We start from the raw sequence: 72,089 nt of genomic DNA on the forward strand, positions 1-72,089 counted from the left end.
CAAACTAATGCTGTGTCTCAATTCGCCTACTTTTACTACACCCTAAAAGTATGTACTCTTTTTTTGTTTAAAAAAAGTACATACTTTTGAGTGTGTAGCAGAAGAGTAGACAAGCTTGGGACTATCACGTCATAAAATAGCGTCTTTAACAGTTGCTCTCTGTCACTTAGTTACACGCATCCTGTCACGTAAACTGACCTGTCAATCATATTGTCAAAGATAAAATCCTCCACATTTAATTTAATTTCCTACTGTATCGGAGAGAAATGCAATAGCACGTTGATCTGCAGTCGCAGGTCTTTCATGCGGAGACTCTCCTCATAGTCATATGCATAACAATGCATTTAAAAGTTAATGGCCAAATAACAGATCTTTATAAAAGTTCACGTTGTTGTTGCAGATGAAATAACACGGATAACATTACATAAATATTTTTTATCAGCTTAACCAAATGGGGTCGACATACGCGTCAGCGCGTTTTGCTGGATTTTTTTTCACATAGCAGCAAAATAGACTTAAAATAGGCCTACTCCGTCATTTGTGGTCATACTGTAGAATTGAAAATAATCCAAGATATTTTAAATGAACAAAGATATTTGCTTGACTGTTTTTCTACCCAATCTTCCTACCACAATGACCATTTGGAGTTCCTAAAGGCACAGAGTGTGATCTAGCAAAATGTTTGTACTTTGGGGGTCAATGAATTGTCACACCTTTAGTACAGTGGGGGGAGTGTAATAATCTGATTGGTCAGTTTGAAAGTCTCACATCTGGGTTTTAGTCACATGGTCAGGGAAAGGATAAAACAAGATTAAAACTGTTGCTCTGTCTCTTTGATGCTCTGGCTCTCTTCTTCTCTGGGTCCCTTTCTCTTCTTATTCTTGGGGCTCTCTCCTTTTGCCTCCTCTTTTCTCTCTCTCTCTCTCTCTCTCTCTCTCTCTCTCTCTCTCTCTCTCTCTCTCAGGTAAAAATTTTTCATATATGCTGGGTACAATTATTAATATAAGTTATCATCTCATACATCTATTTTGTAGCTATTTTAAGTGTAACCATAACCATATTTTGTCATTAAACCTTTTCAATTACAACTAATGTGCTAACTAGTTTTGATTTGGTATTGACTTTGAAGTGCTACATATTGCAATACAATATCGTCACTCTATATAGCAACGCTCTCCCACAAATATTAAGCTATTGTAACTGCGCTTATTTCCGTCGTTGGTATAAGTGGCAGTGGGTGGAATAGACAAGAAATGAGCAGTTTTCTACCATCTTGCTAATAACGTTTCTTTAGTCATTCGGCATTTCTTGCAGCTTGAACCACTGCAGGAATCCACCCTTACACTACAGACTTAAGAAATATGAAAAAATAAACTGTAAAATGTCTACTTTTGTATGTGTCCACTTACAATCGAAACAAAACATTGTGTTTTTGTAAAATAAAGAGAATAAACAGGGTATGCTTTCTGCCTCTCGGTCTCGTGAACTTTTTTTCTGGAGCACATCTCTAAACTTAAACAAAACTCAGCGAATACTAGTGACACTAGTCACACAGACATGAGCAATATATCTTTGTGAGCATTTAAGTTTCTGCTATTAAATTATCTGTTTCAAAACAAAAACAAATATTCTGTTTATGTAATCTGTATGAAAAGAGAGAGATGTCAGTCATTCTGATGGCAACTCATTATCTGCTAATGTGAACACGCCTACGGAGAGCGCTCGCTATTGAAACGCAAATGATCTGAGGCAATCCATGCAAACCTGTCAACGCCCACATCAGCTCGATAAAACACATCAAGTTTTATCAGATTAATGTACTTTATGTCGTCTTGCGACACTGTAAGGAATAATAATAGCGCAATAGTAATATAATCCTGGAAAAAATTTACCTCAGAAGTGCTGGTTTCGGTTTCTTTTCGAGGAGCAACGGATCCAGCTGAGGATTGTGAATAGTTATTTATTTATTCTTAAGTGCTTTGCTCTAATCGCGATATATTGTATGTAAACCGCAAAAAGACAGCCGCCAGACTAAAGTCCCCCCAAAAACGAGCGTCAAAGTTTGACGTGCTGGTGATTCGTGAACAAGTCTAATCTAAAAAAGTCTAATTTCTTAACCAGTCCTAATTAGGACATTTGGGCCTGATGGGTAAGGAGTAAGATTTGATCATAAACAGCTTGAACAACTGACTTTTTATTCTGACTGTGGTTTTTGTTTTTTTTCCTGTTTTTCTTTTGTTTATTAATATTGGTACACACTATGTTTATCTATACTTTTTGTCACTGTTTACACTCTTATTTGTGTTTATAATCAATAAAAAAACCTGGGAGAAAAAAAATGAAAATGAAAATAAAACAGGTGGTGTGCCAAAGTTGTAGGCTGGGGGTAGTTGTGGGTGGAGCGCCGATTCCACATGTAGGTGAATTTATGTCTACACTTCTGTGAAGCCCTGACTCTGCCCCAGTACAGTTTGTGTTAAGCCATCGCGCAAGTCTGGTTGTTTGATGAGAAAGAGATGAAATGTAGTTGAAATAAACGCGTTAGGAATCCGAGCAGCTGTTGCAGAGGAGGAGGACTATTATTCTGTTGAGAGGAACCATAGAGAGGAACTCATGAACAACTACGGCACAGTTTGATGTCTGGTTGACCAATCAGCGGAAAAATGGGCGTTTCATTCCCGCTCAAATGTAGAGAAGAATATTCAAGCTGATTGTTTTCAACCTTCTTATACTATCTATGTTTTCAACCCCAGAACGTAAAACGAAATATCAAGCCAAAATCTTTTTCTTTTTTTTATGATAAATGAAAAAGGCGCAGTGTTCTATATTTCTTTCAATATTAAGTAAAAAAGTGAATGTTCGGAAGCTATCGTGTTATTCCTGACAAAGCTATTATGTACTTTTATAACTTTATAACTTAAATATTTCAGTACTTAAGTGATAATGTCATTATTTTGGTCAATTCATTATTTTTTATTTATTTGTGAGTAACATTCCTCTAAAGATCACTCCAAAACAAATGTTTGCACATGGTAAGGACAGATTTATTTCAAAAAGAATTTTAAAAGTAATTCTACAGAACAATCATATTATATGACTTCAGTAGAGGCTCCCTTTGGGTTTGGGGGTTTCACTCTTCTTTGGCCTAAAACAAAATGAAGCACATTCATAAGTCATGTAAGTAATCAGTACATTTTCAAGAATAAGCTGAATACTATATGTTTCTACTCTGTAAATGCGAGAACGCATCATGCAAGAGAATTATGCAACTGACCTTTCCAGCATCACGGCTCTTGGCTCTGAGCTTGTTGACCTGAGACTCAGAAATGTCAGCACGCTCCTCAGCCTCCTCAAGCTCATGCTGCACCTTCCTCAACTTGGACAGGTGAGTGTTGGCTTGCTCCTCCTAAAGAGTAAAATTTTGACCATGCTTGTTAACTAAGCTGTGGAGCAGCAGTGATATCTCACCAGTAAATAAATGACTAATTAATTAATAATCAATGTGTAAAAATATATACATACCGCCTCCTCAGACTGCCTCTTGTAGACTTTGACCTTCAGCTGCAGCTTATCAACCAGATCCTGAAGTCTGTTGACGTTCTTCTTGTCCTCCTCAGTCTAAAAACAATTGCATAGATTTATTCTAAATATTTGACTATAAATGCATGTATGAATTACTCGATGGATTTAGTCAGACATGGTCATACCTGATAAGAGAGCTCTTTCACTCTCCTCTCATATTTGCGGACACCTTTAACAGCATCAGCTCCACGTCTCTGCTCAGCTTCAACTTCAGCCTCAAGCTCACGGACCTTTGATAGCACATAAAAATTCTCAGACAAGTACAAGTGTAGTCATTGGGAACCTGAAATAATGCTTTAATTTTAAAATAATGTTTGTTGTGATCCCTTAAAAGTTCTCACCCTGCTCTCCAACTTCTGGAGTTGTTTCTTTCCTCCTTTCATGGCCAGACTCTCAGCCTCATCCAGACGGTGCTGCAGGTCCTTCACTGTGACCTCCAGATTCTTCTTCATCCTCTCAAGGTGAGAACTGGTGTCCTGCTCCTTCTTCAGCTCTTCTGCCATCATTGCAGCCTTTTGCATTAATACAGAAAGTCATTAGATCCACATTTTTCAAGTACGGAAACATCTTTTGAAACATTTGGCAGCTACTGTTTCTCACATCAGTGATGGCCTTCTTGGCTTTCTCCTCTGCATTTCTGGCTTCCTGTACAGTGTCATCAACTTCACTCTGGACCTGAACAAGGTCAGCCTCAAGCTTCTTCTTGGTGTTCAGGAGACTTGTGTTCTACAAAATTAAAAGCAATAGTTTAACCATTTTGAAAGATGCTCTCAATTTCCTTCATTGTAAGTAGGGATTCTCCGATCAGTATTTTTGCAGCCGATCCTGATCATTCAGGCTTTACATAAAATGTAAGCTCTCTGTTGACTCCTTTCACCCTAAAAAGCATTTTTAATGATTTCACATCTAAGTGGCATACTTTTTCATGCTTGACATGATGATTATTAGAAAGTATACATGACATGTCATAAAATCATGTTCACAATCATGTCAACTGCATCTGATCCAAATTCTGTGTTGAAATCTCAAAGCAATCAAAAGTTATGGCATTTAGAACCATGGTAGCCTTTTATCAAAAGCCCAAAAACCTCTCCAAACAAGTGATCTGAGTGTTTTACTGAACATAAGAACTACTTACATGTGTAAATGCCACAAAGCATAAAAATATTTATAATAACATAGTATAAGTAACAAGCAATAAGATCCCGAATGATGACTGATGATCTTCCAGCGCTGTTTCAGCTGTGCGCTCCAATTCTATGGCACACAGTAAATCTCCTGTCAATCTGAGCGATCAAACCAATCAAAGTGCGCTCCACATCATCTCTACCCACCATACCCAAGTTCCAGTTTCCATTTTTTGAACTTTCAAATGACAATGGAAAAACTGCGTCATTATCGCGACACGATCAGATCCTGGAAGTCCTATAGCTTTAGCCAAGCAGCATGTCATGTTACTCCATAAGGATTTTCTTAAGAGCTACGCATCATGTTATGTTGTGTGGGCTCATTTGAATTGAGACAGCCTGTTCTCAATAAAGATGTGTGATTTACTATGTTTTACTGATGTTTCGCGAAGTTGCAAAACAAAACGTGGCACAAAAGCCTCATCTGTATACGGTTTACATGTTTACAACATTACTGTTTACCATTTTTATGGTATTATGTCAATAAATTGCGATCGGTTTGTGAAATTGGCCAAATTTAGTGACTACCGATAGACTATCGGCCGATACCAATCTGCGGCTGATCGATCAATGCATCCCTAATTATAAGAAACAAAATGCCCTTACCTGAGAGTGCAGCAGCCCAACACGCTCACTGGCGTCCACCAGCTCTTGTTCAGCCACTTTGCGGCCTCTCTCTGTCTGCTCCAGAGCAGCTCTCAGCTCCTCAATCTCAGACAGCATCAGAGTGTTTCTGCGCTCCACCATGGCCACCTGCTCCTTCATGTCTTCCTGTCCTCTCTGGGCATCATCAAGGTGCAGTTGGGCATCCTGAACATAACAATAGCTTTAGAATAAGCTTTCAATGTGCTTTCTGGTGACCTTAACCTAACAAAAGTTAGATTATACAAACATATTACTACATCCCAAAGTCGAACAGAAGTCAAATACCTTGAGTTGTCCCTGAACGTTCCTGAGCTGTTTCTGGGCCTCAGCAGCCTGGCGATTGGCGTGGCTCAGCTGAATCTCCATCTCATTAAGGTCTCCCTCCATCTTCTTCTTGATTCTCAGGGCATCATTCCTGCTCCTGACTTCAGAGTCCAGAGTGCCCTGCATGGATTCAATGACTCTCTGGCTGTTCCTCTTGATCTGCTCCATCTCCTCATCCTTCTCTGCAAGCTTCCTGTCAATCTCACTTTTGACCTGATTTAGCTCAAGCTGGACACGAAGAATCTTGGACTCCTCATGCTCCAGGGTGCCCTATGAAATATAAAAACAACATGTAATTTCAGAATTAAAATAATATTTAACAACACAGTAAAATGGTGTGAGCAAGAATGACATATTAATCTCCAGATACTCACTTCGGCCTCTTCCAGGGCAGTCTGAATCTCTGACTTCTCAGTCTCCACTGTCTTCTTGGCCTTTTCCAGTTCATGGATGCTCTTACCAGTCTCACCTAACTGCTCTGTCAGATCTGAAATCTCCTCTACAAGTTATAAAGAAAATATTATCAACATAAATATATTGTGAATCACTACATCTAATCAGTAAGTCGCTTTGGATATCTCGAATCTTACGCTGCAGATTCTTGTTCTCTCTCTTGAGGGTCTCCAGCTGATCCAGGCTCTCCTCATAGGAGTTCTTCATCTTGAACAGTTCAGTACTGAGTGAACGAGCCTCTTTCTGGGCACCTTCCAGCTCTGCCTGACCTTCCTCATATTTCTGCTTCCATTCTGCCAGGACCTTTGGTCCAGATATTTCAGGGTCAGGTTTCATATGTAACATGTTGAACAAAGCCCATTCTGGCCATGCTTTTAAAAAAGAGAAATTGATTGTACCTTGTCAAAGTTTCTCTGCTTCTTGTCAAGGTTGGCAGCCAAACCATTGGCTCTCTCCACATCAACCATGAGGTCCTCCACCTCACCCTGGAGTCTCTGTTTGGTCTTCTCCAGAGATGCACATTTAGAGTTTACTGCCTCAACTTGTTCCTCTGCCTCTTGCAGACGCTGAGCCAGCTTCTTTCTGTTATATTTTTTGTAACATTTAGTCAGAAGATGCATGCAATTGCACAAATTATTAACACATATAGCTTCTTTTGATGTTCATACTTGGACTCTTCAAGCTCCTCAGTGCGCTGGATGGCATCAGTTTCATATTTGGTTCTCCACTGAGCAACCTCACTGTTGGCCTTTGACATTCCCCGCTGCAGCTCAGCCTTTGCCTCCTGCTCTTCCTCAAACTGCTCACGGAGCAGGTCGCAGTCATGACGGGCAGATTGCACAGCATGGGCCAGTGCGTTCTTAGCCTAAAGGACAAAAGTCACATAATATTTACATTAATTCATTTAGCAGACACTTTTATCCAAAGCGACTTACTAATTAGCAATACAAAATGTGATAGCTTTATTGTATTACATTAGCTTTGTTGTATAGTGTTGTGTACATTTTTTTGCATTATATTAGCTTTGTTGTGTAGTAAGTGGAAATTCTGTGTTTGTTTTCATTATGCTATATTACCTTAACCTCCTCTTCAATATGCCTCTTAAGCTCCTCGATTTGCTGAGTGAAAGCTTGTTTGCCTCTGGTGAGCTGAGAAACCAGAGCCTCCTTCTCCTCCAGCTGACGGCCAAACTCACCTGTATAGATTTAAATTCACTGTGTCAGATTGTGCTGTCTCTATCAGTTACTATCAAAACAAACTCTTTGAAAGCAAAATGTAAATAAGTGTGTTTTCTTCTGATAAGACTGTCAGAAATTCAGTGCTATATATAATCTTAATACACCACACTCAGTTACTGTTGGAATGCTATTAATTTATTCAAGATTGTCATTAGTTACCATTTTCAGTCTGAAGTCTTGCTCTATGAGCACTGAGGTCATTTAACTGGCGGATATTCTCATCATTCTTGGATTTTATTTCACTAAATTGGTCCTCAAGTGTGCGGCACATCTTCTCAAGATTAGCCTGCAAATACAAAAGTCATTAGATAATTGAAAAACTTCAACATGTTATGTATTCTTTAAACATAAAATTTCCTACTTTTCCTTTGGCAACAGCTTCCATGTTGCTGGAAAGATCGTCAATCTCCATTTTGAATTCGCTCTTCTCTTTCTCAAGCTTCTGCTTGACACGCTGCAGGTTGTCGATTTGCTCTCCCAGCTCGGCCACACTGTCTGCCTGCTTCTTGCGGAGGGCACCAGCAGTAGCTTCATGCTGGAGGGTGGACTCTTCAAGATCACGACGCAGCTTCTGGAATTCAGCTTCACGCTTCTTATTCATCTCGATCTGAGCAGCAGTGGCTCCTCCAGCCTCCTCAAGCCTCTCACTGATCTCCTCAAGTTCCCTGGAGAGATCAGCTCTCTGCTTCTCAACCTTGGCACGAGCAGCGCGCTCAGCCTCGATCTCTTCCTCCAGTTCCTCAATGCGGGCCTATGGTGGAAATTAGTTCATTTGATTTTTATTGTTCAGCATTTAATTATATTGATCGTAATGTTGAAAAAATCTCAAAATACCTGAAGCTCCTTGATCTTCTTTTGGAGTTGAGCACCCAGAGATTGTTCATCTTCTATCTTGCTAAGCAGCTGACTTGTTTCAAAGTCTTTCCTGTGGGTGTTCAACAATAAGTGGTTTGCAAAACAAAAACAAAACTTAACAATAATGTTTTCAAAGATTTTATGCTTTAATTACTTTTTTATTTTCTCCTCTGATTGCTGCTTGTCATTCTCCAGGTCCATGATGGACTCTTGGGCTAATTTCAGGTCTCCTTCAAGCTTTCTCTTGGCTCTCTCCAGGTCCATGCGGAGCTTCTTCTCTTGTTCAAGGGAACCCTCAAGCTACAGGACAATGATAAATAAAATATGTTCACAGCAAAAAAAAAAAAAAGCTAATTTGATAAATTAATAACATGTTTACATTATCAACTCACATCATCAACTTGCTGCTCAAGCTTTGTCTTGGATTTGGTCAGGGTGTTGACTTTGTCCTCCTCGGCCTGAAGATCATCCAGTGTCTGCTGATGTGACTCTTGGAGGGCTTTCTTCTCCTTCGTAAGCTTGGCAATGCTCTCATCCTGAGCTGCCATTTCCTCTGTCAAGTTCTTCACCTGTGTGATTTTTGTTCCAAATAAGCTTATATTTTACACTTCATTTTCTATATCAACACATAAAACAGAGATTAAATCTAATCTTAAACCAGCTCAATCTCCAACCTTATTCTCAGTGGCATGTTTCTCCTTCTCCACTTTAGCCAAGGTGAGCTCCAAGTCATCAATGTCTTTCTTCAGCTCAGAGCACTCATCCTCCAGTTTCCTCTTCTTGGCTGTCAGTTCAGCATTGATTTCTTCCTCATCCTCCAGTCTCTCAGTTGTCTCTTTGAGTTTAGCTTCAAGCTGGATTTTGCTTTTGATCAGACCCTCACACCTCTCCTCAGCATCTGAGAGATTCTCAGATTCCTGTTAAGAAAATAGGTTGCTATATCATTGGAAACCACATTGCTCATTTTAACGTGTCAGACTGCAACTCATACTGTATGTGAAGAAAATCTCTCTTGTGTTAAATTTAGGGCAAGTTAACGAGACAATAACGCTTTAATAGTTAAAAAAAATTGTGACGTTAATGTAGGCTTTATTTGACGCTATGAATCACCCGTAGGTCAAGCCAGGGTTGCCAGATCTACGTTTTTTCCCTACATCAAACATTATTTGTAGCTCCTCCCGTCCAATAATAGACAAAATAAGTATATTCTTTCACTTTAATATATCTCGAAAAACATGCATGAATCTCAGAAGGTGTTCTGATTTCATATATATATGAAAGATACAGTATACAACTTACTGAAATCCGTATCATGACTCATAATCACTCAATCTGTTTTTCAACCGTGGAAAGATGATAAATTCGCCATGAAGTGTTTATGAAAACTACCTTATAACTGAGTTGTACAAACATTTCAGCTTTTATTTGAGTGTAAATAGCCTATTATATCTGGATATAAATAGCAGTTGAATATAATAGCTCTGTTGTTAATTTAAAATTATAATATTGTAGTGTACCAAATGAGAAGGTTCTCTGTATTGTTTGCAGCATTATTTGGGAGAGATTTTTTTTCCTTAAGAAAAATCGAATTATTGGTATCAGTACTGGCATCGGCCGATATCATTCTGAATAATCAGCTATCGGTATCAGCAGAGAAATGTATTATTGGTGCATCTCAAAAAATACTCACAGATGCTACTTGTAGCTGTAGATCATTTTTCTCTTGCAGCAGTGATACCATCTTCTCTTCAAGTTCCTTCTTTTTGGCTTCAGCCTTGGCAAGATCTTCTTTGCATTTTACAAAGTCCTCTTTCATGTTTGCCAGCTCTTTCTCAGTTTCGGCACTCTTCAGTAGAGGCTTAACCTTGTAGTAAACCTTCATCCATGGCCAGTGTTTGACATTCATGAATGAACGGATGTTGTATTGGATGGTGTAAATGGACTCCCTGAGAAAAATTCATCATTAAATGCCATAATCATTATAATTATATAAATTATAATTTGTTTCCACAGTGATTTGTTGATGTCATCTTTACTAATGACAATGCTCACCTCCTTTCCATCATCTTCACAAATTCCCTCCTCATCACGTAGCCACGGCAGAGAGCCTGAGTCATTGTGACCAGAGCAGCCAGTTTCTCATCACGCATCTCCTCAAGAACACCCAGAAGACCAGCTTTGAAGAACACCTGAATTTATGTAAAACAGTAAATCAAAAAATATTGATTTAACCTGTATAAGCTAAATGACCATGATCACCAAATCTTTTAAATTTGTAAAGCTAAATAATGAACCTTTGTGGTTCCAAATCTGTACTCGTCATGATTAACGTCGATGGATCCCAGGAGTTTCTCACTGGCCTTCTTGTTATCCATAAACTGTCCCTCTGGGATAACACTGGCATTCAGCACCTTGTATCTATGGAAGATGGGAAGATTTATCAAAATGATTTGTTGTGAAATGTAAATGTGGTGTCATTTATACCTCTGTTTGAAGTCGCCATAGAGGATTCTGCTGGGGAAGCCCTTTCTGCAGATTCTGATACCCTCCAGAACACCGTTACACCTCAGCTGGTGGATAACCAGGAAGTTCTCCATGAGACCTATAACAAAGTTTACACCATTAACTTGGTAAATTAACTTCATCATATAAATTGAGTAGCAGAATATCTGTAAACTTTTTAATACTTTACCTGGAGTCTTGGACTCATTGGGAATCAGGCAACGCACAAAGTGAGGGTGAGTGCTCCTCAAGTTGGTCATGAGTTTGCCCAAGTTCTCCTGTGAAGAATAGAAAAGGGTTACCATGCTTTGTATTTCTCTTTTTCTTCAAATACAGAAATATTGCTGTGAGGTCATCTCTATACATACCCTGAACTGGGAGGAAACAGTCTGCATGGAACCACCCTTCTTCTTGCCTCCTTTTTTACCAGTCTCTATTGAGATAAAAATACACGTATACATGCAAAAACAAGAAAGAAAGGGCAAAGCTAAATCAAAGTTTTGTTAAATAGATTTTTTCTTTACCCTCAACAACAGGTGGGTAGAGAGTAGCCAGCAGTTTGACAGGAGACTTCTGGTACAGCTGCACAGCAGAATCATTCAGTGGATCCTTGTTCTTGTCCAACCAGCCAGAAATGTTGTAGTCCACAGTTCCAGCGTAGTGAACCAGGGAGAAGTGGGCTTCAGCCTTGCCTTTGACAGGCTTTGGTTTCTGGAAAGCATTGCTCTTGCCAAGATGCTGATCATATAACTTGTTCTTGAAGGAAGTGTCTGAAGCCTTGGGGAACATGCACTCCTCTTCAAGGATGGAGAAGATACCCATGGGCTGTTTATAAAAGAATGTTTTTTAAGTATTACAATTTTAAGATTTCAAGCATAGAAATTGGAAATGAATAAGTTCATAAACCAGTAAAAACCTTCTCAATGAGCTCAATGCAAGCAGCCAAGTCCATGCCGAAGTCAATGAACTCCCAAACAATGCCTTCCTTCTTGTACTCCTCTTGCTCCAGCACAAACATGTGGTGGTTGAAAAACTGTTGCAGTTTCTCATTGGTGAAGTTGATACACAGCTGCTCCATGCTGTTGAACTGGATGAAGAAACAGAACCATTTACTGACTTCTGAATATCACTCAATGTTCCATTAAAAAAGAGATAAGAGAATCATTCTTACATCAAAGATCTCAAAGCCAGCAATATCCAGCACACCAATGAAGAAGTTTCTTTGTTGTTTTGTGTCCAACATCTGGTTGATACGAATGACCATCCACAAGAACATCCTCTCATAGATAGATTTGGCCAAGGCGCTAACAGAGTTGTACACCTGTAAGTAGAATAGAGTGGATATTATTCTGCTTCTGCAATAATTAGCCAGAATTTGAGGTTAAACACATGGCATGCTGGAAATGTTACTATACCTGTTGCACGGTCTGGCCTTTGGTCACAAACTCATTTCCGACCTTGACTCTGGGGTAGCACAAAGCCTTCAGCATATCAGCAGAGTTCAAACCCAGAAGATAGGCAACTTTGTCAGCCTCTGCAAATAAAAAAGTTGCACAAAAATCCATCCCTTTTCTTGCCATGAAAACTAAATGAAAACCACCCTTTTCTTTGTGAAAATAGAAATAAGGATCTCTCCATTCAAAGCACTGCATGTTATGACACATATTAGTACAATTTAGTCTCACCCTCTGTGCCATCAGGCTCAGCCTGCTCCTCACGCTGCTTCTGCTTGAACTTCATGTTGCCATGATGAAGCACAGCTCCAGTGAACTTGTAGATTCCCATTTTCTCCTCATTAGTAAAGCCCAGAATGTCAATAGCAGTCTGAAAATTACAGAGAAGAATGCACTCTAGGATCTTTTCTGCCATATAAACATACAGTATGTCAATATTCAAATGACTCACATCAGTAGCAACCAGCTCCTCTTTATCATCAATGCTGGCCACTGTGATCTGACCCATACTGCACATAGGGTAGTCATAGGGGTTGGTGGTGATTAGCGTCATTTCTGTAAAATACACAGATTTTTAGAAACAGTGTCTTACAATATTATCTGGCATTTAACACTGAATGAAATGTGTGCACCTACCAAGCAGCTCAGGCTTATGGTTGGTCATCATCTGGTAGAAGATGTGGTAGCCTCTCTCATCTGGAAGCTGGAATGTCACTCTAGACTTCTCCAGCAGATCTGTTGAGAGAATGTACTTGAGTCACAATCATCTGAAGAGTGACAGATCAAGACAAATGTTCAGGATGGATCAATTAAATCGTGTCCACCTACATGTCTCAATGTCAGCACTAGCCAGTTTTCCAGTGGTGCCGAAGTGAATTCTGATAAATTTACCCTGTTTGAAACAAAATGGCACAATACATAAATAATCTCTTTATAGAAAACTCTGTATAGAAAATTCCAACACAACTGACTAACTTTATTGTAAATAAAAAGTGGTTTACTTACAAAACGAGAGGAGTTGTCATTTCTCACAGTCTTGGCATTACCATAAGCCTCAAGCAGAGGGTTGGCAGCAATGATCTGGTCCTCAAGAGAGCCCTGTGATGTTTGAAGGGTTTTCAGTTATTTTCTATTTAATGACTAAACACTATTTATAGGCACTTCACAAATTCACATATCATGTGAGATGAGTGTAAATCACCATCATTCAAAATAAAATGTATGTAGTTTTATATATCATACCTGCATTTTGCCAGACGTCTCTTTCTTCTTTTCACCACCTGCCACTGCAACTGTGGCAAAGTACTGGATGACACGTTTGGTGTTCACAGTCTTTCCAGCACCAGATTCTCCACTGGTTTATGAGAGATTATAGAAAACAGAAGTTTAAAAGACATGTAGACTTTTCAAAGTATATTCAGAAGTTCATTCTTAAATTCTGTTTTGTAAATATCTCCATATAGATTTGCCATTTACATTATACTTTCATTTTTGTCATGGTCTGAGATTAAATGAAAAATACTTACGTAATCAGGACAGACTGGTTTTCTCTATCTGTTGATTGTAATGTGTAAAATATCCGATAAATATTTCTTATATTAACATCATCAAATTCACCTTAATGAATTCTATAGAATTCAATTCCATAATGTCTTACCAGTCAGCATGAACTGATATGCGTTGTCAGAGACAGAGAAGATGTGGGGTGGGGCCTCCATACGCTTTTTGCCTCTGTAGGCAGACACCACTTCTGCATCATACACTGGGAGCCACTTGTAGGGGTTCACAGTTGCGCAGAAGAGTCCAGAGTAGGTCTGAAATGAGCAGAGACATGGTCAGATTGCAACAACACAGACCAATGAACTTAAATGCTTTTGTTTGTTGTTTCAGAACTTACGTAGATCATCCATGCAGCATAACGCTCTTTGAGGTTATACAGCACAGAGGCTTCATTGAGATGGGTCATCATGGCCATGTCCTCAATCTTGTCATACTTGGGAGGATTCATTGGGTAGACGTCATCTTCCTTTACTGTTCTCTCCTTTAAATTTGATCAATTAGATATTAGATATAAAAGAAAACAATGTAATAAGTAATTTAATGAGCATCTACATTAAGTAGAAATTAAAACTTGCCTCCTGAGTGTCAAGCAAAACAACTGTGGCTTTGCCACCGTCTTTGCTCTTGATTGTTCCCTTGAGGTACAACTCTTTGGCATCAGCCACATAGCAGGCAGTCTTGGCATCAAACGGTTTGCTCTGAGCCTCAATTCTCTCCCTCTCAGGCTTACGAAGGTAAATGGCAGCCTTGCCATAAACGGCCATCTCAGCGTCCGTACTCATGGTGGCAGCTTACTAAAATTTGGATAAGAAACATTGACATGCTTATTGAATCAATCAAATAAGTACTGATAATCAAACATACTGTCCACAAACAGTATTCATAGAGGGTCTCATGTGGTTAAGGTCTTTATAGAATATTAAAGTGAAAAGGCCTATTCAAATGTAAAAAGTGTGAACACAATAGTCCTTAATTTATGGCGTTTCTAATTAAATCATCTGTCACAATATGCATTTTGTTGATACATTATAATACATAAAAACTGCATTAACAAATGAAACTAAACTTTTTCAACACTTGTTTTTTTGTTTCAGTTATGTACCACATGTTATATGAGTTGTATACCACAGTGTCCATATTTATAAAAAGAGTCCCACTTAAAATCTTAAAAAAAAGTAATTTATCAATAAAAAAAAACAGCACATCTACGATAAACTAGAGTCTACATGCATCTGAAAACATGGTAATATTCAACCACGTCTTTTTAATGCAGTAATGCAGTGTGTTGCTACCACCTACCTTCCTCCTTTTGAAGACCAGATGAAATTTTAACACCCTGTAAAGGAATTCAGTTAAAAAAAAACTACATTTAGGCATATATGGTAATAATATCTTTTTAAAGACTTTTTCTGTCATATCAATTCACTTAGTATAATCTCATACTAATAACAACATCAAATGCAAAGTATTTCAGCTTCTTACCACAAGCAGGAACTCCTCTAGGCTCCTATGAGACTGGCTGTGCTCTCCTCAAAACTTATATTGAGGTCAATTTGCACACTAAGCAGAGGCTATAAATGGATAAGCTTTAGAGACCTAATTTATGGTAAGAAGCTACACCTATTCTCAGTCATCAACAGATATGACATCATTTTACACATCAGTTATAGGTATCACATACATTTGACAATGCAATAGTTTGATAATGTGTCTGTAATTTAAATAAATTACATGATAGTCATAGTCATAATCATATATATATTTTTAATTTACATATTTTTAAATATCTTTTTACATTTATACTTCATAAATATTTCATTTTTAATTGATTGACAAGAAAAAAGAAATCTATTGATTTTAATTTGTGAGGAATTATTTTCAGTTGCAGATTAAATTGGAATAATATTCAAACAAACATATAAAGACACATTTGATATCTAATATTTTATAAGTCAAGCACGTATAACAGAAATGGCCATATAAGTGATTGACTGCATGGAAGATCGCCATCCAAGCTGTCTCATAAAAAATACCATAAAAGCTCCCTCCCAGTGTATGAGTCTAGTGTCTATTTATATGTTTTTGATGGGTAGACTATATTGCTCAATGAGGGGAAAGATTCAGTGATTTTTCCATTTGCTTTATCGTGAACACTGCTGTGTTTCCATTTTTATTTCTGTTTATTGCAATGTTTCCATATTTTAATGTTAGACATCTTTAAACTTAATTAGAAGTACAATAATTTGGACTCATTCAAAGTTTATACTTTAACATGAATTTTAAGTTAACATGGAACAAATGACAAAGTATTGTTGCAATTAGTCATCACAACAGTAAAGAACATCTAACCTCAAATACCAAAGATATTGTCGTGTATGAATAAAAGGACCTAAAGGATTTTTTTTTAAATCATTGCTCATTTTAAGGTTTTAAAGACTCACTTGTATTTGATTAAAAACACTGAATTCATCTATTCAATCTTACATTTCCAGCATCACAGCCGGAGGCATTGCTTGTAGGGGGAAAGTTGGGAATGAGTACAAGGGGCCCAGAGCTTTACATAATATTGACAGTAACAAATATACAATCAGGATAATAACATGAACAGGCAGACAGACAGTGATTATATCACATACAAAAAAAAAAAAAAAAAAAAAAAAAGACATGCGTGCAGATCTGGCGCCAGCCAAGCGCTGATGAGAGGGCGTCTGAAATACCGAGAGGGGGCAATCACCAGATATGCAGTGTATATAAGGCCTACACAATCACGTTACCACAGCACGACAACACCACCAAAATCAATGTATGCCTGCTTAACCCACATGCTCAGCTCATTGCGACCCGTTTAACGGAATATTACGATTAAAACAACCTGAACCGCTACAAAGACAATATAAGGCTGACAACTGCGACTAATTATCAAACATTTTAAATCACAAGCAAAATATTGAATCGTACCTTTAGCCTCAGTAGAGCTGCAATCTTCTCTTCGATGAGTGAAACCTCCTCAGCAGTAACTCTTTCAATTCGTCTCTCAATTTTCTACTTAGGTCATTTTCAAATGCCAGCTGGATCAAATGTGCTTTTCGTCTATGCAACATGCTGCGTCTGCGCTCAGAAAATACATTCTTCAGCACTGAGAGAGTTCTCGCACATAGCAGTCGAGGCCCCAAATGTTAGTGCGTGTTTTAAGGCAGTCAGCACCACTGGCATGGCTTGGAAAACGCTGGAGTTATTTGAAAGAAGTTTGAACAAAGTCACTTTCTCATCCTGGCCTGTGCACAGTGTTTGCCAACACTGACGTGCAACGGTGAACTGAGACTCCACCATTTTGGTGTTCGTTAAATCCAGTTGTAGTTGCACTTTCCCCGCATTCAAAAAGTTCTCACAGGGTCCAGTGCATCCAAAGCTTCCATGTAGTTGCTATTACATTCGCTGAAACGCACGGACATTTCTCCCAAAACGGAGTCAATAATGCTAAAAAACTGCCACTTGCACTCCTGTTCAATGTTCACTTCACGCTGACCAACCCTTTCATCCACAATGTAGTCTTGCAGAGTCTTACTGGGCTGTCGCAGCCATTTCGGAGGGGCAGGAACCGCATCATCTGCACCTACTTTTAGCCCACAGTTTCGCAAACTCTGCATCTGATCATAGACTTTCAATGCAAGAAGCGCTGCCAATGAGCCGAATTGCCGCCAATATATCCGTTTGTTCAGCTTGCTGCATCCTATTCGGTGGATCCATCAGGCCCAAAACTTTGTATATCACACAGGCAAGAAATTTGAAAGTCGGTTCTGTGATGGCCTTGTGAAGTCCAACAGGTTACATTTTTACATCAGCACCTTTTCTTGTGGTTGTGATTTCATTCAGATAATCCACAAGCGTGTCGTGCGATTTCAGCACCACGGACACCGTCTCAAGGTGTCCAGTCCATCGTTGATCCAGCAGCCTTTTAAGCTTCTCTCCCTTTTACTGTGCAGCTACAGTTGGCTTTCTCAGACATTTTTTAATTTTACAATTTTACAATTCTTGCCAAGGTGTTTTTCTTCCCAAGGTGCTGCATGTACTTTTTCATTGCTAAGCTGCAGTGTTAATTTCGTTAAGGCAAGGCAAGGCAAGGTAAGTTTATTTATATAGCACATTTCATACACAGTGGCAATTCAAAGTGCTTTACATAGAAGAAATTAAAGTAATAAAAAGAAATCAGAATAATTAAAACATTTTAGAAAAATAAAATACAGTACAGTAAACAGTCGGACGCACAATGGCACAGTGCTCATTCAGTAAATGCACAGCTAAACAGATGTGTTTTGAGTCTGGATTTGAGTGTGACTACTGTAGGAGCACATCTGATCTCCTCTGGAAGCTGGTTCCAGCTGCGGCTGGCATAATAGCTAAAAGCGGACTCGCCATGCTTAGAGTGAACCCTTGGTATTTCTAGCTGATGTGATCCTAATGATCTGAGTGATCTGATGGGTTTATATTCAGTGAGCATATCTGCAATGTATTGAGGTCCTAGGCCATTGAATGATTTATATACCAGTAATAATACTTTAAAATCAATCCTAAACCTAACTGGGAGCCAGTGTAAAGACCTGAGGACTGGTGTGATATGTTCATATTTTCTGGTTCTGCTCAGAATCCTGGCGGCAGCGTTCTGTATGAGCTGCAACTGTCTTATGGTCTTTTTGGGAAGGCCAGTGAGGAGTCCATTACAATAATCCACCCTGCTGGTGATGAAAGCATGCACAAGTTTCTCTAAGTCTTGTCTGGAAAAAAAGCATCTAATTCTTGCAATATTTTTATGACTACTGAAACTAAGGTCTGACTCTAGTGATTTTTCGTTGTTTGACCCCTAGAGTGGTTAAGGTATGCGTTCACCTTGAGAACTTCATCTTTGTTTCCAAACGCAATGACTTCAGTTTTGTCTTTGTTTAACTGAAGAAAGTTTTGGCACATCCAACTGTTGACTTCATCAGTGCATTGGCACAGGGAGTCAATGGGGCTGAAATCGTTAGGCGATAGGGCTAAGTAGATCTGAGTGTCGTCTGCATAGCTGTGGTAAGCAATTTGGTTCTTTTTCATTATTTGGCTCATTGGGAGCATATACAGGTTGAACAGGAGTGGCGCAAGAATTGATCCTTGAGGGACTCCGCATGTCATGGATGTCCACTCAGACTTATGGTCTTCTATACTCACATAATAACCTCTCCCTCCTAAGTATGACCTGAACCATTTTAGGACTATCCCAGAAAGCCCCACCCAGTTTTCCAGCCTGTCAAGAAGTATGTTTTGATTGACAGTGTCAAGTGCAGCACTGAGGTCGAGTAGTACCAGCACTGATATTTAGGCAATTTCAGTATTTACCGAATATCGTTTATTATCTTTATGAGCGCTGTCTCTGTGCTGTGGTGCGGTCGGAAACCAGGTTGAAAATTGTCAAAGTATCCATTCGAGCATAAGAATTTGTTCAGCTGATTGAAGACAACTTTTTCAATGATCTTGCCTATGAAAGGAAGATTTAAGATCGGTCTATAGTTGCTTAATATGGTCTTATCCAGATTCCTCTTTTTCAGGAGGGGCTTGACAACTGCAGTTTTAAGGGAGTTTGGAAAACTCCCAGAGAGAAGTGAGGCATTTACCACTTTGAGAAGATCTGCTTCTAAACTGTTTAACACACTTTTGAAAAAGGATGTGGGAAGTGTGTCAAGAGCGCAGGTTGATGTTTTAAGGTGCTGTACGGCTTTTCTTCCCAAAATGTTGCCATCAATTTCTTTGAAATCAGACATAGTAACTACATTCTCAGGTGGTCTGATCTGTCTGACCCCAGCGCAACTCAAGGATGTGCTGATCACCTTTCTGATATTATTGATTTTCTCAGAGAAGAAAGAAGCAAACTCACTGCACTTGTTTTTTGAGAGCATTTCACTGGGAATCTGGCTTGGGGGGTTTGTCAGTCTCTCTACTGTAGCAAAAAGAGTGCGTGTGTTGTTTAAATTGCTGTTTATAATATTTGAGAAGAAAGTCTGTCTAGCTTTGCCTAGTTCCATATTGAAAGCATGGATGCTGCTGTCTTTGTAGATGTTATAATGGACTACAAGTTTTGTCTTCCGCCACATGTGCTCTGCTTTTCTGCATTGTCTTCTCATATTTTGCACTGCTGTTGAGTTTCTCCGAGGTGCTTTTTGTCTGCCACTCTTCTTCCTGACTTTCACAGGAGCAATATCATCAATTACAATTTTAACTTTTGAGTTAAAAGAATCAAGGAGAAAATCAACAGAGTCAGCAGATATGCTTGGTGTTAAAGATATAGCCTTCATAAATAGTACACTTGTATTCTCATTTAAGCATCTCTTCTTGACAGACACTGATCTAGCTTCAATGGCAGGAGAGATCAATATATCAAAGAAAATACAGAAATGATCGGACAGTGCTACATCCTTAATAACAATCAGTGAAATGTTTAGACCCTTACTGATAAGTAAATCTAGAGTGTGTCCACGATTGTGTGTGGGTCCATGTACATGCTGAGTCAGATCAAAAGTTTTTAAAACACTTTTGATTTCTTTTGCCATATTGGTTTCTGCATTATCTATGTGAATGTTTAAATCTCCAGCAATGGCAAAACAGTCAAACTCTGAGGTAATTGTTGATAACAGTTCTGTAAAATCCTCAGCAAAGATTGGAGAGTATTTTGGAGGCCTGTAAAATGCGTGTAGCACCTTTTAACACAATACCCAGATATTCGAAAAACAGGTAATTCCCAAATGATATTTGCTTACATTGATAGATATCTTTAAAAAGAGCAGCTAGACCCCCACCTCTCCTACCCGCTCTGCAGACACTCATAAAAGTAAAATTAGGAGGGGATGTTTCATTGAGGACTGTTGCACTGCAGCTGTCTTCTAGCCAGGTTTCCTTTAGAAGCATAAAATCCAGGTGGTTATTAAGTTGCTGACTAGAAGTGATTTATTTTTAAGTGAGCAGATGTTTAAAAGTGCTAACTTTTAGTGTCCCCACATCAAGCTTAGTTTGACGTGTAATAGGCACAAGATTAGTTGGGTTTGCTGTACGGCTATTGAAGGCCTTAGACTTTCTATCTTGTAATAGATCAGCAATAGAGAAAGATACAGGCACACTGGGTTCCCGCTTGTTCTGTAAACATTTGAGAAAGTTACTGTTATCATAGCGGGGACCCAACACATATCACAAAGCACAGTTAACGAAAACTATGACGGAAAATGTTCGTTGAAGACCTGTTTTTCCCTGACTAAGACAAGACGATGAGAACACGAAGAACACGTTTTTTACCCGGTCTTTTCAATAGTATCTGGCAACCATGCGCGCGCACTCTCTCTACTCTGCTGAAGAAGCACGGATGATCTGAAAACACAGTGCGTCTCATCGCCATGCCTCCAGGCTGCCTGCACAGTCCCTTCAGACGAAGAAATGGATGACATGTTCTCTTTTAAACTTCCTGGTCACACTAGTAGTGACGTCATGGCTGTCGCCGGCCAATACGATTGCAGAGATTATACTGAACTTCTGTCATCAGTCATGCTGAGGCGTTCCCCAAAGTGTCTCAGGACGCAGTGTCTCGTTCCCTGTTCTCAGGGAACAAGAGTTACAGTCGTAACCTGAGACGTTTTTGAACGATGGTGCGCAGAGAGATGAATCCTTTCGTTCTTATGCTCTGTATCAGATGTTCTCTGCTTTCTGCAGGAACTATAAGATAAAGGTAGAGCCTTTTCAACAGTAAAAGTTCATCTCAGCTTGTCATTTGGGGCTGGATTCAGAAACAATAAGCTAGCACCCCTTAATACAGTATAACGATTTATGAGGGTGTGAGACGGTTACTTTCGGTCACTAAGTCTCTGATCCCATCCTGGGATTTATCTGTGGTTCTGGAGATATTCTTCTAGCCCCCTATTGAACCATTAAAGAGTATTGATTTACAGTGTCTTTCTTTAAAGACAGCTTTACTGCTTGCTCTCACTACATCAAAGCGGGTGAGTGAATTACACGCTTTGTCTGTACATTCTCACTGTATGCGGTTTTCAGTGGGTGGATCGAAAGTTACACTGAAAACTAATCCGGAGTTTGTTCCTAAAGTCAATGAGACATCAGAAGCACACCTTTTTCTACATCAGAAGAAGAGCGGTTAAACTATCTGTGCCCGCACATACGTGCAGAGGATGAGTTTGTTACGAAAGAGCAGTCCACTCTTCGTCTCTTGTGCTGACAATTATAAGGGGGGACCCATTTCGTTTTACCACTCTCTCACTGAGTGGTAAACGCGATTGTAATGTGTTACAAAGACGCAAACGTTTACAATATTTATCAGGGCTTCAAGCTCACTCCAGGAATGGTTACCTCTTGGGCACTGTTCAGGGGTGTCTATTTAGGACATTTGGAGCTGGGCATCACCCCAAACATTTGCGAGATATTATAGACTGGATGTGACTGAGCCATCTCTGGTCATCATTCAGTGCTTGGTGTGGGAGCATGTGATACATCATAGTACTCCACACGTGTCATTCACTGTCATTTTTGTATTTCAGAAAAACACCTTGTTGCTTGCTCATTATAGGGTATTATATTATAAATGCATGCATTATATTATAAATTAATTAAATTATATTATATTAAATATAATAATTATAATATATATATATATATATATAATATATTATAATATGATATCATTTAATGAAAATGATACATGTGTTAGGTTACAGATAGCTTTTTCCAGGTATTATATTTACTTTTTAGATCTCTGGATCATCTGTAGAGGCTTAATTGTGCTAACTGGAAGGCTAGTTCACAGAATATTGCAATAGTCAATAACATCAGTCCAGGGTGGAAACTTTAGCAGAAATGTTTGAGCGAATGCATTCAGTAAACATGAGAATTAAATTTTATGAAACCTTTTGAACTTTTATGGAACCTTTAAAAGTTCAAATTTGGTTTCAAGACACTCTTGATACTCAGCACACATGTGATGTGAATAATAAGGTTTAATGTAATCATATAGATCCAATATTAGTGTTGTACTAGTGTATCTTGTTGAAAAATCACACAAAGGCTAATTATTTGCTGAAATAAACAGTTTTATTAAGAAAGGTACTTTTACATTAAACATTCATATTATATGACTTTAATGCTCCTTTCAGGTGTTAAAGATTCATTCTTCTTTGGCCTGGGAAAGAAGGAAGAGTTAAACATTAGTCTTATTAACAAAAATGTTCTTCACTTTACATAATGAAGAGAATACAGATGTGCAAATGTCATACAGGATATGTAACATCAGCAAAATGCAATTATTATAGTTCCACTACTACTTCTAAGAGGTAGTTCATATATTTGGATAAACAAGTTGAATAAATAATGCAAAAAAATCTACTTAGTCTAACCTTTCCAGAATCACGGCTCTTTAATCTGAGCTTGTTGACCTGAGACTCAGAAATGTCAGCACGCTCCTCAGCCTCCTCAAGCTCATGCTGCACCTTCCTCAACTTGGACAGGTGAGTGTTGCCTTGCTCCTCCTAAAGTTGTTTTTTTTAATATGGTTCATGTATCACGTTTCATCAAATTAGCATTCCAATATAAATAATTACAGTGTCAAAATGTTCTATTCGATTTTACATACCGCCTCTTCAGACTGCCTCTTGTAGACTTTGACCTTCAGCTGCAGTTTGTCAACCAAATCCTGGAGTCTGGCGATGTTCTTCTTGTCCTCGTCAGTCTGCAAAAAATACACATTTACAAAATGAAGCATTGATCCTTTACTAAAAATAGGCATTGTTAGTGCATACACTATTATACAGGCTCTTTTGTCTGAACAAACTTGTGAGGAATATGGTCATACCTGATAAGTGAGCTCTTTCACTCTCCTCTCATATTTGCGGACACCTTTAACAGCATCAGCTCCACGTCTCTGCTCAGCTTCAACTTCAGTCTCGAGCTCACGGACCTAAAGAACATATTATTTTTATTCAAACAAATCATAATATAACATACTTCACCTTGCCCATATCATAACTATAAAGAGGCTTACTCTGGACTCCAACTTCTGGAGTTGTTTCTTTCCTCCTTTCATGGCCAGATTCTCAGCCTCATCCAGACGGTGCTGCAGGTCCTTCACTGTGACCTCCAGATTCTTCTTCATCCTCTCAAGGTGAGAACTGGTGTCCTGCTCCTTCTTCAGCTCTTCTGCCATCATTGCAGCCTTTTGCATTAATACAGAAAGTCATTAGATCCACATTTTTAATGTAAAATGTATGTAAGCGTCTTATGAAACATTTGGCAGCTACTGTTTCTCACATCAGTAATGGCCTTCTTGGCCTTCTCCTCTGCATTTCTGGCTTCCTGTACAGTGTCATCAACTTCACTCTGGACATGAACAAGGTCAGCCTCAAGCTTCTTCTTGGTGTTCAGGAGACTTGTGTTCTACAAAATGGAAAGCAACAGTTTGAACATTTTGAATGATGCTCTCAATTGCCTTAATTTCAGGGAAACAAAATGCCCTTACCTGAGAGTGCAGCAGCCCAACACGCTCGCTGATATCCACCAGCTCTTGTTCAGCCACTTTGCGGCCTCTCTCTGTCTGCTCCAGAGCAGCTCTCAGCTCCTCAATCTCAGACTGCATCAGAGTGTTTCTGCGCTCCACCATGGCCGCCTGCTCCTTCATGTCTTCCTGTCCTCTCTGGGCATCATCAAGGTGCAGTTGGGCATCCTGAACATAACAATAGCTTTAGAATAAGCTTTCAGTGTGCTTTCTGGTGACCTTAACCTAACAAAAGTTAGATTATACAAACATATTACTACATCCCAAAGTCGAACAGAAGTCAAATACCTTGAGTTGTCCCTGAACGTTCCTGAGCTGTTTCTGGGCCTCAGCAGCCTGGCGATTGGAGTGGCTCAGCTGAATCTCCATCTCATTAAGGTCTCCCTCCATCTTCTTCTTGATTCTCAGGGCATCATTCCTGCTCCTGACTTCAGAGTCCAGAGTGCCCTGCATGGATTCAATGACTCTCTGGCTGTTCCTCTTGATCTGCTCCATCTCCTCATCCTTCTCTGCAAGCTTCCTGTCAACCTCTCCCTTGATCTGGTTTAGCTCAAGCTGGACACGAAGAATCTTGGACTCCTCATGCTCCAGTGTACCCTATGAAAAATAAAACAACATTTAAATATGAGAATGAAAATACACACAGTGAATACAACAACACAGTATGATGGTTCTAGCAAGAATTCCATATTGATCTCCAGATACTCACTTCAGCCTCTTCCAGGGCCGTCTGAATCTCTGACTTCTCAGTCTCCACTGTCTTCTTGGCCTTTTCCAGTTCATGGATGCTCTTACCAGTCTCACCTAACTGCTCTGTCAGATCTGAAATTTCCTCTATAGAGAGAAAAACATATAATATGTATCATAATGCACATGCATTAATCATATGTGCTTACTTTTTAATGTTCACTGAGAATTAGAACATTTAAAGGGATAGTTCACCCAAAAAATGAAAATGTTATCATTAATTAATTACTCACCCTCGTGTCATTACAAACCCGTAAGACTTTCGTTCATCTTTGGAACGCAAATGAAGATCTTTTTGATGAAATTTGAAAGTTTTCTGTCCCTCCATAGACCTCTACATAATTGATTCTTTGACACTTCAAAAAGGTTATAAAGAGATCATAAAACTAATCTATATGAATTCAGCTCTCAGATTTCATCAAAAAGATCTTAATTTGTGTTCCGAAGATGAACAAAAGTCTCACGAGTTTGGAACGACATGAGGGTCAGTAAATAGTAAAATAATTTTCATTTTGGGTGAACAATCCCTTTAAGTTTTTTTTCTAATTTAACGGTTTCATTCTTACGCTGCAGATTCTTGTTCTCTCTCTTGAGGGTCTCCAGCTGATCCAGGCTCTCCTCATAGGAGTTCTTCATCTTGAACAGTTCAGTGCTGAGTGAACGAGCCTCTTTCTGGGCACCTTCCAGCTCGGCCTGACCTTCCTCATATTTCTGCTTCCATTCTGCCAGGACCTTTGGTGGAGATATTTTAGGATAGAGTTTGTTTAAAAAATGTTGAACAAAGCCCATTCCAGCAATACTTTACAAAGAGAATATAATATGACTGAAACTGTTTACCTTGTCGAAGTTCTTCTGCTTCTTGTCAAGGTTGGCAGCCAAACCATTGGCTCTCTCCACATCGATCATGAGGTCCTCCACCTCACCCTGGAGTCTCTGTTTGGTCTTCTCCAGAGATGCACATTTGGAGTTTACGGCCTCAACTTGTTCCTCTGCCTCTTGCAGACGCTGAGCCAGCTTCTTCCTGTTAAGTAATACACATTATTTTTAATTCTAATCTATAAAATAGCTATGAGAGTTAGGAATATTATACAGTAATATACATACTTGGACTCTTCAAGCTCCTCAGTGCGCTGGATGGCATCAGTTTCATATTTGGTTCTCCACTGAGCAACCTCACTGTTGGCCTTTGACATTCCCCGCTGCAGCTCAGCCTTTGCCTCCTGCTCTTCCTCAAACTGCTCACGGAGCAGGTCGCAGTCATGACGGGCAGATTGCACAGCATGGGCCAGTGCGTTCTTAGCCTAAGGGACAAAGTCGCATAATATTATTGTATTATTGTCTCTACAGTAAAGTAATTGACAAGTATGTGCATGAATTGATTATGCTGTATTACCTTAACCTCCTCTTCAATATGCCTCTTAAGCTCCTCAATTTGCTGAGTGGAAGCTTGTTTGCCTCTGGTGAGCTGAGAAACCAGAGCCTCCTTCTCCTCCAGCTGACGGCCAAACTCACCTGTATAGATTTAGATTCACTGTGTCAGACTTTTCTATGTCTCTATCAGTTTATTTAAAAACAAATGGATGTAAGATTGTATCAGTGTTACAGTCAGAAATTTACAGCTGAACAATCTTAATACACTTATTTTTGATTAAGTATTGTTGATAATTATTGTTAATTATTGACATTAATTACTTTTTATATAATATGAATTTGTTCATGAGTTACCATTTTCAGTTTGAAATCTTGCACTTTGAGTACTGAGATCATTTAACTGACGAACGTTCTCGTCATTCTTGGACTTAATTTCACTCAGTTGGTCCTCAAGTGTGCGGCACATCTTCTCAAGATTGCCCTGCAAATACAAAGGTCATTAGATATTTGAAAGAACTTCAAGACTTGTTGTATGTGACCCGTGCTGCCAAAATAAGTCACAATGAGCACATTTTCAAAAATTAGTTATCGTTATTTACTTTTATTCTTATCAAAAAACCTTCCTGTATGATGATGTATGATGATGTATGATTTGTTGGAACCAGACAAAAAAGGACTGCGCTACACCTATTTGAAGTCAATAGAGTCAGCAAAGTATATTTTGAGAAAAATCTAGTTAAAGTTTTCTGAAGGATCCAAAACAAAATCACCCAGCAACCATACCTTAAAATCCATGGTAATACCACCAAATTTGGCACACACCAAATCAAAACCAAATATCTATAGGAAAAATATATATAAAAAATGTTTTCCATGACACCACAATTGTTTGATTAACATTAATGAGACAGCAGCCTGTATATTGAGACCTACTGTAGTGCAAGTATCTATTATAATGTTACATAGCAGATGTTTTTCCCCAACAGTTAACCAAACGTTCACTTAAGGCATAACAGATAAGGTTTACGTGAATATTCGGCAAGACAGATATTTTGAAATACTGCAATTCTGTGGACAGGTGTATATTGGGATTGCGTGCTGTCTGAGAGGCGTCTTTGTGTTGATCTGTCAGTCAGTGCAAGTAAGATCATTTTGTTTACATCAGCATGAGTTTAAAAATCATATTTCATTGGTTCAGACTTAAGCCATCGAGAATTCGCTATGAATATTAAAACTTGTGCTGAGGGGAAGCACCAGTCGTTGAGAAGCGAGTAAAAAAAAATGGCAATTTTTCATGGATTATTAGAACAAAGGAAAGATTTAGGAAGGTACACCTCTCAGAAAAGGTAAAAATAAATATCATTTTAGATGTTTAATTACTATTTGGAGCATTGGGATCGCTAGAAGAGGGCTTAATGAACCAATTTTTGTGAATGAAAATGAAATTCGACCAAAATTTACATTTGCCTGTAGCTCGTAATTAGATCATGCGTATTACGACACATTTTGCCAGCATGGGTCACATATATTCTTTAGAATATTTCCCAACCTTTGCTTTGGCAACAGCTTCCATGTTGCTGGAAAGATCATCAATCTCCATTTTGAATTCGCTCTTCTCTTTCTCAAGCTTCTGCTTGACACGCTGCAGGTTGTCGATTTGCTCTCCCAGCTCGGCCACACTGTCTGCCTGCTTCTTGCGGAGGGCACCAGCAGTAGCTTCATGCTGGAGGGTGGACTCTTCAAGATCACGACGCAGCTTCTGGAATTCAGCTTCACGCTTCTTATTCATCTCGATCTGAGCAGAAGTGGCTCCTCCAGCCTCCTCAAGCCTCTCACTGATCTCCTCAAGTTCCCTGGAGAGATCAGCTCTCTGCTTCTCAATCTTGGCACGAGCAGCGCGCTCAGCCTCAATCTCTTCCTCCAGTTCCTCAATGCGGGCCTATGGTGGTAAGTAGTTAATTTGATTTTTGGTTATCTGTATTTGATCATAATGATGTAATGTTTGAAAAAAAAAAAAATCTCAAAATACCTGAAGCTCCTTGATTTTCTTCTGGAGTTGAGCACCCAGAGATTGTTCATCTTCAATCTTGCTGAGCAGCTGACTTGTTTCAAAGTCTTTCCTGTTCAACAATAAGTACTTGTAAAAAAACAAACATAACACAACAATAAAAATGTTCAATGTTTTCAAAGATTTCCTGCTTTAATTACTTTTTTATTTTCTCATCAGATTGCTGCTTGTCATTCTCCAGGTCCATGACGGACTCTTGGGATAATTTCAGGTCTCCTTCAAGCTTTCTCTTGGTTCTCTCCAGGTCCATGCGGAGCTTCTTCTCTTGTTCAAGGGAACCCTCAAGCTACAGGACAATGATATATAAAATATGTTCACAGCAGAAAACAGTTGATTTGATGAATTAATATAATTAATTTACATAATCAACTCACATCATCAACTTGCTGCTCAAGCTTTGTCTTGGCTTTGCTCAGGGTGTTGACTTTGTCCTCCTCGGCCTGAAGATCATCCAGTGTCTGCTGATGTGACTCTTGGAGGGCTTTCTTCTCCTTCGTAACCTTAGCAATGCTCTCATCCTGAGCTGCCATTTCCTCAGTCAAGTTCTTGACCTGTAGGATTTTATGTTCCAAGTAAACTTAAATATTACAATTCATATTCTATATCAATATATAAAAGAGAGATTAAATCTAATGTTAAACCAACTCAATCTCCAACCTTATTCTCAGTGGCATGTTTCTCCTTCTCCACTTTAGCCAAGGTGAGCTCCAGGTCATCGATGTCTTTCTTCAGCTCAGAGCACTCATCCTCCAGTTTCCTCTTCTTGGCTGTCAGTTCAGCATTGATTTCTTCCTCATCCTCCAGTCTCTCAGTTGTCTCTTTGAGTTTAGCTTCAAGCTGGATTTTGCTTTTAATCAGACCCTCACACCTCTCCTCAGCATCTGAGAGACCCTCAGATTCCTGTTAGTAAAATAGATTGCTATTTCATTGGAAACAACCTTGCTTATTTTTAATGTAGCCAAAATTCAGATAATTATAAAATATACTCACAGATGCAACTTGCAGCTGCAGATCATTTTTCTCTTGCAGCAGTGATACCATCTTTTCTTCAAGCTCCTTCTTTCTGGCTTCAGCCTTAACCAAAGCCTCTTTGCATTTTGTATAGTCCTCTTTCATGTTTGCCAGCTCCTTCTCAGTCTCTGCACTCTGAAGCAGAGGCTTAATCTTGTAATAAACCTTCATCCATGGCCAATGTTTGACATTCATGAATGAACGGATGTTGTATTGGATGGTGTAAATCGACTCCCTGTGAATAATTCATCATTAAATGGCATAATCATTATTAAGTTTGCAGTTATCATTGATGTCATATTTACTCATGAGAATAATCACCTCCTCTCCGTCATTTTCACATACTCCCTCCTCATCACGTAGCCACGACAGAGAGCCTGAGTCATTGTGACCAGAGCAGCCAGTTTCTCATCACGCATCTCCTCAAGAACACCCAGAAGACCAGCTTTGAAGAACACCTGAATTTATGTAAAACAGTAAATCAAAATATATTGATTTAAACTGTATAAGCTAAATGACCATGATCACTGAATCTTTGAAATTTGTAAAGCTAAATAATGAACCTTTGTATGTCCAAATCTGTAGTCGTCATGATTAACGTCGATGGATCCCAGGAGTTTCTCACTGGCCTTCTTGTTATCCATAAACTGTCCCTCTGGGATAACACCGGCATTCAGCACCTTGTATCTATGGAAAATGTATCAAAATACTTCATATCTTTTAATTAGGAACCTCCTAGGAAATGTTGTTTTCATGTGGTCCCATTTACCTCTGCTTAAAGTCACCATATTGGATTCTGCTGGGGAAGCCCTTTGTGCAGATTCTGATACCCTCCAGAACACCGTTACACCTCAGCTGGTGGATAACCAGGAAGTTCTGCATGAGACCTAAAACGAACAGTTTACACCATGAACTTGGTAAATTAACCAAAATATCTGTACGTTTTTTTATTATTTTATATATATATATATACTTTACCTGGAGTCTTGGACTCATTGGGAATCAGGCAACGCACAAAGTGAGGGTGAGTGGCCCTCAAGTTGGTCATGAGTTTGCCCAAGTTCTCCTGTGGAGAATAGAAAAAGGTTGGCATGCTTTGTATTTCTTTATTTTATTTTTTTTCTAAAATAATGCAATATTGCTGTGATGTCATCTCTTTACATACCCTGAACTGGGAAGACACAGTCTGCATGGAGCCACCCTTCTTCTTGCCTCCCTTTTTAGTATTATCTATTGAGATAAAAATACAAAGGATCATGTATAAATGCAAAAACAAGAAAGTTAGTTCAAAACTGAATCAAAGTTTTGTTAAATAGATTTTTTCTTTACCCTCAACAACAGGTGGGTAGAGAGTAGCCAGCAGTTTGACAGAAGACTTCTGGTACAGCAGCAGAACAGAATCATTCAGTGGATCCTTGTTCTTGTCCAGCCAGCCAGTGACATTGTAGTCCACAGTTCCAGCGTAGTGAACCAGGGAGAAGTGGGCTTCAGCCTTGCCTTTGGCAGGCTTTGGTTTCTCGAAAGCTTTGTTCTTGCCAAGATGCTGATCATATAGCTTGTTCTTGAAGGAAGCGTCTGAAGCCTTGGGGAACATGCACTCCTCTTCAAGGATGGAGAAGATACCCATGGGCTGTTTATAAAAGAATGTTGTTTATTGTCAAAAATTGGAGATTTTGAGAATAGGATCAATGGAAATTAATAAATTCATAAACCATTGATAACCTTCTCAATGAGCTCAATGCAAGAAGCCAAGTCCATGCCGAAGTCAATGAAATCCCAAACAATGCCCTCCTTCTTGTACTCCTCTTGCTCCAGCACAAACATGGTGTGGTTGAAAAACTGTTGCAGTTTCTCATTGGTGAAGTTGATACACAGCTGCTCCATGCTGTTGTACTGGAGGACAAAAAATGACAGAAACATTTACTACCTTCTGAATATCATTCATTTTGACATAAAAAGAGACAAAAGAATCATTCTTACATCAAAGATCTCAAAGCCAGCAATATCCAGCACGCCAATGTAGAAATTTCTTTGTTGTTTTGTGTCCAACATCTGGTTGATACGAATGACCATCCACAAGAACATCCTCTCATAGATAGATTTGGCCAAGGCGCTAACAGAGTTGTACACCTGTAAGTAGAACAGAGTGGATATTTCATTCTGCTACTGCAGTAATTAGCCAGAATTTGAGGTTAAACACATGGCATGCTGGAAATGTTACTATACCTGTTGCACGGTCTGGCCTTTGGTCACATACTCATTTCCGACCTTGACTCTGGGGTAGCACAAACCCTTCAGCATATCAGCAGAGTTCAAACCCAGAAGATAGGCGATTTTGTCAGCCTCTGTTAAATACATTTTAAAATAAATTATCTTTGCTGTATAGAGTCTTTTGTGTAAAATTATAATAAATCAGGCACTAGGTACTTTGCCTTTTTTTTTTTTTTTTTTTATGCACACAACTTCTAGTTTATATTTACACTAAACATTTTATACACAGTTTCTGTTATCAGCAAAGTCAGTGCAATGATTACTATTTTAAAGCCCAGGATAACAAGTCTCACCCTCTGTGCCATCAGGCTCAGCCTGCTCCTCACGCTGCTTCTGCTTGAACTTCATGTTACCATGATGAATCACTGCTCCAGTGAACTTGTAGATGCCTACTTTCTCCTCACTTGTGAAACCAAGAATGTCAATAGCTTCCTGTGAATTACAGAGAATAATATAATATATGATTTGCCATATTTAAATAGAATATGTCAATATTTAAATAGCAATGACTCACATCAGTAGCATCCAGCTCAGCTTTATCATCAATGCTGGCCACTGTGATCTGACCCTGACTGCACATGTGGAAGTCATAGGGGTTGGTGGTGAGGAGTGACATTTCTGTAAAATACACACCATTAATGAAAGCATCTTACAATATTATCTGAAACATTGAATGAATGAAATATGTGCACCTACCAACAATCTCAGGCTTATGGTTGGTCATCATCTGGAAGAAGATGTGGTAGCCTCTCTCATCTGGAAGCTGGAATGACACTCTAGACTTCTCCAGCAGATCTGTTGAGAAAATGTACTTGAGTCACAATCATCTGAAGAGTGACAGACAAAGACAACTGTTCAGGATGGATCAATGAAATCATGTCCACCTACATGTCTCAATGTCAGCACTAGCCAGTTTTCCAGTGGTGCCGAAATGAATTCTGATGAATTTACCCTGTTTAAATCATAATAGCATTATACATAAATAATTATTATAATCTCTTTATAGAAAACTCTGTACAGTAAAATTTTACATAACTGACCATCTGTACTGTAAATAAACAGTGGTTAACTTACAAAACGAGAGGAGTTGTCATTTCTCACAGTCTTGGCATTACCATAAGACTCAAGCAGAGGGTTGGCAGCAATGATCTGGTCCTCAAGAGAGCCCTGTGATGTTTGAAGGGTTTTCATTTATTTTCAATTGTTTTTCTATTTCATGACTAAACACAATTTATAGGCATTTCACAAATTCACATATTGTATAGTTTGTGAGATGAGTGTAAATTATCATCTTTTAAAATAATATATATGACATAGTTTTGTATCTCGTACCTTTATTTTACTGGCCTCTTTCTTGACACCTGACACTGCAACTGTGGCAAAGTACTGGATGACACGTTTGGTGTTCACAGTCTTTCCTGCACCAGATTCTCCACTGGTTTATAAGAGATTAGAAGACAGAAGATTGAAGGACATGTAGACTTTTCAATGTATATTCAATCTTTGTTCAGTCTTAAATTCTATTTTGTAAATATCTCCATAAATTTTCCATCCATGTTATACTTTTCATTTTTGTCATGGTCTGAAATTAAATTAAAATACTTACGTAATCAGGACAGACTGGTTTTCTCTATCTGTTGATTGAAGTTTGTAAAATATCCGGTAAATATTTATTGTATTAACAGCAACATCTAATTCATCTTAATGAATTCTATAGCATTCAATTCCATAATGTCTTACCAGTCTGCATGAACTGATATGCGTTGTCAGAGACAGAGAAGATGTGGGGTGGGGCCTCCATACGCTTTTTGCCTCTGTAGGCAGACACCACTTCTGCATCATACACTGGGAGCCACTTGTAGGGGTTCACAGTTGCGCAGAAGAGTCCAGAGTAGGTCTGAAATGAGCAGAGACATGGTCAGATTGCAACAACACAGACCAAATGAACTTAAATGCTTTTGTTTGTTGTTTCAGAACTTACGTAGATCATCCATGCAGCATAACGCTCTTTGAGGTTATACAGCACAGAGGCTTCATTGAGATGGGTCATCATGGCCATGTCCTCAATCTTGTCATACTTGGGAGGATTCATTGGGTAGACATCTTCTTCCTTAGCAACTCTCTCCTATAAATTTGATAAATTAGGTATTAGATATAAAAGAAAACAATGTAATAAGTAATTTAATGAGCATCTACATAAAATGGAAATTCAAATTTACCTCCTGAGTGTCAAGCAAAACAACTGTGACTTTGCCACCGTCTTTGCTCTTGATTGTTCCCTTGAGGTACAACTCTTTGACATCAGCCACATAGCAGGCAGCCTTGGCATCAAACGGTTTGGCCTGAGCCTCCATTCTCTCCCTCTCAGGCTTCCGAAGGTAAATGGCAGCTTTGCCATAAGCGGCCATCTCCGCGTCTGTACTCATGGTGGCGGCTTACTAAAGAGTTACAAATTTTATAAATATTCAACAATGGCAAGACACATAAAATATAAAACACATGAATTGTGTTAGGAAAGAGGCATATTCCTAAGTGTAGGCTTACACATGAATACAGACACATAAAACAATACTAGATAAACATTTAGATAGAAAGCAAGAAGCAGGTAAGGGGCCCATTAATGGCAAAAATGTCGATTGAATATGTCTTTCTGGTGATGAAATAGAAATGCTGGTGTCAGGGGATGGCACATACAGTACAATATGAATTGTGGCATATATGAAGTTTCAGGACAATACAGAGATTTTCACTGCCGACTATGAGTCTCACTTGTGGTCTCTCTGCCTGAGTGCATCCTCCTGCTACGAGTATGTATAAAACAGACAAATATTTCCTGACAAATATTAAAACATTTCTGTGACAGATTTGGTTTCATTATATTAACTTTTCTAATGATTTATATTTATGCAAATCTCATGATGGATTATGATAGCAACACTGCATCCCAAGTTTGAATTTAATCAGACCATCAGTTCTGTAGTTTGAACCAATTTCATGTTTTGCTCTATTATAGCATCATCAATTGACCCTTTCCCGCTTCTTTTTCTGTTTCCTCAGACTGAGTCTGCACAGAAATGTGTCAAATGTCCTCTGCATTTGGGCCAAATTTATATAACTTTCCCACAAGAGGTTCTATGGGCTCTCATAGACTCAAAAGTGGAAGAAGAAAAACAGAATACAATACAACACAATGAAAGCGAATACAATAGGTGGTATATTTGGCACAAAAATAAAGGGTCAATGGGACCCCTTCCTTAAATTCATCTTACTAATACATTTTAAACACATTTCTTTGTAAATAAATTACAGGTTTTTAAAAACAGCATGCTTCACCAGTTTTCATCTATATAGACTATAACAACTGTTTTCCTCTACCCTAATCCACACACTGAATCATAAACTCACTTGCCTTTTGTCCTTGAGACCAGATGAAATGTTCACTACCCTTGGATTTAAAAAAAAAAAATTTTTTATTAAAATGTATTAATATAAATAAAAACACAATTACTTTGAATACAGACGCATAAGTGATGATGTTAAATACCTTTCAGTCACAGTAAGCACAGGCTCTTACCACTTGATGGAACTTCTGAGGTCTTCTCTGCATCTCTTCTGGTCTACCCTCTTGGCTTTTATAGAAGTTGATCATGCACACTAAGCAGAATCTATACATGGGCAGCCAAAATATATTTTGATATATGATGCGCTTTCTTGAAACCTTTATTGCTTCAAAATATATAGGTCACTCACAGCTTCCATCTCAAAGTGCATGTGTATTATAATTATTTATTTTTAGACTTTATGACACACACTGGAGTAAATAAATCCTTTTTTGGGATGAGGGGTACATTCAGCCACAGAGCTACAGCCTAAGCCTCAGCCACATGGAGACTAAAATGATTCAAAACCACATGTTCACCCTTGAGTGGTCAAAGCCAGCAAACAATGCTAATTACCATGCTGTAAACACAATATCTCGTCTGCCGTCTCTCATATCTCTCGTTATACGTCACTAGATGTTCAGTTTTTGTAAAAATTTTGTAAATGCAGTTGTCACTACCTTAAATTACTAAACTGTGTGTGTACAGAACAGGATTAAGCACTAAAAGGTGAACTGACAGCTGAATTTAGCTGCAGTATGTACATGGCCTTAAAGTTTCCTTCTAGAGGTATAAAGCTACATCCACCAAACTCGGCTCAGACCTTCAGACTGTTCTGACTTGGGTTGCTATATCTTTTCTAACTAATTGGACTTCCGGTTTTCCTAAAATGATGATCAATACTCAGAAAAATCCCACAGACTTACATTGATGGAATGTTCAAGTGAGCCATGGCTGATAAAATTCTAATTTAAACACCCAGAAGCCCACTAGAGTCAATTAAAAGTGCCAAGGGTCAGAGGGTGACCACAACCATCCTTTCACTGGCAACACTCTTTGTCTTCCTCTGTGACTACTAATTACATAGTTCTGGCATGAAAGTCTGAATGGTACAGGCTGATAGGTCTTTAACTTATTGGTAGCAATCATGTCGTTATTTACATAGCACAGCTGATTGGTTGCTGTTGCCTCAGCGGCCAATGAGCTTGCTGCTCAAATATTCAAATAGTTGGCATTGTTTGCTGTTACAGTCTGCAGTGCACTTTCAGAACCCTCCCCCCTCCCCAGCTTTTAATTCATGTATTTTACGTGTGCAGCAACAGAAGCATGTCTTACATGCTCACATAAACATCTGTGAACTGAAGGTGTTCGCAGTAGCAAGTCTCGGTACTTGCTCTGAGAGCTGCCAACTCTCACGCATTCACCGTGAGACTCACGCAATTTACACTTTTCACACGCTCTCACGCCACACATTCATTTTCTCATGCACAGAAAAATCGCGAAGCAAAGAGGACACGGAGACCGACAGACTAGACAGAGCAAGTTACTTATGATAGAAAAAAAAATCTAAGTCTATCTCAGCTCTCAGATTCTGTCAATTTTATTACGAAATTCAAACTTGAACAAAATGTGACATGACAGATCCCTAGCGGCACGTGAACCGATCATCTCTAGCTAGTAAATAAACACTAATGAACAATGTTGAAAGATACAGTACAACTTACCGAAATGTATATTCCTCATACATAATATCGATCAATCAGTGTTTTTCGACCACGGAAGGGATCAATAAAACAGCTGGAGAACAATTATGACACAGCATTTACCTCAGGAAAGCCATTTAATGACCATAATATAGCTATAGCACCTTAGCTGGCTAGAAAAAAAACAACTATTGAGAGTATTTTGCTAAATATGTGTATTCTACCATATTACATATTTATTATATTTTTACTTATATCATTAAATAAAGTTGTTATTATAATAAAAAAACACATTATATTTAATTTGAGTTATTTTTAACCTGAAATAATACTACCAGCTGATAGGGCTCTCTGTATGATTACAGCATTAGGTGAGTTTTATTTTTTTTCTTGAGAAAAATTAACACCTATCTTGTACAGCCTACCTAATATTTATTCAAATGAGTCGATATTAAATCAAATCACAAGAATTGAATTGATTTGAAATTTTGAAATTTGTGTCAAGCAATAATAATAAAAACTTAGCTTACCAGAAATTGTACCATGTAAACATTGTAACATGGTGTCACCTATAATAAAATTCATTTTAGATATGAAAATGTTGTGACAATCACAATACACTTATTGTGATGCAAGATTTCTCTTTTTCTTTTTTTTTTCTTTTTTACATAAAAAAGGAACACTCATAACACTCTATACCAACAGATACCTTCCCCTGATCCTGCTGGAAAGCTTACCTCATGCAAGTATCAGAGTCATTCCCCTTAGCCTGACCTTTCAGTTAACCAAGCTGTAATTTCAGCCTCCTCAATATGCTTTTCCACATCTTAAGATTCATATCTGGTATTTATATCTTTTTAGTTATTTTCTATTAGGACTTTCTTAAATGGAAACATGAGTTTAGATGCTGGAAAATCCCATTTCTATTCCAGCCAGTGAAACACACATGGTCCTTTTGGACTGCTTTAACCCATAGTATGCCCTTTAACCTAATAAAAAATGTATGTGTTCTGCTTTAATGTGTTATCAGCTGTTTCCCACGTACAGTATGTGTGCCACATATATACTGTAGGTTATTTATTTTTACACCCCCAAGTTTCATCATTTAACCTGAAGTTTAATGTTGAGTAACTGTGTATACGGAAAGTATTTATGAGCAAAGACAAGGGATGGTAGTCGTTTTGTTGACGTTTTCTCTTTGGCGGTTCTCTTGAGTGTAATAAGTATTGTCTTTCATGTGTGTCTATGTAATGATTCCTGTCTTGTGTTTCCCTCGTCTTGTGTGGACTTTAGTTATTTCCTGTTCTGTGTCATGTTTTGTAGTCCTTTGTAGTTTTTCTAGTTTATTAGTATCCCCAGGTGTTTTCTCTTAGTCACGCCCCCCTTGTTATCTTGTTTAGCTGGTTAGTCACTGTATTTATACCCTGTGTCTTGGTTCAGTGTTTGTGGGTTCTTTTTATTTGTGATGTTGTTTTAGTCTGGTTGTTCTGTTCCCTAGTTTTGTTCCTTTATCTGAGTCTGTCTTGTTCCTAGTTTAATTAATAAATCTGTTGCTTTTGGATCCTGCTTCCTCCATTGATTCAACCCTGCATCGTCACAGAAGAACCCACCAAACAACGAGGATCCAGCAACAATGATCTCCAGGAATCCTGTAGGACGGATTATGTGTCTCCGTCAGGGAGACCGGATCATTGAGGAATACGTACAGGAGTTTATCAATCTGGCAAATGTTACCCCTATTGACCCTATGTGCCTCATGATCTTTTTTAGAGGGGGACTATCAGAGCCACTTGGGTCAACCATGCCACTGCACTCTCCCCACGGCACTTTAGAACTTTATATTAACTTGGCCCTGCAGCTGAGTGATTCGGGATATGCTGTGGGGATCACGGAAGAGAAACATGGTACTCCCACATTAGCTCTTATTCCAGAGACTGTTCACGTCGCTTCTGCTGATTCAGAGACTGTTCACGTCGCTTCTGCTGATCCAGAGACTGTTCACGTCGCTTCTGCTGATCCAGAGACTGTTCACGTCGCTTCTGCTGATCCAGAGACTGTTCACGTCGCTTCTGCTGATCCAGAGACTGTTCAAGTCGCTTCTGCTGATCCAGAGACTGTTCACGTCGCTTCTGCTGATCCAGAGATTGTTCACGTCGCTTCTGCTGATCCAGAGACTGTTCACGTCGCTTCTGCTGATCCAGAGACTGTTCACGTCGCTTCTGCTGATCCAGAGACTGTTCACGTCGCTTCTGCTGATCCAGAGACTGTTCACGTCGCTTCTGCTGATCCAGAGACTGTTCACGTCGCTTCTGCTGATCCAGAGACTGTTCACGTCGCTTCTGCTGATCCAGAGACTGTTCACGTCACTTTTGCTGATCCAGAGACTAAACACGTCACTTTTGCTGATCCAGAGACTGTTCACGTCACTTCCGATGATCCAGAGCTTCACGCCAGTCCAGCCGAGCCTGCACTTCACGCCAGTTCAGAGTCTCCTTCGCCGCTGGTCCTGCCCAGCTCAGAGCCCTATTCGCCGCTGGTCCTGCCCAGCTCAGAGTCCTCTTCGCCGCTGGTCCTGCCCAGCTCAGAGTCCTCTTCGCCGCTGGTCCTGCCCAGCTCAGAGCCCTCTTCGCCGCTGGTCCTGCCCAGCTCAGAGCCCTCTTCGCCGCTGGTCCTGCCCAGCTCAGAGCCCTCTTCGCCGCTGGTCCTGCCCAGCTCAGAGCCCTCTTCGCCGCTGGTCCTGCCCAGCTCAGAGCCCTCTTCGCCGCTGGTCCTGCCCAGCTCAGAGCCCTTTTCGCCGCTGGTCCTGCCCAGTTCAGAGCCCTCTTCGCCGCTGGTCCTGCCCAGCTCAGAGCCCTCTTCGCCGCTGGTCCTGCCCAGCTCAGAGCCCTCTTCGCCGCTGGTCCTGCCCAGTTCAGAGCCCTCTTCGCCGCTGGTCCTGCCCAGCTCAGAGCCCTCTTCGCCGCTGGTCCTGCCCAGCTCAAAGCCCTCTTCATCGCTGGTCCAGGACTCTTTACCGGGGAGCCTCCCTAAGAAAATTTTGGGGGGGGGCAATACACCTCCGGACCAGCCCGATCCGCCAGGACCGCCAGAGGGGTGGTCTCCTGTTCCGCCGTGGCCGCCTGAAGGGTCGTCTCCGCCGTGGCCGCCAGAAGGGTCGTCTCCGCCGTGGCCGCCAGAAGGGTCGTCTCCGCCGTGGCCGCCAGAAGGGTCGTCTCCGCCGTGGCCGCCAGAAGGGTCGTCTCCGCCGTGGCCGCCAGAAGGGTCGTCTCCGCCGTGGCCGCCCGAAGGGTCGTCTCCGCCGTGGCCGCCCGAAGGGTCGTCTCCGCCGTGGCCGCCAGAAGGGTCGTCTCCGCCGTGGCCGCCAGAAGGGTCGTCTCCGCCGTGGCCGCCAGAAGGGTCGTCTCCGCCGTGGCCGCCAGAAGGGTCGTCTCCGCCGTGGCCGCCCGAAGAGTCGTCTCCGCCCTGGCCGCCCGAAGGGTCGTCTCCGCCCGGGTCGCCTGCACAGCCTGCTCCGCCCTGGTTGCCTGCACAGCCTGCTCCGCCCTGGTCGCCTGCACAGCCTGCTCCACCCTGGTCTCTCGTCCTGTCGCAGTCTCCAGGCCCTCTTCCGTTCCATGGGCCTGGCCCTCCATCCCGCCCCCAGTTCCGCCTCCGATCCACCACCCTCCTGGACTATTGTTTTTTGAGGAGTGTCTGGAATCCACTCCTTAAGTGGGGGGCTATGTAATGATTCCTGTCTTGTGTTTCCCTCGTCTTGTGTGGACTTTAGTTATTTCCTGTTCTGTGTCATGTTTTGTAGTCCTTTGTAGTTTTTCTAGTTTATTAGTATCCCCAGGTGTTTTCTCTTAGTCACGCCCCCCTTGTTATCTTGTTTAGCTGGTTAGTCACTGTATTTATACCCTGTGTCTTGGTTCAGTGTTTGTGGGTTCTTTTTATTTGTGATGTTGTTTTAGTCTGGTTGTTCTGTTCCCTAGTTTTGTTCCTTTATCTGAGTCTGTCTTGTTCCTAGTTTAATTAATAAATCTGTTGCTTTTGGATCCTGCTTCCTCCATTGATTCAACCCTGCATCGTCACAGTCTAGGCCATGGGCTGATAATCATCCCTTTTAAGGTGGAGACAGAAGCTGCGTTTACATGGACCCTAATAATCCGATTGTATATAAACTAGTCCAAATCCTTCACTGTGGTGCACTTGCGTTTCTCTCTAAAAGCCCAAACTTAACATCCGAATTAGGCAAATAAGTGTGTGTTGTAAAATGTAGTCTACTCTTACTAAACTGCGGTACATGTTTGATATTAAACAGTGTTATTAAAAGCACATTAAAAAGCGCATTAAAAACACATTAAAGCGCATTTCAGTGTGCGTGTTTCGAGTCGGAGCCCAAATGGATAAGCAAATTGGCTTCGGATACGAGCATAAACATGCATACACAAAAATGTATTTCAGGAGAGTATTCAAGGAAACACAAGTGGTTATGTCTTAAGTAAACTTTCACAGCTGAAAAAGAAAATGTGTATCATTATATTAGATCCGTACATTAGCTCTTAATTTGCAGCCTAATATGCCTGCTGCAGTCTGTCATTAATGATAATCAAACAACAAATGACAAAGAAAAATCTTGACTGAATAATTTAAGTAGCTTTAATAAGGCTTAATCTATATTTGAAAAGTTTCCAAAACGTGACAAATCCATTTTGATTAATTTGAGTAAAAATGTGTTTTCTTTACCAAGAAAGTGGCAAGATGAAAAACATTATTTCTGTTTCAAACTTTCACATAGCATCTTTAGGTTATAATAACATAAAAAATATTAAAATCCAGATTTGGATTTTCAAAGATTTATTATAAAAACTGATTATTTTTTCCCCAAAATGCAATAAATCCATGACACTTTTTTTATTTTATTTTTTATGCAATTAATCCATTGAATCAATATAAAAGTTATTTTTCATATTGAAACTGTTAAAAATACACAAAGTAAGTTGATCCACATATGACAGCCTCTGAACTTGGTCAATATAAAAATAAATGTGGAAAAACATATAATTATACATAAATAAGGAAATAAAAGTATAAATAGTCATTTATTTTTGTTTTTTTACATTTCTTCGCATATTTATTTATGTATTTATTTATTTATTATTAAGTCTGGTTTGGCATTCCAAACTTATTATCACATTTATCACATTTATTTATCTATCTATTTATCTATTTATTTATTTATTCATTTTTAATTTCTGCAGGTTTGGTCCTCCATAAAAACAAGCTTTAGTAGACTTGTTATTCATATCAAAGTCCGTTCAATTGTGTATAAAATCTTCGTTAATACATAGTATCCCTCAGTAAATCAATCTCTAAAATGGCAGGACATTTTGAAACACTGTCTGGAAGCTGAAAACTCTTCTCTTAAAAAATATCCTTGGTTTCATTATAGTAAAATTGTAGTAATCACGTTTTTGGCGGATTTATTACCATTTTAATAACCACAGTTTTACTACAAATAGGCCTTCCATGTTTTTGTTTAGTTTTTTCTTTGTAGTTAAACCATGGTTAATTTTCGTAAGGGTTAACGTGGCTAACTCTATCAAGACCGTTAAAGGTACAATATTTACGATTTTTGTAATAAAATATCCAAAAATCACTTGCACAGTGTGATTTATTTCCTGCAGTTGTGAACTCACAATATCCCAAAAGTTCCCAAAGATTTTTAATTTCAGAGAAATTCCAATTTTAAATAATGGCTGTCCCTGGTCACTTGTCGACTGTCAATGACGTAATATCCGCGTTATCCCTGGTTTCCGCTTGCACTGCCATAGTAACTATGGCGACAGACGTGGACAACTGCATAACGTCTAGCGGCACACTCACGCTGTTGTTGTTTCATTCCAACATTATGGATCATGGCAAGCAGACTTTGGGACAAAAGGAGAAATAAAACGAGGATCAATATTGGCATGGCGTTTTCGAGATGACTAACTTCGACTTCACAGAGACGACACTCTTGCATGTACTTTATTAGACAGGTGAAATGTCCTTATTCCTAGTGATGGCAACCTTTTGTTCCTAACCAATGGTTCGGAGCGTGTATCAAACTGCGTAGAGTCACGTGATTTCAGTAAACGAGGCTTCATTACGTCATAACTGTTACGAAACACTTGATGATCTCTGTCAACCCATAAATCATGAGGAGTCACTGAGAACCAATGAACAAGTGTCTGTGGGTTTTACCTTTGTAGACGTTTTATACATTTGTAGACGTTTTAATTAGACATTAGTATAATTAAAATGAATAATGGTAGTTAATAGTCTTATTGGCCTGTTTTGCTGAGCCATTCATGAAAAAAAACTATGTTGATTGTTAAACCCTGACAATTGATAAAATAATTAATTGATAAAAGAACCATCACCTTTTATAATTCTCTGCAGGTGTTTCACATTATGATTACCTCAAAGTCCCCCCCACAACCCGCTATAGTAATACAGGCCTAGAGGCACGTCACTATAGAGATCGCTAAGACATGTGACCAACTGGGCGGCAACGTCATCAGAATGCAAAGAATTATGGGTATGTTTGGTCCGTTTACATGGGCTGGCATAGCAGGCTAGTGTTCTGGCATGAAAATTATGAAAAATTTGCATGAAAAACAGAATATAATCCTGCAAAATGCAGCGGGCTGAAGAAAACATTGTCGGACCATACCGCCTAAAACTAAATCCTAATGCAAAGACGAGATATGACGAGAAAATAAAGCAAATCAAAGGACTGGATCCTTACGAGCATAGCGACTGGTCAGGGGACGTCAACCTGTTGCCCAACTTCCAGCACCAATATATATACAACTACATGATATTAAGTGTTAGTACATACACACACAGAGTTTTCAGTAACTTCAAGTCGCTGCAGCAGGCCCAGGTCTTATTTACAGATGGATGGGTCCAGGACCTGGAGATTGTAAAAGTCAAAAGTATGCTAATGTTTTAAGCACCACACTCCTCGCTCTCTCTCATCTATCTGCATGCAGTCAGAATTCAACAAACCAACGTAACTTAGTAAGACAAACACATCATGCATAAGTTAAATGGTAAATTGTGAAAAATTTGACTCGTTTACTGCTCTTACCAAATGCGCTTTCTAGTAAAACACTGTTGTTGGAGCTACTGGTGCATGAGCCTTTTGGCGGGTGTCTGACTGTATGGGTGACTGTTAAATAAAAGATAGTTAGCATGGGGGGGGGGGGCAGGAAGGGTCGGGGGTGGCTAAGGGCTGCATTAAGATAGAGGGGAGGGATGAATGATGTAAAGGTGATGAATGGTTTACATGTGGGGGCTAGGGGCAGTGTGTTGTATGTATGAAGGGAGTGAGTTTACTGGTGTTGTGGACCAATCAGTGTAGTATGCAGGTAAGCCCATCCATCCCCAGCCCAATTCCAACCACATTGTACCCCTGATTGGCTGCATGCATCAAATAGCTCAATGTGTCTTGCTAGTACTGTTATGTATTTCTCTACAAGCTATTAATAATGCTTTTATTGTCTTAGGTGAATCACTCCATGCGACTCAGCCAGAAGCCCCTACAGCCATGGGTCATACTTACAGCATGTGGGGAAGTGGAGAGCGCTCACTGCACTTGTATGGCTGGCATGGCAGAGAAGTGCGCACATGTGGCAGCCCTCCTGTACAAGATCGATACAGCTGTGCGTCTGCGGGGAAATGTGACTCCAACAGATGTTGAAGTGTACTGAGTGATGCCCTCCAATATAACCAAAGTGCAAGCCTGGCCATACTATTGACTTTACAACAAGCTCAGCGCAAAAAAAGGCACTTGATCGGTCAGTCTGTGGAGACACCAGCACAGCACCCAAGATACGGACCCGCTCAGGTGGCACATGTTTACCGCAGAAGACACTTGCCGATTTAAAACCCCTCACAGAACTCATGCATGCACACAGGTCCAGACTGTGCTCTGTAATGGAGGAATTCTGCCACCTCTATGCTGACCTCATTCAGCCATGTGTCCTGCCCAAGTCACTGCTGCGTCTTCGCGACCCACGAATGGATGGCTGTGACTTGTCGGTCCTGCTTCAACACTGTGAGGGCCTGATACACCTTGTGGCAGTGACAGCCACAGAGGCAGCTGCACTTGAAAAGAACACAAGACAGCAGCACAAGGAGTTTTGTCTGCAGTTCACAAGGATGGAGTTGAAGCAGACCCACAAATACTACAAACAGGTACAAACTCAGATCTTTGTCACCGAGTCACAGTTCTGTGACTTTGTTGTTTGGACGACCAAAAGCCTTGCAACTGTGCATGTCATGCCTGACGTAGAACTTTGGGAGACCCTTTTGCCAACCGCACAATTTTTTTTTTACAAAGTTGGCCTACCTGAGCTTGTAGCCCATCACTACACTTAACCCCCACCCCCTGTGCCTTCAGCTGAGCTACCTGTGCCATCAGCCGATTCCCAGCCCACAGACAAACCCAAAAAACGAGCACAGAACACAGTCAGAAAAACACTGGCCACATTACAGCCAGGTAAAACACCCAAGCACAAGGTTGTCCCACCAGCCCCTACCAGCACCTGTGACTTATCACCCACAACCTGCCTCATACATTTCCAGTTATCTTTTCTATGGACTCTTTATAATGTAAATGTCTTCATCTAAATGTATTTACATGTTAAATATGTAAAGACACTGAAATTAAGTTGGTTGTTACTACTATTTAAGTTATGTAATTGTGTTTGCAACCAAAGAACACTGATTTTGCACAATTCTTCCTTAATACAGATAAAGGAGGCAGAATTTCATTCAGTCTTTGTGTATTTTATTTACAGAGATGGCTAAAAATCATCACATGTGAGAAGTGACATTACAAAATCTTTTGGAAAACAAAAAAAAAACATGTTTACATAATAGATGTGAGCATGGTGTATAATTCTAACATGACGGCTTCACAACAATACTTGGACACATATTGGTCAAAGCACAGCACACAACCACAATTTTATCCAGCAAAGTCTTATCCTCCCCCTCACAAGGCACCACAAATCCCAGGCGTGTTGTGTCATTTAATATGTTAAACTTAGAGCGCATACACCCTATCACTCGCTCCACGTGGATCCTGACATGAGCTAACTTCCTGGTCTCTTCCACATCTTTTGCATTAAGTTGGCTGTGGCCCCTGGTGAAGGCATGTATTTTCAGTGTAGCATCCACAAGGACAACACTTTCTTTAATATCAAATCCACGGTCCGCTAATACTAGGTCTCCAGGCGAGAGCTTCTGAAGAAAGCCACAGTTCTCGGTGATCTGCTTATCACTGGCACGTTTGCAATGAAAAGCTTCATTGCCCTTACAATGAAAAGCTCAAAGCAGTCAATAATAACAGTAACACGATTCCCAAACATCTCTACATACTGATGTGGCATGCTTGCCTGTATACAATGTCGCTTTGGCCAGTACACCAAAGGGCTGAGGTGTGCATGCAGTACATTGATGGTCTCAATGAACAGATTGGATGCGGTTTGTCGGCTAATGTCAAAGAGGTGTGCAACATGTTCGACAGGCAGATCAAGTCTTAAGCGCATAAGGGTCAGGAGGAGCATTTGAAAATGGGAGAATTTTCTTTCTTTTGTTTTTGATTTTGGTAGACTGGGAATGATTTGCATCAGCACACCCATCAATAGACTGAAAGATGGAAGGCCAGTGTAGTACTTCACCTTTGAATAATTGTCTTTGAGAAAATTCTCATCCAGGGCCTTTTTGGAGAGCTCTCCCTTCAGTTTTCGATTCTCCTCCTGCAAGCGGATTATTTCTTTGAGTCTGAGGCCACACATGGTGCACTTCTGCTGTTCATCTGCATTCCCCATTGGAGCACCATCATCCCCTGATGTTTCAGTTTCCATATCTTCCTCTCTCCCTGCATTGTCTGGGGCTGGTGGTAGGGGCTGAGTCTCTTGTCCTTCCATCTCAGCCACAGGTGCAGAGTAGTCTGATTGTAATAACAACAAAAAGAATAAACTGTAAATCTCTGTACTTGCCTGATGCCCAGGGCCCACTGTTTTCAAAACAGTGTAATCTAGATAAAAATTATCCTGATTTGAAAATTCCATGTTTTTGTATCTGTGATCAGGGACCAGTTCAAAAGTAATCCTTGATTCCACACATCAAGACATGGGATTTATCAATCTAGATCACTTTGATCCAAATGACACTTTTGAAGAACTAGGCCCAGGGATGTGACTTTCACACCATACTTTAGTTACTGATAGCTGCTCCAAGTATTTCAAGACTGTCACATTAGCATGCCAAATGCCTAATGACCTCCTAGAATGACTGGCCTTTGAGTCAGAAAAGCTACAACTCTGTGTGAAAGGTACTTACACTTTGGTTCAATCCTTTGTCTAGATAAAGAAACACCATTGGACATAAAATATATTGAGTCTACTTGCGTCTGTTACCAATATTTACCTGGGAACAAATGTGCTACTTCATTCAACTCAGTCTCATGACCGGTGTGGACAGTGCCCGGCGATGGGGGTGGATTCACGGGACCTTCCATCTCAGTTGCAGGTGTAGTGTTGTCTGACAGTAACAATAAAAATAAATTTTGTGTCATATCACAACCTCTATTCCTAAGGAAGATTAGCTATACACAGGGGGCAACATATATTGTATTCTTTTGCTATTTACCTGGGTATAAAGGTGCTGCATTATCCAACTCAGCCTCAGGACCAGTGTGGTCAGTGCCTGGCAATTGGGGTTGATTCATGTTAGCTTCCAACTCAGCCTCAGGACCAGTCTTGTCAGTGCCTAGCTATGGGGGTTGCTGTTGTTGTGACCTCGTCGCTCTTCTCCTAAACCGCTTGAACTGGTTTGTGTTCGTAGCTTTGACCTCAGTATGGCCGAGGTACAGAGAAGGGGCCCAGTCAGGATCACACTCCAACATTTCATAGGCACGTTTGCCTACAAACACAGTCACCAAATAAATTGCTATGTAGCCTAGATGTACAACATTTAAAACTGATTAACGTTACGCTTTAGTACATTGGTAACTTAAGCTAATTTTCTAGCCATTTCATGCTAGTTAACAGTTAATCAAATGGTCTGGTTAAGTAAAGCAAAACACGCTGGTTATTTGCCCAGAACATAACATTTACAGAGAGTAATTGTAACTTACCTTTGTGAAATTGCTTTGAACACACCATCATGTGTGGTGGAGTGTTATCGAAGGTAATCTTGGGCCTCCTTACTGCTGCTATCCATGCCATTCGTTGCCTTTTTGTCACCTCTGAAACATGGCTTGTACTATTATTTTTCCACGCTGGAAAACGATAAAAGGATATTCTGTTCTTAAGCTTTATGCCACTTCTATCGTGAGAACGACTATTGCAGTTTGTAACACAGCAGGTAGACGGCATCTTGAACACTGCGTTCTTCCCTCCATGCAATCAAGTCTGGCGCCTTATGTTTGTGCCGCGGATTCCCAAAATGCTTGGCGTTCACCACTGGGAATACGTCATGATGACGACACATTAGCAATCGTTATATACACTTGATAATCTTATTAGATGATTAGATAATTGCATTTGAAAGATTTTACTTTCAATAAAACAATAGATTTGGAATAGATTTGGAAAAGGTGTTTTTATGCATGTTTGGCACGGGTTTCTGTTGCATTTACACTGTTCTGACCACTAGGGGTCACCATTTGCTTCAACTGTTTCAGTGTTCCATGAAGCCTCGATCTGCCCACCACTACTTATTCCTTTATATCCACGGGACTCGCGTGTGGTGCTGATATCTCTCTCTATCATTAGCAATCGCGATCTGCTTCATACCACAGTCATGTTAAAAAACATCAATGTATTCACTCATCCATAAACATTATTAGATCCATCGGCATGACGACAAGTTCCAGAATTCCGCTTATGGGTCATCAACCTACGCCTTTGTTATTGTAAGAGGTTAGCGACCCCTAGCGGTGAAAAAAATTACATATTGGAGCTTTAAAGGGACACTTCACCCATTTGCATTAAGCTTTGTATTGTTAGAAACCCAGTCATATATTATAATAAATGTGGATTTTTCATCCATTTTTCCCTGAGATGGGAGAAATAAGGATTTAAGTGTTTTACTATTTATTATTTAAGTGTAAAAATCATCATTTTGCGTCATAATAAGCAGGAAGTCACATTTCATTGAAAAGTGTAGAGACTACATAGCCTGGTTCTACCAGACTCTCGTACATTTCATTTGTACAGAGAGTCTGGCCTCTCTCCATTGAGAAACGTTTACTTCCTTGTAGGCGGGTTCTCTGTTAAAGTTCAAAACTATTGGATCTGCCCAGAGTCACTCAGGATCTGCCATAGCCAATCGCTAACATGTGGTCGTAACGTAATGTCATGCGCCGAAACCGGCCGGAAACAACAAGTCCGAATGATCAGAGGATTATGTTTAGAATAAGATGTCTGTCTTTTATAAAGTTTATAAAGCGACGAGAATACTTTTTGTGCGCAAAAACAAACAAAAATAACGACTTTATTCCACTATTCATTTCCTTCTCTCGATAGATAGAGCAGTTTGATAGAGCAGCGCGTCTGTGTTGTACGTCACACTATTGGCCGACGCCAGTCATGTGTGTGATCACATCAACGTCATCGTTCTCAGCCACTCCCTCTGTTCGCTGATTGGTCCTACAAAAAATTGATTTCTGGAAACCTAAGAATATACAGCAGTCCCAGACGTAGTACTGAAGGAAAATGAAATTGAGCGGAAGTGCGTAGGAGGGCGCAGCCAGGCTAGAGACTACAGACACTCGTTCCTCATCTTTCCCAGGGGGCGGGAACCGCTCACGCTACAGGCCTATTACAGATCAGTGGGTGGGACTTGACTTTCTGAAAACTAAAAGCAATATCCTCCATCTTGTTTGGAAGCTAAGCTAACAGGCGCTGTGGAGACAGATGTAAAGTTATGACAATAGCGGAGGAGAGTGCTCAATATGATATAGAGGAAGAGGATTTCAGAAGTCTGATGCTTGAATCAGGTGTTTGTGGCTACCTTTACAAGCCGCAGTATAGCGAAGAGCAGCCGAGGCAGAAGACCTGCCTGCCGCGGACGAGGAGCCCGGACTGGCTCGGGTTAGGGCGGACTGGTGGCGCCGGTGATCTCACTATGCAACTACGAACCGCTACGAACACAGAGATAGAGTCCGACTGTGGCAAAGAATTTCAACAATGACAACTTCTCCTGGATGAAATCTCTGAATCAGACGAGGACACGGACGTTTGTGTTGTGAACTATCCTAGTTTCGCACCGCATCTGACTGAACATCCAGGTAACGTTACAATGCAATAATTCACCACTTCGAAAGAAATACAAATGAAGAGTAATTCACTAATGAGTTCGCCAACTAACTAGACATTTTGTGTGAAATTAACTTCAAGCTCTGGTGGTAGCTAGCCTTGTAGACGGAAGAGTTATTTCTCTTAGGCAGATATGCGCTTTCTGGATTAGTGGGAGTGGCTTGCGCAGCTGTGCAATGTGGTGCATTGTGGGAGTTGGTGTCTTTCATACAAATGCGTCCTGAAGTTACTTTCTTTCTTTCCTCGGCCAAGAAGGCACCAAATTCAAAATTAATTTTACATTTCGACTACATATATGACCCACTTTCAATAAAGATCAATGTTCCCATGGGTGAAGTGTCCCTTTAAGAAATCGGATTCAGTAAACTACTGTATTTGTTGATAATGATAGCCTAGAACATGAAGACTAGAACACAACATGATGAATGTGGCATATTCTGGCCACATCTGCTTGCCAACACGTAGCTATATAATGCATATATCTGCATATATTAGGCTTATAAAATAAAAATTGATAGAATGCTTGTGTTCTGATGAAGAAATTAACTTTTTAACATTTTGGATGGCCTGGGGGTCATAATAGGCATCCTTTATAATAGGATACTTTTGATCATTGGTTATGAAAATTGCATTGATCCAGATAAACGGACACTGATGACCTAGGTGTAACTGATGCTGCTAAGTCACAGTAAATCATATACATTTACTTTCTATAAATGTATAGCTAAAATCACATGGCAGCTCAAAACATAACTGTTAGCCTTTCCTGCTCAGCTTCCAGATCATAGTCAGATGAGGTTTTGCATTGTCCCAGTGGAACATATTCTAACATGTGTAAATGTAATACTGAGTTAAAAAAAAAAATATATATATATATATATATATATATATATAACTTAAAAAATTCATAATGGCCGAGTCTTCTGATTACATTGCACTGAAAGTGGCAAAAAAAGTTAATCCGTTTATACTGTATATTTTCCCATGTGAATATTCATTTCAGGGGTTCTCCATCCTAGTCCTCGAGGGCCACTTTCCTGCAGAGTTTAGTTCCAACCTTGATCAAACTCACCTGCCTGTAGCTCTCTCCAGAGCCCGTCTACGGAGAGCCTTGGCACTTCCTATTAGCCCCATTGTATCGATCTTGGTTGCAGTTCCATTAGAATTCCACTGGAGGTGATCGCGGGCGAGCGCAGACTGAATGGGAGTCTATGGAGCTAGACGGCTAAATGTATCTCTTTCTCCTGCTTGTCGTTGAATCAACGTAGATTTTATTGTTGATTCCACAAGTTCAATATAGATTATAGTCCAAAAGTCGAATGAATGAGTACTTATGTCCTTTCGATTTGTTACAGGTTGGGCCGTTGTTGGCCGGAACACGCTAGCATTCTGCTAATGAATCCTGATTGGTCCGTGACGGATTTGCGACTGATTACGACCAGAGACCCCGTTTGATGGCACCTGAAGCTAAAGCAGAATCAGAAACATTATCATAAGGAGGACTTTCTGTCGAAGTTAATTTTTGTGTACTGTATTTATATTTTCCTGCGGGCACTTTTATTTTCATATCGTTATATATGTATTGTAAAAAGTACATGGGTATAAATGGAATTTGAGTGTTTTTTCTAGTGTCTTGTGTTCCACGTTCAATGTGTTTATATACATGGTACGGTATGACAACTTCAATAATCCAGTCAATATCCCGCTCAATAACATTTAATTGATCACAGCATAAATTATAAATAAAGATTGAAAATGCCTCGTAGGTGTGCAGCAATACATTGTTCCAACAGTGGGAATGGACTGTCCTTCTTTTCATTCCCCAAGGACAAAAAAAGGTAATGTTCTATCTTGCTCCTGTATAAATGGTCATAGGCTACCGGAGGGCTGCACCTGGGAGGGAATGTTGGCAAAAACTGGAGAGCGTAAAGCAGCACCTCTGGCAGTATGAAAATATGTGACGTCATCACATTTTTTGAACGGATTTTTAGAACAGATTAGTGAACTTAAAAATGCAATTTTCAGCTGAGTGTATTATCTTAGTGTATTACCCCCCCCCCCCCCCCCCCCCCCCCCCTTTTGAATGCAACTTTCAAATTACTTGACAAAAAATTACATCCTGAGAAAAGTGGATTCTGGGGGTGAAACCCCATAGACTCTCATTCATTCTGCACTCGCCTGCGAGCGCCCCCGCATGGACAGAGACGTGTTACTGCAGCCAGTCCAGAAACCGGAAGTAACCAGAGAGTGCCAATTCTCTTCCTATTAGACATTCTCTGCTCTCTCGTAATCCTGAAGAGCTTAATTAGCTGGTTCAGGTGTGTTTGATTAGGGTTGGAGCTAAACTCTGCAGGAAAGTGGCCCTCGAGGACTAGGATTGAGAACCCCTGATTCATTTGATCCTTGTGAGGCCACTGTGGCTGCACAAAGTTTGGTTTTGCTACAGTAAGACCATGATTGTGTTAGATTACACCCATCTATTGTTTTTTGTTTGTTTTTTTAAACTAGGCTCTGTCATTTTGAAACATGGCTTTTCCTATCACTACTATCCTAATGACACATCTCTACCTTTCATTCCAGCCAGATGATCTGACGGTAGCTGCTCGCATCTCAGCCTACCTGATGAAAAATTCTTGCTGGATGAATGACTTTCACCTTCAACTCAACCTTGCCAAGACAGAACTGATTATGGTTTCAGCCAAACCATCCTTGCTGTGTGATCCTGCTGATTTGCCTTATACAACATCAGAAAGATCCGGCCCTTCCTATCGGAGCTACTCAACTCCTTGTCTAAGCTCTTGTTCTATCCAGACTAGACTATTGTAATGCTCTCTTGGCAGGCCTTCCAGCATCAGTCAAACCTCTGCAACTGAGCCAGATGCTGCAGCAAAAGTGGTCTTTAAAGGTAGCCCTATACCTAAACTCACTACTTCAGATCTATGTGTCCTCCAGAAGCTGGTGTTCTGCAAGTGGACGGTGCCTTGTGGTGCCATCATCCCAAAGAGACACAAAATCACTTTCACTGACCTTTACCTGGACTGTTTCCTGCATTTTCAAGAAACTGCTAAAGATACATATTTTTCATAAACACTTGATCCAATGATACTAAATCTTTGTTTTAATAAAAAAAAAAACCTTAAAAAAAACTTGCTATATGTAGGCTACTATGCTAGACTAACTGGGACTTGTCACTGCACTTGTTGTTGCTATTGTTCTTTTAATTGGTAAGTCACTTTGGAATCCATCTGGAAACTCTGCTGCTAGACTTTTACCGTTTTTCTTTACGGGATTTTTGAATGTGACATGGAATAGGCATGGTGTAAATAACTCTGCACACAGACCCTTAGTGAGTTTGCACTGAACTGCAAGGCTAAAGGTCCTTGCACACTGAGTATTTGTGATTCGGTGGCTCTGAATTGTCAAAACACCATTCAAAATACTTGCTACGGATGCGAAAAACGCAGAAAATCTAACCTGATCCGAATTTTTTTATGACGGATGAAAGTTTCGGAGGCAGTGTGTAAATGTGACTGACACAACGTGAGGTCGTATTTATTTTTTATGTGCGAAAATTTCGGACTCAGTGTGCAATGACCTTAATGCAACTAACAATATAATGGGACCCACACAAAAAAAGTATTTTAATATCAATTCTAAGTTATTGTTCGTAATTGCAATATCAAGGGTATATCAATATCATGTATATATTCAAGGGGTCTTTTAATAGCTAAATCAACAGTGTGAAAGAAATGTAAGTAGGACTTAAGGGGACATTGGACTTGCATGATGGTAAAAATAATCTAATGTTACTTGAGGCCAGGGTAAATGGTAAAGGGGGGTAAAGTGTTTTTAGCTCATCTACCACTCTAGCAAAAACATGTGCTTGGAAAACACTTTGGTTTCTTTAGACATACAGGAAGATACTCATGTTGGTGTTTCGTTTTCTTATACATTGTTTTAATTCATTCATTGTTTTATAAGGCAAAAGAATGGTTTAGGATTGTATGTACATTGTTGAAAAAACTTCAGCTTATACAACCAAATGATATACACACTGTGAACATGATCAGGGAAATTAATTAGCTTGCCTAAATAAAAATTTTAGTTATGATTTGGATGGAATGACACAATGATAATTTGTAATCCGTTTATTATGTTGTGTATTTTTGTCAACATTTCAATAAAATGCAACAGAATCCTCAGACTGGTTAAAACAGATATTCTTGATCTGACTGGGTACTGCAGTGACTGACCTCTCCAGTGGACTTTCTGTCTGTCTACCAGGTATATAAATACAGCTTGAATATATCTACTTGTGTTATAATGGTGAAGTTACAAATAATGAAAACCATTAACGCACACTTTCATTGGAAGTGTAAGTGAGTAGGGTTCGCCTTTATTCATTTGTGTGGGTGGGAAAATTACAATGTTGTAGCAGCAAAACTTCACAAAAAGAAGACATCAAAAATGTTTTGCATGCAAGCCTGGAAAATGTACACTTGACCAGAAATATATGGACATCCTCTTATAAATAATGGGTTTGGTTATTATAGAAATAAAAAAAATGCAGATCTAAATATTACAGCATTACATTCCAGAGAATTTTGGGCTTTCAATATTGAGGCAACTGTTTGGGATATTTCAGCATGAAGGGTTCACATACATGTCATTTTACAATTGCTTCTTCTGGCTATCATAACAATAACTGCTCAATGGAAGAGATGCAAAGACAAAAAAAAAAAACAGGTGTATTTCTACCCAGAGAGATGACCAACAACCTTATCATCTGCACTCAATTATACCAAAATACACACATAATGAAGGATGTAAAGACATTATTGAGGATTTTGAAGATATCAAAACATTATCAATAAATAATAATAATAATATCAATAAATGATAAAGTATTATTCAAAAGGTTCTTTGCAAAATGGATAGTTCCAGCCCTTGATTAATATAATTGGTTGAGCCATGTAATCTACAAACATACCTGTGGCCTCATTACATCAGTATTACTGCACCACTGTCTTGTGTTGTGCTGCAGCGTCTGTCCGTTGTTTGGCAACCATTCCACTTCTGAAGAACTACTTTGCATGGCGGAAGAAGATTTTGTTTATCAATAGCTTTACATTGTTGTGTCTGCGTGTTTATTTTATGAAACCTTGCCAGGTATGCAAAATAACCATTTTATAAAGGCAATAAGCCCAATGAAGCTGTGATTTACAGTGAATTTAGAACAGAGTGTTTTAGTTGATTTAACAACGACCCTTACCTGTTCTAAATTCACTGTAAATCATGGCTTTTTGGGGCTTATTGCTTATAACAATGTATTGCTTATTACACCATTACCATTAATGTCCTTTATAGCATGCACAGTTCAAAACATAATTCTTTATGGGGGAAAAAAGAGTTGCAAAAATAGTTCTGCTATTGTTACAAGCCAAGGGACCCTAATCGGGTACTGTTTAAAACCATTTTTCTTAAGAATGAACATACTAATGGCTACTAGTGGAGCACTTACCCTCTTAAAAAATATATATATATATCCTTTCCTTTTCCCTTAATCCTCCCTTGTCTGGCTTATGCTATTCTGAGCAATGCCTGCACTTTGTATTTTGAGCACTTCTTGCATTGGTTTTGCCTCTTCACGATGACTCGCTTAATTTAGTCCTAATTTGTAAGTCGCTTTGGATAAAAGCATCTACTAAATGACTAAATGTAAATGTAAATGTAGTGGATGCATGTGTGTGTATTCCTATGGTAGAGGTTAGTTGTCACAGAGGCTCTGCACTTTTTAGCGCAATTTTCCACCGGACAAAATTGCGATTGTTAACTCATGATTTCTGTTCTGTCTGTGCGCACCAATCTTGCACATCTACTCCTCAACCAAACCACCTAGAGACTTCGGGTTTTCGGCATTATGTTAAGGAAGGTCTAATCTCGGGAACGCACAAAAAAAATCCAGGAAAAGATTTACTATCTCTTAGTGTTGTGATCCCATGACGTCAGAAAACACTCACTGAGTTTTTATTACTTGTTTCCTAACAAGCCTAATTAGCCTATACTACTTTTTAGATTATGGGACGCACTTATGGTTTGGAGAAGTTCCACTCAAAAACACTGAAACAAATAATTTCAAATCATAAGGTTGTGCTACAAATAATCTTTATCTGTCAGTTGAGGATGACATGGTGCATCAAGAATATCTATGGCAAGCTCTTTTATCTTTTTTTCTTCTGTATTCCACTGTAACAGTATGAATAAAGACAACATATACTGCACATTTGTGGTCTGCTGCCCCGATTTATTAAATAACCATTAATAATTCACTGAAATGCACTAAGAATCTCTTGTTTTTCTCCACAAATCCTCACATCTCCTTCCAGGTTTGTTTTCACAGATGTATTGATAATATAATTATAATAATAAAAAAAATATATATATTAATTTTTATGAGAAGTGTTTACTGGAATGCTTCTAAAGCAGAAAAACACAATATTTATTACCTGTCAAAATTACGGAAATCACTGAAATATTATCACTTAATGTTCCAGTTAATGAACATTTTTGATTAAGGCAACATATGTTACACAATACAGATATATATTACTACAGTGAAATATTTTAAACTTATTTTTAATGTTCGATGGTTGAAGGGTCAGTAGAATAATATCATCTTATTGTACCCAGTTTTTGAAAATGGATATTATTGCATTCACAGAGCAAACCTTTTGCTGATTGTTTACAGTTTAACAGAAGTTACTCCCATAATTTGAGCAGAGTCATGGGACAGAGGACAAGCCCTACTGCATAAAAGCTTTTTGTCTAGCAATGTTATCTATGTTGGTCTCAAACACCTTTTTGCCACATTTAAACATCCCTTTATTCATTTTTTTTTTTCTATCATTCATTGAGTAAACTTGCCTAATGGCCAGGCAACTTAAGACAATGCTTAACTATATCACTGACCTGAAAAGTTTAACATAAAATTTGTTCTTACATGTCACATTGATTTCTCATACTCACACATAAACACACAGACAAACTTTTCTCATTTGTTTCTGTTGTACTGTACTGTACATGTTGTAATTTTATACAAATCAATAACTACAATTTTTGAAGTCCAGTACTTAATCACATAGCAATCACCCAGCACACTCTAGAAACAGCATAGCAATACGCTAACAACAACTGAAGACACCTTAGCAACTGGATAGTAACACTATTGCAAGCACCCAGAACAAGTTTGCATGGGCATGCACCACTGACATTTTCTTTGTAGATTTTCCTGAAATTCTAGTTGTATGTTACTTTTTCCATTTTTGAGCTTTTACTAAATGTATTTCCACAATAGACTTACTTGCTTAAAATATTGCTAAAACCTTTCATACATAAAAAACATTAATAAAAGTTTGCTGTGTCAACATTCCCCATACACCACTTAAAGGCATTCATCATAAATGGTATATTTTTTCCTGCATGGGCAATAATGATGTTTGTATTCAATAAATGTCATGTTTTCATAAAGAAATTGAAAAAAACGATATATATATATATATATATATATATATATATATATATATATATATATATATATATATATATATATATATATTAGTACAGTTAGATAAATGTTCAATATTTACTGCCAATTAGTAGTCAAAACATTTTTTATTTTGTAATATTTTTTTCCGTAATGCATTCAATACTAATTGGCTTTGAGTAATAAAATACATTTGTAATTCCATGCAAAAGTCGGATGTTATTGAAGAAATCAAATCTGCTATGCCACTTAAAGGCATTAATCATAAATGGTATATTTTTTCCTGCATGGGCAATAATGATGTTTGTATTCAATAAATGTCATGTTTTCATAAAGAAATTGAAAAAAACGATATATATATATATATATATATATATTAGTACAGTTAGATAAATGTTCAATATTTACTGCCAATTAGTAGTCAAAAAAAATATTATTTTGTAATATTTTTTCCCATCATGCATTCAATACTAATTGGCTTTGAGTAATAAATTACATTTGTAATTCCATGCAAAAGTCGGATGTTATTGAAGAAATCAAATCTGCTATGCTTTAAGGTCTTTACCGCATTCAGAGCCATTTCCTTAATGTTTCAAAACTTGCATGGCATCCTATTTGCACGTTCCTGCAAATGTTGCCAAATGCCAACCGTGACGACTGCCCTGTTGTGCCCTTCAGCTCAGTCTTGTCCGAGCCAAACAGTCTTCAGAAACATGTACTATATATACTTGCTCTCTTGGTCATTTATCTTACAGGACGTGTTACATATGCCTGTGTGATGTAAGTGGCTCAAAAGGAATTCAGAGGGTGGGGTCAAAAATGGTAAATAATCCTATAGAATAATATAAGGGAAAACATACGTTTAAAAATTAAACGCTATTCTGAATGTTGACAATGTCAGTAATGTTTACAACCCTGCCTAAAACTAAATAAAAATATACTAGAAATATGTGAGACATTTTCAAGGTATGGTAGTGGCAAGATGTTTGTTAGGGACTGTAGTGGGAATGACCTGTACATAGTTGTGTATGTAAACTATATTCAGGCCAACATTGCAATGCCCTCAGAGTGAATGAACTGTATGAAAGTACTGTCAGTATTAGTGCCAAAACATATTAGAGAAGTATGCAGTAAGGCAGCTTGGCTTCATAGACTCATTAAAACACATTGAGATGAGAGGTTGACAACTTCACACCTGCTGTGTTTTAAACTGTTTTGGAATAGCTCTCATTGTGAAACTGTAAATAGCCTGAGTTCAGCTGCTCATCAAGGCTTCTCTACAGCAATAATTGATAGCCACAAACAGTCAACAACTAAGCTTCTCATCACTCACAGCCCTAAATACCTTCAGGGGATATAGCTCAGAAATAAACAGATAAAGCAGAACATGATTTACACACAGCATATATTGTGTTTTGAGTTCTAAAAAATACATTTTACAAATGAAAGAAAAGTGCATTAAATGTTTTAACATGTGAAATGTCAAAACTCATTTAATCTTTTATTGGTCGTGACTCGTGTTCCATACAAGGTCCTGAATTATGATACTTGGGTGCAGTGACCCCAATCAAACGACTCCTGTCCTGACACGTGAAAAGCATCTAAACCGGACACCCACATTCCTCTATCTGGTTTCCGCTGTCAAAGCTACATTTATTTCTGACCATGTCAACTGCTAACACGGACCATAAGGGGAGTTCGAACATTCGAACAACAGCTGCAAGCTTAGATCAGCACCAACTAATTACCTGGCATAATTTAGTTTACTGCAGTCTTGAGCTTTGTATATTTGTATATTAAATCATTTATTTCAAATAAATTATTAATAGCAAGACGTGTTATATGACAAATTAGGTCTGAGGCCCTTCACAAATTCACTTTCTTGATAACCAAACTAAAGGTAACGTATAGTTTAATTTAATGGTAGCTTCTTTTTTGTGTATTGAATTAATCAGTTTAAAGATTACTCTTCTTTTCATAGTTTCTAAACTGTTGCAGTTTAAATTAATGACTTTTTATGACTCATGGGTCATTTAATTTTTTAACAAGGGTGTATGAATTCCGAACAACTGTCTATATTTTAGAATGCATTTTATTTGTTCACTTTAACATGAAAATGTTAAAGAAAGTTTAAGGTAGACCCAAAGGGGAAACAAAGACCAGTCATCCTGTTGACTGATACATTTAGATGACATTTTAGGCCACGTCCACACGAAGCCGGTGCGTTCCTGATCCGATTTTTTTTTTTTCTCGTTCTAAAAAAAAATTCCGTAAACACGGCGTCGTCTCAAGAAATATCTGCGTACACACGAAACCACTGAAACCGACTGAAACCGGTGTAGTATATATGCCAGACCAGTATGGGGCGCTGTAATTCTGCCACAGAGATACACTATACACGGAGAAGAAGACTTTGAGCATGCGCAGAACCTTGCGCGCTGTATACGAACCAAGAAGAAGAAGACAAAGATTATCGCTTTTTGCTCACCAAAGTTGCAGAGAAGCAATAGATTTTGCTGTAATAAAGCTAGTAGGCTTAGCACGAATACAATCATATAAGTCCGCCATTATTGTTGTTGCTGTTACTCGTGACACAGACGACACGTGATGTGATGACATCATCGTTTCACAAAATATACGGATTGGCTGTACACACGAAACCGCAAGGGTGTCGTTTTCAAATTTATCCACTTTGGGACCCGGTTTCAAAAAATAGCGGTTTCAGTCTCCCAAAACGCCGGATCCGTGTGGACGAAACGCCTATACGATAAAAAATGTATACGTATACAGCGAAACGCGTCTCCGTGTGGACGGGCCCTTAGAATAACCGAATTATAATTATTAATTAATTATAACCGAATAACCAAAAAAATGAAGTATGGCTATTATGCAGTGGATTAAAATCACAAAACTAGATTATTTTAAGTAATGGGTCCTTAATGGGTGCTTTTTCTTCACTCTTGTCCAATTCATTATTTAATTATTTATTAAATACATTTTATATTTGTAATAAGTCTCAATTTCAAGCACTTAAGTATAAATCTTTAGATCAAAGGGTCATATTATTAGAAACATGCAGTGTATCAGAACTTTTGGCTGGAACTCTAAAAGAGAATCAAATACAACCTTTCTTTATTTAGAAATCTTAGCGTGAACCCTCGTGTGGTCAACAGGTGTAACTGGATGGCGAATGTTAGGCTACTCACCAGCAACCATTTCTAATGGGAAGACAGAGGCCCTGTCCCAAATGGCACCCTAAGCACTCGTGGTCTTCCTACTAGACTAGTCCGCAGTTTCATGACCTAATGCCACTTAGACTGTCGGGAAGAAGTCTGCTGCGGAGCCCGCACTAAAAGTCAGGGGGGTAATCTTTCATAAAAAACTGAAGCTTCCCTGGGCGCCACCATTGATTAGCAGACCCCCACCTGCTGTTAGCATTCCATTGACTCCCATTCATTTTGGCGTCACTTTGACAGCCAATAACTTTACATCTGAGGCGTTTAAAGACTCCATTTGTCCATTATTTATTTCTAAAGAAACACGAAAATGTATAAAAGGCTCCATTACCTTGTATCTTACGTTATGGCCCCGTAGAAGCAGTTTTTGTAAAAATAGGCTAATGATTGTTTCATAACCACGCAGCTCTCTGTCGCACAGTAGAGAAATTACCGTATGGACAGGAGGAGAAGCTCGCGGGCAATTGGGGGGACGTGGAGGCAAAATGACAAAATAATTAATCAGAATACTTAGCAAAAGTTTCTCCTGCTCCTAGCTCATGGACACCCCCTACTCACACTCTCCGTCTCTGCAAGTTTCGGAAGGGAATGATTGAGATTTCTCTTGGCACAGCTACTAGAAGACAGACAGGTTTCTCACGTCACATCTACGTCGTCAAGCTCGGTTTGAGTCTGCGCAGTACGCTCGACCATCAGGAAGTGAGTGCTTCTAATTGACTTCACTTTTCTCCATTGAATCCAATAAGGTCACTGTGTCCATTTCTTTTACTGTCTATGGCAAAAGTGCGCATCGAGGGCGCATATCGACCGCGAAGGGGGCGCTCGCGAGCACCCTTCTGAGGCCTAAAATGACAAATGCAACACCCTACAGTCTCACGGACTTAACGGACACGCGCACGCGACAGCCATTGTAAGTCCACAAGACCGAAAGTGCATATGAAGTGTGCCATTTGGTAGCAGGCCCGGACTGGCCATCGGGAGGATTCCCGATTCCCGACTACTACCTTTACCAGTGTCCAGTGATCATTTTCGAATTCGTCATTCAATAAAATTATTATTATAAAATAAAATCATGAATCTGTAAGTCTTGACTTGCAATTCCACTTTAAGCCTCAGCCAAACGGTTAAACAGAAAATGCGAGCATCACCCGATGATGGAGAGAAAACAGCCAGGTGGAGCTGAGAGGGAAAGGACAACGAAAAAGAAAGCACTCCAAGAACAAGCAGCAAAATGTTGCAAAATGAATGACCTGTTCAGGGCTTCAAGTGCAGGTCAGTTTCATCTAAATACTGTACTTTTTTCTTCGTTAACTTAGTATTGAAATGCAAGCAAATGTAAGCGGTATAGCGCCCCTATTACTATCGTCACTCAAAATACTGTAACTGTATGCTAAAGGAGATTAATATTATTTAGAGTAAAGTTACATTAGTAATTTTGCAGACAAATATTAACATTTATGTGGTACTGGGAGCAGGGAGACAGGAGTGATAGTGCAGACATCAACAAAAAATCATGCAATAACATTTTATCATTTACAATTTAGACAAATTATGTCTGCCCATTTGTGAGGTTTAAAACTTTTTTCCTTTTTTTGTTTTTGTTTTTTTTAATCAAATGAAGGTGGAGAGAGTCAACCTAGCACTAGCTGTGGTGCAATGATCACACATTCAGCCAGGGGGTGAGATGACATGTAGAAGCAAAATAAGATTATTATTTTTTTAACAAATTGTATGAAATATAGCCTAGTGTTGCTAAATGTTGGATATTTAAGTAATTTTAAGATGAAAACAACAACATTTTGTCATAAATATAATACTTTGATGTTTTACTAAAATAAATGTAGATTCTGGGCAAACAAATTACAATAAGGTGGTTGTTTTACACCAAGGTGGAGACAGTTCTGTTTGTAACATGAGGCCAGAAGAAGTGACAGGTGAAGAAGAGACAGGTACAAGAAAAATACGCACACTTTATGCATGCATACATATACACACACACACACACACACACACATATATATATATATAACACTAGTACTCCACTTTAATTAGTGTATGAGGCTGATGATCCTGGTGGAAGTGAGAGACATAGAGATATTAGGGTAAATGAAGAGAAGGAAAAGGGAAGTGAGGATACTGTTCAAGAGAAAGCCTTTAATTATTTTACACGGCCCCAGCCTAAGGATTTAGACCAATAAATGTAATTTAGGAAAAAATAGGGTTGTCTGTGTTTCTAAATTTTATTTGGGTCCATGGGATGGCCTGGATGGGTGTGGGATTTCCAGGCCTGAAATTGTGTCCCAGTCCGGCCCTGCAGAGTAGTCTTCTGCCAAGGGGCGTAATGGGAGCTTAAATAGCAACATTCTCGATCCAAATATGAGGAGGTTGTTTGTCTCATTGGAAACATTACTACACGGAATTGTAATACCTTTAATCCTATAATAAGAATATAACACCCCTCCCTCCCATTTTAACCCATCGTACCTGATTTATGTGTAAAAACTTCCAGACCGCTAAACTTCTGAGTTAAGCCTAGCTCTCTCTCCTTGAGCTAAACACTGCCATTCGCAATTGCGTCCCCCAGTGGGAAAACAGACTTTCTCCAGATGGAGTTGTCCCAAATGTTCAAGTTAACATCATGATACTGATTTGGATTTGAGTAGTGAAAAGGAAATATACAATACACTTCTAATTACATGTATTTGTTAATAATACGTTTCAGTTATATTTTCTTTGAAAAAGGTTTGAATATTTCTTAGTAGAATATTACCAAGTAGAGCGTTCTGATCTCCTTGTTGGTGTTTCTGTAAGGAATGTCACCATCTTGTGGTCAATGGAGGGACTGCAAATTAGAATTTATTGTTTTATATTGCGTGAATGTGCGAATGAATTGTTTAATATTGAATGAATTTGCTATCTGCGTTATTAGGGACCAAGCACTGAATATGCGTAGGCACTTATTGTATCCGTTCCCGTTCCTATTATTATTATTATTATTATTATTATTCTGCTCTGGAAGTCTATGGCAGCCCAGACCCGCTTGCAGGAAACTTATGAAACTTGGCACACTGATAGAGGACAGTCTGATCTGTCAACATAGCAAATTTGGAGTCTCCAAATCAATCACTCTAGCGCCACCAACTGTCCAAATTTGCACTCATGTTTATGCTAATAACTTATGCTAAAAAAAATGTTTTTCCCCTGATTCCTTTCCTCAAGACGATTCGATTGCACCTTTGACGTCATTTTCTGTCATGAAAATTTGTCCGCCATTTTTAATTTTCTGGAAAACATACTTTTTCAAACTCCTTCTAGGCCGTTGCTCCGATTGTCACGAAAATTGAATGCCGACAAACATTTATGGAATTCATGTTGATTCGTTTTAACCGTTCTCGAATACCGCACAAACTAGCGCTTGTGAAAACAGACGTAAGGCTGTATGTCCACAACACTTTATCGTATATTCAGACCAAACTTGGTATGTCATCACAACCATGACCTGAGGCAACATGGTGCGTTTTGGCGCAGCGCCACCTACTCATCTCCTTAGGTTCCTGAATCCTTGCCAAGTCCAACGTTACCAAATATGCTAGGTTTCACCTTACGGTTTGTGTAGCATTGTGATTTAGCGCTTAAAACATTTGCCAATATCTTCGAAACCATTAGACCGATCGAGACGAAACCACCGTAGGAAGTTTGGAAATTGAGTGAAATGTACACTGGCTTTTTTGCTGTGCTTGCACCAATGACATTGCCAAAACCACATTAGGTTTATAACTTTGTGATTAAATTTTTTTTTAACTTCAGCATTTCCCATATATATATTGAGATTATTATTCATATATATATATATAATATTAAACAATATAAATTAAAATTATATTCTTACCCATCATTAAAGAAGTACGAATATATAACGACAGGTTTATCGTTCGTTATACGTTCGAACACCTGAAACATTATAGAAAATTGGTGGAAAATACATATTTATTGATTGTTTTATCCATAACAACAATAATAAGTATTGAATTTAATTTATTGCTATTACAGTATAGTTCTCTGTATCACAAAAACAAAATAAAATAAAAACATTTACCATACAGGGCCTGGACCCCAACTCGGTCATCATGGGGAAGTGTATAGCCATTCGTGTTGACGTATCGGTAAGTTGGATACATGAGAGCTGAAGGGTCTTTGGAGTGATCTAGTCCCAGTGCATGTCCGAATTCATGAGCAGCCACCAAAAGCAGGTTTATACCTAAAGCAATTAATGATTTTTTTAAAATAAACTTGTAATAATTTACATACACATAAGCATGTGATTCTATGTGATTTGTGCATTCACCTCGTGAACTTAGGGTCCACGTCTCATCATCATCAAAGTGTGTGTCTCCTCCCTGCTCTGGACCGTGTTGTATAATATCAAGAAAATGCAATTACCTGCCTCCTTGTTTATTGTAGATGCCTTTTTGTTACACATATTTAGCCAATGTATTGGATATAATGCATTCAATGTTGTTATTTATTTTGTTTGTAAAAGATGGCTTATATTGTTTTGGCATAGATGTACAGTAATTGGTTTATGTATGTATATGTGACTGTGCCAACCCATGTTAAGAGGAGCAGAAAAGTGCGATTATGTGTGTGCACTAGACTCCTAGAACTTTAAATGAACTCAGCCATCTTAGCTGAGTTTACTGGAGTTCAAGGACATGAAGAAGTGGACCGCTTGCACCTGACTGGAGAAGAATCTGGGAAACTTTGGAGGAGTGTCAACCAAATGCCTGTTGTAAACAAGGAGTATAAAAGACTGATGAACTGACTGCCTCTTGGGATACTGATACGCCAGTGCCCCCGACGCCTAGAAGCCCAGAGCTGAGGACAAGAAACCCCAAGCAGAAGATGAGAAGCCCAGAGCTTACTACACCTTTGATTCAAAGCGTGATTATTGTATTTTATACTTAAACTATGAAGTTTTATTTGCCTTTATATTTTTGTTTATTATAAAAAGAAAAGTAACCAATTAAAATAAATTTAACTGATTACAAAATCTGCCTACTGAGACTTAGATTTATGATGCTGGAAGACTTTTAATGAGAACATACCACAGAGGAGTCTTCTGACCAAATTGTAAGTACCTTTTGAATGCTTACGGTTTAGGTCAGATTTGACTTTCTTTACCTTACCTGAGAATAATAAATAAATAGGTCAAAGGTGTTAAGAGTAAAGTACACACCGTAAAACAACCGGGTGAGTTGGCATGAGCCAGAACCCCATTAGGCCATTAAAAATCTCCATGATCTAAAAGGAAGAAAAAAAAAAAGAAGAAAAAAATGTTTTATATATATATATATTTGGAAATGAGGGACGTGTTTAGAACCTACATCCAGCTTTGAAGAGAATCATGATATCAGCTGTGCCACTGTAGATCTGTTTGAAATCGAGTGGAATAACATCACTGTACGCCACGTTGTTTAAATATCAAATGCATTTGCGCCCATTTGTTCGCCAATGGGCGTGCAGGTCTGAAAACGAGGTGTTTTCAGGTGCATTGTTGGTGCGTTGCTATTTTGAGGCAACTGAAATAGACTGCGCCATTGACCAACTGAAACCTGGTCTAAAGTCAATGGTGCAGTATTGTAGTTTTTTTTTTAAAGAGCACTTTAGTAATATGAGCCTAATAGGCGGGTGCACAACGCACGTAAACTCTGCTTATTACACACACAGGGACGCACAGCAGCACACAAACATGCAAAATATAAAATGTATATTTATACATTTTAATGTATACAGTGTAAAAGACTATTATTGTGTACATAAAGATATGGTGGAATCCGGCTTGTCCCGTAGATGGTCTACTTGCACACTTTAACCTTGTGCACGAGCAGATTAGATTCCTCTCTGGACTCAGTCTTTCCACTTGCAAATTCCTCCATATAAATTCCTCTATTCTCTTAATTCCTCACATTAAGAGAATAGGGACAACCCTTTTAGACCATGCGCCGGGTGCGCCGACCATTTTTCCCGTCGTCAAACTAGCAAAAGTGGATTCCGACACACCCTAAATGCACTTGCGCTGTGCGCTTTAGACCATGCACTTAGACCATTCAAATAAGGCCCCTAGTCTCTTCTCTGATGACATGTTTAGTGGTGTGAGGGCGGGGCTACATGTCACTCATATGAGATCGACCAATAGCAAACCACAACAATCCAAACCCGCCCTACATTTTTTCTTGTTCGAGAAGCAGTTTCACTCAGATATACGTCACAATAGAGAAGATTGCAAACCCCTTCATTGACAGTCTCATGCATTTTGCACAGAAAACTGGAAAGCATTTCTATATCTGGCAAGGTCTAATCTGATTGGTTGAATTTCTGGGAACAAAAAAAAAGCAGTCGTAGGTGCGCCATCACAAAGAGACAAATACACCACAAGTGTCAGAACAAGAGCTGTCAAGTGCCCCATACTGCAGTCCTCTTCCTCTGCAGGGAAAGAAAAGTGTCCTCCAGAGTCTCTGTTTCTGTCTTTTATAAGTCTAGATCGTATAAAAAGGGGCTTGTCCCGTGTTTTATCATTTCCAATCAGCAGTGGTATGAGCAGGGGTGGGAGTGGGAAACTCTCATAGTTTCAGGGGGGTTTAAGCTCCTGTCTAAACACGTCAGACAAAAGTTTGTATTGACGATGACTTCACCTATGACTCAACAGAATAGGCCGCTTTAGGAAGATTGTGGGTTTTGTATTCACTGCCTCTGCTTTTGATATCCCCCCTTCTGGTGATTTTCATCCCTGGAGGAAATTTATTTGATCCGCGTGTCTGGTTAGACAGGATGCATTTCCAATTTCCGACTGGCATTTTTGCTTCTGAGTGGAAAGGTATGATTAATATTATGTTATAACTTTAGATCTAATTTATTTATTTTAGATCTATTTTTTTTAATCTTCAACATTGCAAGCAGCCTAAAACACTATTACTTGCAATGATGGAATGAAGATACTACTTTTTTTAAGGAGAGATTGAAATGTGTTCAAAATGTTTGACAGCTTATCTTAATGCAAAACAAAGTCAGCACATTGTTGCTCCCACACACACACAAAAAGTTCAAAAGTAAAATCACCAGAATACTATAATGTGATGTTTTGAGCAAATCAGCTCTTGTTCAGACAGTGAGAGCAACAATTTACTGACTTTGTTTTGCATTTATATGTACTTTTTTGTCATGCACATATTTGACATATTTTTGGATACGCTGGCTTTTCATGTTCCTTTGACAGCTTGTCTTAATCCCTCATTAGGCCTGTAAATTATTTGAATACATTTATCGTCAAAAAGTTAATTGTTAAAATGTAGTTAGTTAACTCAACTTAAACCGTTTTTTGTGTGTGTGTGTGTGTGTAGCTATACATTACACTACGTTTCTACATTGTCTAAATTTCTACATTAATATTAAAATTTCAAAAATGTGTCTTAGCAACAGAGAAAACACATTAATTAACACATTAGAAATTTGCAGGGCATTCAGTATACAGCAGTTTCCATTCAAAGTTGCACATAAAAAAAAAATTGCGAATAAAGCAGGGTTTCCATCACATGTTCAAGAGAACAAAATCATCACTTCCTGGAATTTTTTTAAAAATATCAGTAATAAAAAAGGAAGTTGTCTACATTGCATCAGACGAAACGAAATAAACGCTGTCATCTTGCATCTGCTGTTTAGGAATGCAATCATGTGAGACAGTTCTGGGAGGTAATTATACCTAATCATTGTGATGACAGACTTTGGCTCAGCCATTTCAGAATGATCAAACCAACATTTGAAGAAGAAGAAAATATATATTTTGTTTATATAGCGCCTTTCTGTAGCTAGGTCGCTTTACATACGAGTTGTGTTGTGCATCGAGGGATTTCTTCAGTAATGCTCACTTCATGTTATCGATAATTTTTTTTATCTGCCTCAAGTGAGCACATACGTTTTTTTTTTATGCGCATTTTTAGAATGTATGCACGTCTTGGCGTTTCCATCCAGAGTGTCAGCCAAGACATCTCACAGCCTTTAATGATCGGGTGAATAAATACATTTGACCAAATTCATCTCAAGAGTCCTGTCCTGCTGTGGAGAGTATTTCTGTCCCACACACTTTGATGTTAGTAGCCTAATATACAAATATTTACTAGTCGTGTGTATATATAGGCCTATATATATAATATATATAGTGAATGCAGGTAAGGTGAATGCAGATAAAGTGGGCTGCTTTTTGTTAAACATGTCATTTAGATACCTAGATGTTTTTTTTTTATTATTTTTTTTATTACTTTTCTTAACTTAAAGGTCCAGCTATAATATTTAAATTTGAATACAGTTCATATAATCTGTTATTTGCAAAGTATATACCAATCATTATTTTTACATCATGCACTCCAGACAAATTTCTTTTCAAAGTGGGCAGAGCTTGTGGCCTGTAAACGTTTAATTTAATAAGCATTAAATTTTTATAGACAATGACAGGACAGAAGCGATGTTCTTTTTTTTTTTTTTTTTTGGCTTTGATTGAAGTTTTACATAACCACTGGAATTCCCTTCAGGGCACATCCAGTGCCTATACGAGTTTTCTAAATCCTGACATGAATGACGAATGAAAGACGCAAATGCAAAAACACAACCCCGAGGCTGTTTAACAGAGGTATTCAAAACACCCTTACTTATGCCCTAAAATGTAACCACAGGAAGTTTGTCCATATATGTCCCAGTGGTCCTTTAACAGATATTCTACTTGTTTTTATTGAACTACAAACACATAGCGATGACGAGACTAATCTATCCTTCATAGCTCTATACTCAGAAACGCCTAATAATATATCAACTTCAACAAGCATCAACATGCCTTGACAAAAAGTATGACCTTTTATAAAGCTTTAGAGATTTATTTATTATTGAGAGTTAAGATGGTGTGATATTCAAGATTTTACAAAGCCGATCACTGATATTGGATTTACAATCTGAGTCTGCTCAGTAAGTCTCTTTAACATTAAATTCAAAAGTATTTAACCTGGCAAAAACAATTATTGCTTCCAATCTGAACATGCTCACACACTCTTCTTGAGTTGAATTAGGCACTTTAGTTTATTTGAAAATAACATTAAACAGATTCTGTAAATATACATTCTTTTTAAATTAGTGAACAGCTATATTAGAGTCCAATAACAAATTTGAACAACAGACAGATTCAATGAACAATGGATTGTGCACATGCATTTCTTTAAAAAAAAAAAAGTGGTATACAACGTTAAAAAAATATATGATCAATAAGTTATGACAACAACATATGTTTTTACATTGCTTTAACTAATAAAAATAAGTAATACAAGATTCAACTAACTTTTTAAGTCAGTTTAATGTGATTTAACTTGAAATGACCAAGTTCATTGTACTTAAAAATTTAAAGCAGCAACTTTTTTTACAGTGTAGTTTTAAAATAACCTGCTGCATTCCATTTTTAATTAAATCTTGACTAACAGGACAGGAAGTAATTGCTCCTCTGCACACGGAGAAGCCTCTTACTGTTGGATGTGAACATATACATCTTTGTCCCGCTGAAGAGATAAATGTAACCTGGAAGAAAAAATCATTATCTTTATGAGGTCTAATCATTGTACTTTAATGCTTGTAGAAAATTGGTTAAAAACACTTACCTTTGGACAGGTGGGCTGCTGTAACCTCTCCGGTCATCCCTGGAAATCCATCTGCCAGTCGTTTGGGATACCCTGTGTCCATCTTCTTCGTCCTCTCATCATAGCTACCCCAAAAAAGAGAAATGTAATATTTAAACAGTTACTTTCCAATAGTTTTTTTCAGAGTAAAATCCAAGGGTTTTTGTTTATGCTTTGGCACTTGACCAACCTGTAGTACATCTTGTCAACGAAGAGAAGTGTTTTTCCTGAGTTTTTGTCGTGGACGGCAGCATTAACTTTTCTTACGGATAATGGCAGACCAAAGCTGCTGAGAGGCTTGGGATAGCCCGGCTCAACTTTGTTTCCATTAAAAGCCCAGACTTGTCTACCTGTAAACAAAGACCAGCTATGCTAAGAGGTTTTCTGAGCATGGATACAGAGATTGTAAGTGTGACTGTGGTTTAAGCATTCCCAGATTGTTTGGGAAAATACCTTTGAAAAAGATAACTTTTCCTTGCACTGAATTTTCGTAAGCAGCATCTATATTGTCCGGAGAGTTGGGCCAGAAACTCTTGATCAGTTGCGCCACACCTCTGCTTCGAGAACTACGCCAGAAAAAGCTGTAGGAAGACACATGAAGTCATTTCATTTAAACATTTTAGGTCTATATAAAAATCCACCATTTTTTATTTGTTTTTGTGCATTACCTGTCCTTGAAGAACATTGTTTCTCCCCTAATAGTTGTAACAGCATCAAAGATCAGGTTAGGGTCACAAGCATTAGGAGCTGTTGGTAATTTTGGATCAGGTTGGATGGGGGTTCTGTCTCTGTTTGGGCCTGAAGGAAATACCACATACTGTAGTAAACAAACGACTGAATATGTTTGACACAAACATTATAGATGTACTCTTGAAGATCTTATTACCATAGAGCGACTGAATCCCTCTGATGTCATCAGAGGGCAGAGAGAAACGACCCGGATCCCTGAAGCTGTATGTGGGAAACATCAGAGCGCCAGGAACGTTGGAATGTCCAAGACCCAGAGAGTGACCAAATTCATGGGCAGCCACCAAGAACAGGACAAAACCTGCAGAGAAATTAAGTAGAACAGATTAGGTACAAGTTAAAAACACATTTAAACAAATCTAAGGGGTGCCAAGGTAATGAAGTCATTGCACTTTTTCAATCACTAAAATCAAAGAAGAAAAAAAAATCTAAAACCTAGCAAAACGTACCTCTTGATGAGCGTAAGCTGAAAAACTCATCATCATCGAAATGTGCATCTCCACCAAGTCCAGATGAGGGAGCGAAAGCATGAGCCAAAACGCCTTGTGGTCCGTCAAATGGGAAAGCATCG

General features: G+C 39.0%; 2 protein-coding genes across 2 annotated transcripts in view; both read right to left on the reverse strand.

Moving 5' to 3' along the window:
* Positions 1-3,025: 3,025 nt before the first annotated feature.
* Positions 3,026-35,446, reverse strand: LOC311284773 (uncharacterized protein). Its single transcript, XM_084399985.1, is given in 80 exon segments — positions 3,026-3,145; positions 3,275-3,406; positions 3,523-3,618; positions 3,708-3,812; positions 3,924-4,094; positions 4,183-4,308; positions 5,376-5,579; positions 5,700-6,008; positions 6,113-6,237; positions 6,329-6,494; positions 6,590-6,773; positions 6,860-7,056; positions 7,268-7,386; positions 7,589-7,715; positions 7,791-8,180; positions 8,264-8,354; positions 8,439-8,584; positions 8,677-8,853; positions 8,959-9,201; positions 9,975-10,230; positions 10,337-10,473; positions 10,579-10,702; positions 10,769-10,886; positions 10,977-11,064; positions 11,155-11,286; positions 11,288-11,611; positions 11,703-11,873; positions 11,958-12,107; positions 12,202-12,320; positions 12,472-12,610; positions 12,692-12,795; positions 12,877-12,975; positions 13,069-13,132; positions 13,246-13,338; positions 13,483-13,594; positions 13,767-13,794; positions 13,898-14,054; positions 14,138-14,281; positions 14,376-14,590; positions 22,990-23,002; positions 23,217-23,348; positions 23,453-23,665; positions 23,669-23,776; positions 23,861-24,031; positions 24,127-24,252; positions 24,335-24,538; positions 24,659-24,967; positions 25,080-25,204; positions 25,684-25,849; positions 25,955-26,138; positions 26,222-26,418; positions 26,511-26,629; positions 26,843-26,969; positions 28,038-28,427; positions 28,518-28,608; positions 28,697-28,842; positions 28,931-29,107; positions 29,214-29,456; positions 29,547-29,802; positions 29,889-30,025; positions 30,131-30,254; positions 30,337-30,454; positions 30,546-30,633; positions 30,733-30,797; positions 30,897-31,197; positions 31,290-31,460; positions 31,548-31,697; positions 31,794-31,912; positions 32,132-32,270; positions 32,353-32,456; positions 32,535-32,633; positions 32,727-32,790; positions 32,913-33,005; positions 33,171-33,273; positions 33,445-33,472; positions 33,579-33,735; positions 33,820-33,963; positions 34,058-34,276; positions 35,248-35,283; positions 35,383-35,446. Coding segments are annotated over 78 exon segments (11,805 nt in total). The 5' UTR covers positions 34,265-34,276; positions 35,248-35,283; positions 35,383-35,446; the 3' UTR covers positions 3,026-3,130.
* A 34,886-nt stretch (positions 35,447-70,332) lies between these two features.
* Positions 70,333-72,089, reverse strand: part of LOC311285302 (collagenase 3-like) — a 3,297-nt gene continuing 1,540 nt past the window's right edge. The window contains exons 4-10 of the mRNA XM_084400896.1: positions 71,968-72,089; positions 71,658-71,819; positions 71,440-71,569; positions 71,225-71,352; positions 70,962-71,121; positions 70,754-70,857; positions 70,333-70,673 (exon numbers count right to left, since the gene is read on the reverse strand). The exon at positions 71,968-72,089 is cut by the window's right edge and continues 7 nt beyond it. Coding sequence (XP_084257022.1) covers positions 70,573-70,673; positions 70,754-70,857; positions 70,962-71,121; positions 71,225-71,352; positions 71,440-71,569; positions 71,658-71,819; positions 71,968-72,089 — 907 coding nt within the window. The 3' untranslated portion in view covers positions 70,333-70,572. The remainder of the gene's footprint in view (positions 70,674-70,753; positions 70,858-70,961; positions 71,122-71,224; positions 71,353-71,439; positions 71,570-71,657; positions 71,820-71,967) is intronic.

Source organism: Rutilus rutilus (assembly GCF_951802725.1).
Source record: "Rutilus rutilus genome assembly, chromosome: 25".
NCBI lineage: Eukaryota > Metazoa > Chordata > Actinopteri > Cypriniformes > Leuciscidae > Rutilus > Rutilus rutilus.